General features: G+C 37.3%; 3 protein-coding genes across 4 annotated transcripts; 1 reads left to right on the forward strand and 2 right to left on the reverse strand.

The window, feature by feature from the left end:
- Positions 1 to 11979: 11979 nt before the first annotated feature.
- Positions 11980 to 31180, reverse strand: tpcn2 (two pore segment channel 2). The gene is made up of 25 exons (XM_088935084.1): positions 30660 to 31180; positions 26781 to 26836; positions 26427 to 26503; positions 25986 to 26163; positions 25379 to 25495; positions 24377 to 24483; positions 23583 to 23655; positions 22750 to 22849; positions 22084 to 22149; positions 21451 to 21515; positions 21065 to 21168; positions 20103 to 20184; positions 19870 to 19956; positions 19527 to 19646; positions 19231 to 19290; positions 18591 to 18719; positions 18076 to 18125; positions 17275 to 17374; positions 16491 to 16562; positions 16188 to 16261; positions 15367 to 15472; positions 14441 to 14523; positions 13992 to 14073; positions 13758 to 13849; positions 11980 to 13528 (listed from the first exon to the last, which is right to left on the reverse strand). The coding sequence occupies exons 1-25, from the start codon at positions 30808 to 30810 to the stop codon at positions 13453 to 13455; spliced, it is 2307 nt and encodes a 768-aa protein (XP_088791210.1). The 5' UTR covers positions 30811 to 31180; the 3' UTR covers positions 11980 to 13452.
- A 2869-nt stretch (positions 31181 to 34049) lies between these two features.
- nadsyn1 (NAD synthetase 1) lies at positions 34050 to 50255 on the reverse strand. Of its 2 annotated transcripts, XM_088934595.1 has the most exons (21): positions 50069 to 50238; positions 49682 to 49742; positions 48796 to 48912; positions 48633 to 48686; positions 48267 to 48356; positions 47809 to 47860; positions 47038 to 47126; positions 46197 to 46314; positions 44758 to 44889; positions 43523 to 43594; positions 42768 to 42892; positions 42238 to 42286; positions 41332 to 41434; positions 40045 to 40213; positions 39362 to 39497; positions 38444 to 38550; positions 37749 to 37880; positions 36995 to 37064; positions 36424 to 36552; positions 34878 to 35054; positions 34050 to 34635 (listed from the first exon to the last, which is right to left on the reverse strand). In XM_088934595.1, the coding sequence occupies exons 1-21, from the start codon at positions 50151 to 50153 to the stop codon at positions 34573 to 34575; spliced, it is 2130 nt and encodes a 709-aa protein (XP_088790721.1). In that variant the 5' UTR covers positions 50154 to 50238; the 3' UTR covers positions 34050 to 34572. The 2 variants fall into 2 exon arrangements, with proteins under 2 accessions (XP_088790721.1, XP_088790720.1); XM_088934594.1 differs by lacking the exon at positions 48633 to 48686 and having other exon boundaries at positions 50069 to 50255.
- Positions 50256 to 51193: 938 nt separating this feature from the next.
- Positions 51194 to 59450, forward strand: dhcr7 (7-dehydrocholesterol reductase). Its single transcript, XM_088934596.1, has 8 exons — positions 51194 to 51393; positions 55019 to 55131; positions 55900 to 56122; positions 56525 to 56615; positions 57289 to 57502; positions 57762 to 57966; positions 58535 to 58666; positions 58917 to 59450. Exons 2-8 carry the CDS (start codon positions 55025 to 55027, stop codon positions 59379 to 59381), a joined length of 1437 nt encoding a protein of 478 aa, XP_088790722.1. The 5' UTR covers positions 51194 to 51393; positions 55019 to 55024; the 3' UTR covers positions 59382 to 59450.
- Positions 59451 to 60948: the final 1498 nt, after the last annotated feature.

The raw sequence follows: 60948 nt of genomic DNA on the forward strand, positions 1-60948 counted from the left end.
AGCTGAAGGGTATTCCAATATGCAGTTGAAAAGATCACTTAATTACCCAATTTATCAACCAGGTTACAGATAAACTGATCAAGGTCTTAGTCTTAGTTCCAGAAGTTTTATTTGTCACATTTAAAGACATGTTAGCGCACTAGGTCTTCCCAGAAGCAGTGTTAGAAATCCCAAACTCAAACACATTTTTGTATTTACTCAAACATTCATGGTACAACTGTAAAGTGTCACCTATGACTCTTTAATAGGTCTAGGACACTGAAAATCACTCCTGGTTCTGGTCTTGAGGGCAGCTTGACACTCCACTCTAAACTCTTAATGACATGATATGAATCAATTGTTCACTAAATTGGTCTATAGTACTAATGTTGCCAAGTCTTTACTCATTGTCACCTGTAAAACTGGTGCCCTCTAAGAACACCAGTGACTATCAGTGATAGGGAAACAGAAGATAAAGTGGTTTTAGTGTTTCCTTTTTTTCAGAACCCTAATATATTTATACATATAGTCATTGTTTTGTGTTAATGCATGCAAATCTTGTTTTGTGCTAGCTATGTGTTACTGTTGTACATTATCCAATGAAAGATCAGCAAATGTGATATGCTTATCATTAATTTAGCTTAGAGTGAGGATAATTCCTGCAATGCACCCTTTAATTACCTAAATTCTTTTTGGTGGGATTAAATGTTACAAAATCAGCTAAAGAGACAAACAAACTGCCTGTTTGTGACAAAATGTTTTCTCTTATGGTCCTGCATTTAAGCATTTCAGCTGGTCTTCTTGGTTGTCCTTACAACATTTTATGCAGCAGTGATTTACCATTAAATAAAGAATGCTAATGGTATTCATGATCATTATCAACTCTCACAATTTCAATGCAGAACATGTGTCTCAATAATATCATTAACGATGTGTTACTATCAGTCAGGTCAGGATATGAATTCCCTGACTCCACTGCATCATAAAAGCCTCTGAACACAACCAATCAAATTTCTAACACATTTTAATTTGTCTCACAATGATAAAGATGATCTCCACTTCTCATGACTACAGTTTAAAATTCCCAAAGGAATCAAACACGGGTCAGGTGTTTCCTGGAGTTTACTTTTTTTAACAAAATATTACAAATCTGAAACCTGTAAATGGAATTGGAATGGCTTTCCCTGTTGCTTTTAATCTTCTTTGGAATAATACTACTAATAATAATACCCCAAATCTTGCTTTGGACAGCACTGTCTGCTGTGAAATTCAATGCAATAGTAATTGAGCTTTATGATTTATTTTTATTTTTAGATTCTGTAACGTCTGCAAATAACATTTTTACAGGTTACCTAACCATCCAAAAAGACATCATAAGCAGCAAAAATCACGAGGGATTTCCTTGCACTATACATAGATCTCACATATGTAGTGTATGGTCAATTTTCAATGCATACTATCGTATGTAACATAGTTCACTGTAATAATGAGCACTTTTCACAACTGGCAACCCACTGAAGCTAAGCAGGTGTGAGCCTGGTCAGTACCTGGATGGGAGATCTCCTGGGAAAAACTAAGGTTGCTGCTGGAAGAGGTGTTACTGGGGCCAGCAGGGGGCACTCACCCTGTGGTCCATGTGGGTCCTAATGCCCCAGTATAGTGACGGGGACACTATACTGTGAACAGGCGCCGTCCTTTGGATGAGACGTAAAACCGAGGTCCTGACTCTCTGTGGTCATTAAAAATCCCAGGGCGTTTCTCGAAAAGAGTAAGGGTGTGACCCAAATTTCCCATTGGCCCTTACCAATCATGGCCTCCTAATAATCCCCATCTATGAATTGGCTTCATTACTCTGCTCTCCTCCCGACTAATAGCTGATGAGTGGTGAGCGTTCTGGCGCACTATGGCTGCCGTCGCATCATCCAGGTGGATGCTGCACATTGGTGGTGGTGGTGGTGGAGGGGAGTCCCCATTACCTGTAAAGCGCTTCTGAGTGGAGTGTCCAGAAAAGCGCTATATAAGTGTAAGCAATTATTATTATTATTTCCTCAGTCTGATTAGCTCAACTGCTGTAGTATTTTGGTTGTTAATATAGTATTTGTGAAGTTACTTTTATACTCATAAGTTGCAGATATTTAACAGGCGGTCCTTTGAGGGCAGTTCTCTCTGGGACTAGCTTTAATCAAATTGTCTGCACTCGAGGGGCATTAACTGCTGAAGATGACAGGTTAATGATTTACCTTAAATGGTCCATAATCCTGATTATCTTGACTCTTATGATTTTGATTTCCCATTCTTATTTATGTTACACTTGGTGAATATCACTTCAAAAGTGTCTCACACCTTGAAAAGGGAAAGATGTTGTGCAATGGTTTTCAGGGATTAGCAGTACTTTTCTTACGACACAGACCTTGATTTTCCTAAAGTTCCAGTTTGGATGTTTGGTTGTAGGAACCGTCACGAGTTTTCTGGAGTGCTTTACGGAGAAAGGAAATTTCCCAAGTTCCCAGCAAACAATGATTAGCAGTGCATGTTAATAATGTCTCAAGGTTACACATAAAAGCATGTGAGCCTGTCCAATGTACATAAATTACTATTTCTTTACCCTTTCCCCACATTTGTCTGCATTATTATTATTATTAAATGGAGCTTCCATGTTCAGGGTGCCTCACTTTATAAACTGTTATTGACCACTAGTTAAAGCCTGTAAATCATGAGCTTTGAGTACAGAAATGGGAAGAGTGAACTACATTCAAGAAAACAGTACGTGAAAATGGTCTGCGCTTAATGCTTGCATACATTAAATTTGAATGATTAAACATTTCAGTTGGTATCAAAGCAGAAAAATATAGATGTACAAGACTGATATGTAATTATTGCCTCAAACAAACCAAATTACATATATAGCCTGTTATGCTTATTACCATTTTCTGCATCACAGCAGGGTCTCAAACTGTCTTTGATTGCTTAAACATTTAAGTACCCTAAGAAGACTGCAATGAATAAAGACCTTATGACACAAAATAGCATAGCCTACTTTCAAACACTAAGGTTATAAATTAACTGTGAGGCCAACATTCTGCAAAAGAGAAGATGTCAATTTGATTTAAAGGGTTGATTTTATTTCTGTGCCCATTTTCAGCTTATTCCCAACCAAATCTCTAAAATGATTTACCAAATTGTTCTCATACTCACCCCTGTTATTTTGGATTGTGCTTCTCCTTCTCCATTGACAGAGCATGCCGAGACACACTGTTGAACTTGATACCATTCTCACAGAATGGCTATTTTTAAAACTAATGCAAATAACAAATCTCTGTAGTCCAGTTTCATTGTAAAGACATTGCGGATTCAGCAATGTTTGCAGAAAGCCCTGTTTAGAAAACAAAGCTTAGCAGTCTCCCAGGCTATTCATCCTTCAACACTGCACGTTTCAATTCAATTTCTGTTCAGCTGAATAAAATCAAAATGCTTGGGAGATTACCTTGGACAGCAAGCAAGATTGCCCTAAGGTAGCCCAGTGGGTCTTCTTGTCTACCTGTGTGCTGTGCATTTTAGGTTCTCCGAGATACTTAGGAGGCAGAGCAACTAACTGCACCTGTGAAAGGTGCTCTATAAAAAAAAGTTTCAGAAAAATCTGTTTCTCTCCTGGTTTTTTTCACAGGCCCCGATTCCTAGGGTCCTTGTCCTAATACTGATTGATCCATCCTAAATTAACATCAGGTAGTCCAAGAGTGCTCACCATGGCTTGTGAAATGACTGCATAGTGTGTTAATACTTCTGACCAAGTTTCAATTAAGACATCCAAAAGTCAGTGATAATCATGTACACACTCAATGTTTGAAATGACTGTTAGCTACTGGCCTTTTCTGACAAATGTTTCAAGATCATACCTTCACAATTTGCTTAAGATCGCCGTGGGCCTACAATCTGGAGAGCTATACATACTGTATATTTGTTTTGGGCAGGATCTATTTTATTTGACCTGTTGAAATAAATAAAACCGTTCAATTAGCTCTAGCTGTGTAACTAACATTGGCATTGAAAAAGGCACTAGGGCTGGGATTATAAACAATTATGATTGAGGCCTATTGGCTGGCCATATATGCACAGACCAGAAAGAAGCAGCAGTCCCACCCCTTGCTATAAGGAAAGCTGTGCTAGCATACCTGTCTACATATCGAAACCTGGAGACCTGGGTCACGTTGGAGGATAAGAAGTTAGTTATGGGCACGACTGTGTCTGTGGAAAGGGAAGCCTTGGGGGGGTTAGTGTTTTAACACTTTCAAATGTTTTTGTGCAAACTTTTTTGGGTACAGACAATAAAAGTAGCTTGGCATAAAGATTTTCAGTTTCACCCAACTACTAAATACATACCTCAGCCTTTGCCCTGGAGAAAAACTCCATTACCTCGATTCTAATTATGTAGCTCTAAAGCATTAGACCTTGAGGCATAAGAACAGAAAACCAAAAAGTTAGACCAGTCTGGCCCCAAAGAGAAGTAGATAGAGTCAGCCAGTTTCACATACAGCACAACTCAGCAAAATGCACTTTTATTTCATCAAAGATAAAAACCACAATGTAGGAAGTGTTCAAAGTAGAACTAAAATTCCCCAGATTAAACAGAAGGGAAAGGTGCGCGTGCTATCTGTAATATTGTCCATTTTTTATTTTCACAGAACTTACAAGAATGTTAATTAAGTACCCAAAGCAGAAGGCAAGTAAGGATATCTTTTCAAAAGACCATGATTCAGGCATACAACTGGTCATTAAAACCCTCAACAAAAGGGCCTTTCGCTGACAGTGAGGACACAGCATGCAAGATGTTTAGATTTGTGAGAGTCCACGGTGCTTTTTCTAAGGGAGAAATTTTCAAGTCAACTTTAAAGCTGCCATGTGATTTTCGCGCTCATGTGAATGAACCAAAGAGAATGAATGACTCTCAGAAATATCCAGTGACATTTTCATTACATAGCCTGAGACACTTTTCAGGGAAGGAGGAAAAAAAATACTATATATTTATATCATGTGAATTTACAGCAGGACTAGCAGAAGTCATGTGATAAGTAAAATATGTTGGATTACCTCCAGAACTGAAAGGTTATAAAAAAAACAGGTAACAGTGTTACTCTGGCCAAGACTGGCTACATTGTCCTGGTGCTGTGGGAAACTCAACATACTTCCTTCAAAAGCGATTACTAGGAAATTTAAGATCCCATATCAGTGACCCCTCTCACTTTCGTTGCATGAGCAGAAATATGTAAATCTACTTTTTGCCCTAGAAGATGACATGGCTCTCCTTCATTGCCAAAGTATTTAGAGAGATGAACATCAGTTAAAAAAAGGCCAGTTGGTGAAAAATGTTTTTTTTTAAATAGAAGATAAGCAAGGTTAATAATATTATCTTAGGCACAGGCCTATTTCAAACTGTACTTTGACCATCCCCAGATCAATCGATTCAAATAAAATGTGGATTTTTAACAGGATACAAACTAAGGTGCATAAACAAGATAAGACCTGCCTTTTGAAGTAAGCGACCTGCAAAGGCGTGGGTGAGCAGGTGATGTTTTGTTGTCGGAAATGAAGCTTTGTGATTGTGAATTAACCTCTATCAGGGCGGTATAGAACGAGAAATCCAAGGCTGTGTTTTTACCTTTGGGGACGACAGGAGACGCAATGCAATAAATAAAACTTTCCAATACGAAGACGATTTAATGAATCTCCACTTCACGCAAAATCTCAGCTCCAGGGGCCGTATGTCAGTGTGCAAACAAGCAATTATTTATACGCATCGTTTTGCACATTTTGTCTTTGGGGTCGGCTCCTTCAATTATTTAAATGCGTTTACTTAATTTAATCATATCAGCAAGCCTATGTTTAAGTTTTACAAAACCTACTTTCCCTACTATGTTTGTGAATCTCATCGTTTACACCTCATCCTTTTAAACCAAAAACGAAACACATTCATTTTTAACCCTCAGTGATTGCAATTCACCTACCTACTCAGGCCTCGGAAACTCTGAAATACTCGTGGTGGGTAAAATAAAGAAAAGAACGAAAGAATCTTCCACCTGTCGCTTCAGGAACATTCTACTGCCACCTAGTGGAGTTCAATATTTTCTTCAGACACGTACCCCCAGTGCCAGGCAAGGGACTAATCTTTCTCTTTCAGCTAATTACAGAGAGCTGGAGACAGCTGCTGGAAGTTCCTGAAATACCAATATTGACCTGAACCCTTTGAAAAACTCACTTCACCTCTTCCCCCCCCCCCCTCTCTCTCTAGCGCCAGTTCTTTCTTTCTTTCATTCCACCTATATGCTAATCATGTACTTTCTGATTCATTAATCTAGGAGGATGCAGTGATAGCTTTAAACTTTATTAGGGTTTCCTACCACAAAACACTTATTGTACTTTGGCCGCAAGTTAATTTTTACTTGAAACAGGCTGGTTTAGAGGGCATTTGTTAAAGATCCTTTTTTTCACCCTCTTCCTAAGTACTTTGAACCACTGGTATTCCAAAAAACTTGTTGACAATAGACTTGAGATGATCGAGGTCTCTCTGAGCTAGCATACTAAATACTGTTTATGCATTAGTTCTCGTGTAAGTCTATGAAAATATATAATAAATGCAGAGAGGCAATCTGAATTGTTTTAAATTTAGAGGTACAAACTAAAGCCCTGTTTTAATACAGCTGTTGACAGAATAGGTTTTTCAGCTCTTTCAACAACATTTAGACTACAATGCAGATCTTAGACTGTATGTTTTCATCATACAGTGAACTTCACACAGTATCTTGGTATTAAAAGTTATTTTTTGAGGCACCATATACACATCTACACTGATCATGCTAAAACACTGACAAAATAAATCAAATTTTACATTAGAGTATGTTAAATGATGAATATTCTCATTTGTTTTGTTTTTGCCCAACACCAAGAGTACTTTTTCCCACTTAATCACTTAAAATTAATAAACTTATTCCAATTATTCTTAATTAAATAAAGAATAAATTTTAATCAATAACTAGAATTAAGTTATATATATTAAATAGATATTAAAACATTAAAAACGATTTCATAAGCATTTCAGCTCATTTGTTTTGCAAATATTTGGTCACTTCAAGCTACAGAAAAGGCTTGGTTTCCAGCACCTGTAAAAAAGAAAGCTGGTTGCCCACTAACATATCAGTATAAGACTAAAGTTCACAACAGCTGCCGTTGAACAAAGTACTGGAGATGTAAGTGGAAAAACTAGACTGTGGTCAGAAAATAAGTCTCCTGAACTTTATGATCCTGCTTATCTCTGCAACTTACAGGATAGAAAACTAAACTGGGGAAAAACAGAACAAACGGCCTTAGGAGGTTAGAAAAGCCCACCTGGCAGACAGGTGTTGAGGAAGCCACATGCCTGGGTTATGGATTAACAGCTCGTATCAGACACTCAGGGCTGCTGCACACACCTTTACAACAAGGCACAGGCAGGGCAGGAGACAGGTGCAATTTCTGTGCTGAGGCAGCCAAAGAGCTCTGATTGAATTACTCTGCAAAGAAAGAGTGGGTTTAGGTAGGAAACTTAATTATAGCAAGTATGGCAGGTAGCTCCTAGCACAAGGTGGTGGATCGAAGGCAACAAACCACCATTCTTCACAGCCTCCTGTTAGCTACTTTGATCTGAAGCTGTATTGTGTGGATTCTACACCTTTTTTCCCTGGGTACAAAAAAGATCTCCTCCCCTCACGAAAGTAAGCAATAATTGTTTTTTGGGTTCTTTTCAGTCAGGTCCTTTAATTATCTGGGCTGCAGGAAATCAAATCCTTACATTTTCAGGTGAAACCTAAGAGCCAGTCAGGTATGGTTTCAAGAAAAAAAAAGACTGGATGCTTTAAATGAAGCACCCACCTTCAGTGTGAACACAAGAATATGGAATACATGGACGGAGATCACTACTATTGAGCCAGATGATTGAGTTATTGAATTTTAAGACCATTGAAAAAAGTGAAATGACCAAGAAGGAAAGTGGAGTTCAAGGGAAATTGTTTTTGTTCAGTTTATGAACAAAAGTTCTATGAGCCCCGGAGAAAAACATGAAAAAACAATACATTATTTTGGGCGAGGAGAGATCGTCCTCTTTGTGTCATCATAAATGCGTACATTTGCAAGCCTTGATTAGTTTAATCTCTTCTCACAGATTCCCAGGTCTGGTGGCTGTAAATTCAGGTTACAAGCATGTGTTGCTTGGGTTTTTGCATAGCACTGCGACTATGCCCCTTGTTTAGGTTACTAAACCAGATCACTTTTAGAGTGATGTAGGTAGCTTTAATGAATCATTCTGGATTAAATTAAAGCCTGTGTGTATTTAACTGTTTTGCCAGAGAATGAAGGTTTACAATAAACATCTAACATTTAAATTGTTCATAACAGAATACAGTGAATTATTTGCATATGTACATTCCAATAACGTTTTGGTAAGTAAACGTGAAAAACAGTGTGTGATGAACTTTGAAAGCCATTGAAAAAATGTCCAGCCTGTCAGCTGTTCAGCAATATGCCTTTTATAATGTCACTGAATACACACACCTTAAACAGATATCCCGGCAGCTGTCCTTTAAACTGGAAAACACCTATCAGAACAATTAATGATAACACGCTATTCAACTGGACTGGTCAAAGACGCTGAACAGCTGCTATCCTGCCTTGGCAAATCACAGTTACAGCAAAGCAGGCAGGTTACAGCAAGACCCACTTCTCCTCAGAAACAGCCATGTCCTGGTATTTTGGTGGTTGATGGCCTTTGGCAGACCTGGATTTCAGTAAGAGCCTTTGCTCCTAACTGAAAGGTCAGCAAACAAGATGGCCGTCAACTAACAGACAGTAGTCAAAACAAAACAAATGTTTAAAACTTTGCAGCAGTTCAGTTATTTCAAAGTGGCAATGGACTGAGATGTTTTTTTCTCTTTAATTGTTATGTATTAAATATGAGGATGTTTATTTTTTACATCTGTTATGAAAAACCTATGAAATTACAGGTATTACAAGTATTGCAACTTCTGCCTCCAAATATGTTTTTAAATAATCAAAGGTAATAGAATAAATAGCTCAATTTTTCCTCAAGTAGAAAGAAGTAGCTAAAATTTCCAATTAATTAACAAATGTAAGATACATGAACATTTATACAGTGAGTATGTATATATACAGGTATATCTTGTGAGTTGAGTTTCCTAAACCGCCAAGGCGAATAGATTTTGAAGCTACATTGAGATTAAATACGTAGGACAAAGAAACACCTCTGTGTTCATTGTTCACAGATAAATACATTTTGTTATAAATATTTAAAAGTGCAATCCTGGAAACAAAGGGTGCCAGTGCTTATAAATGCCACTTCATTTTAAAGGATATTGTGAAGAAAACAATGTTAATTTCCATCTTTCAAATAAATTATTGCTCCACAGTGGATTTGGTCTCTATGGGATACAAAATTGGAATTTGAACACCTTGGATACTCTTTATGAAGCACCGGTGCATTATTTTTGTTGTTGCCATGAGTCTTCCGCAAAACTTTAAAAAACATAATTTTAAAAATGACATGCAGAATGCCATCCTAAAAAAGACTTACAGCCCGAGAAATTGTTACATTTTTTACAAGACAAATTACACACCTTTAACATGTACTAGGCCTTTTTCATGGCCAATAGTCACTTTTCAGGTGTTCCTTTCTATGAGTCTTTTTTCTTTTATTATCTATAAACCTCTGAACTATTTTTTTTTAGTTAATAAGCTATATTACTTGAGTATTACTTCTGTTACAGAAAATACAATACTCAATTCTGCACTCTAAAGTTTCAAAAAGGGACAAAGATGTCACTTAAGCTCTTGGAATCAAAATTAATCATGTTTCTTATAAACTTCTCAAATTTAAAAAATAACTGAAAAAATATCATACGGGGCAGAGAGGTTGTTTTAAGTGCTACGCTATGAGGGCTTTGTTATCTCACCTGTTGTTGCTATCATCATTTTGTTCTTTTCCATATCTGTGATGGAGATCATCAGTAAAATATAGTGTCTTTGTTTAATCAGTTATAATCAGTTTACCTTTGACAAGAGATACCCAACAGCATTCAGCCTCAATAGCAAGGTCTGTTTACCCAGTCTGTTGTCATCAAACAGAACAAAACCAATTTACTTTGCTGCTGGGTTAATGACTGTATATTACTCAAAGCTTTAAACATCAGCATACCCTTGTAGATGTACAAAACTAGTATATTTTACAAAATATCAGAATACCATCCAGAATAGGGTCTCAATGAACAATAATTATCATTCTCTTTGCTCAGACCATTACTGAAGTGGGAGGGGCAGAGGTGCAGAAAGGTAGATAATGATAATTAAGCTTAATAGGCTTTGAGTGTTGAGATAACTAACACCAAATTCTTTGCATACACTGGTGTTTGATGAATGCACATCACTGCCTTGCTGCGTTAAAAATGAAAAGGCAAACAAACAAACAAACTTTTCTTTCAAGTCTAACCTTTAGAGGACAGCCTGTTTGTCCAGCTAATTTTAAGTAAACAAGACCTGCAAAGGAAAAGTTTCTATTTACCAGTTGACTGAATCAATAACCTAATGACAGCTTTGCTCTTTACCAAAACTAGTTTAAGATAGGCCCCCACTTGCTCGATTCAGGAAGGGCTTCACAAACATTGGCATAGCCAAATTACCACATTACAATGATCCATGCTTGGAGATTCAAATACATAATTTAAAAGGTTAGTTGCAAGTGTCACGTTCTTTTCCATTTTTTTTTTGCTGTTGTTCTGGTAGATGATTAAGTGTCATGGTGTACATTTTTGTTAAGCAAATGGAATTTTTCGGGTTATGAAAGGTTCAAACAACATCCTTCTTCAATTATCTGCAATTCATAAGTCACATGCATGTGATTGTTGAGTGTCTTCTACAGCAACAAAAGACATGCCATTTTGCAGGCTGACATCTCCAGATCTGTCACTCAAAACACAAATGTAGAAAAATCATAATGGTGCCCACACTGCAATTTGCACTGCAATATAAATCTCTGGCAGAAATAACAGTTATAACTTCAACAATTGTTTTGGATTGATTTAAGTGATTTATTACTCTATTTTTCTAAATCAAGAACAAACTATTAGACAGCTATTATCAAACTTTTTAAATAAGGTAATAAACTTCTTCATCTGTCAGCTCTATTATGGAAATAAGGAATTAAATTACTCAAATTAAAACATTAAAAGCATTTAACAAATTCAATAACAGCTAGTAGGTTAGGACTTCTCAATCCTGATCTTGGTAATCCCAATATCCACTTTTTGTTCCAACAGAGGTACCTGTTCCTTACTAAAAAGTCTTAATTGAACTAATAATTTGCTTAATCATGTGTTTGTCATCACTTTGCTAAAGTTTCTAAAAAGATGTAGATTTTAAGCTACATTTAAAGCTTTAAGGTTTACAAGCAATATAATAGTTTGATTAAATCAAGTTGTTAGCTCATTTAAATGCTTAATAAGAGCACTCAGCAGGAAGATCAACAGATACTGGGTCAGCAGAACCAGGAAAGAGAGGACTTCAAACAGATAATCACATCAGATTTCAGTACAGCAGCACATTCCTTAAAGCAAGAGTCTCCAATCCAGTTTTTCTAAATGGATGGTATTTTAAAGATCACCTGATATTTTAAAGATCAGGAACACTTATGAAACTGGTCAATTAAGCAAAAAAGGTTTCAATGAAGGGAACACGAATCCTTAACAGCTAAAGACAAGTCTGATCTTTGGTCCACATAATCTTTTATTGATCATCGAATTAAGATTTTTACTGACCTCAGTTCAAGTTCCAGGCCAATAGAAAGGCTGTCTATAAAACCTGCTGGACTGGTGCTTACCAGAATCAGGGTTGGAGACCCCTGCTTTAAAGAATGTATTGAATTGTTTTGGGACATTTTGGTATAAAAAGGGTGCTTGACAGTAGTCATGGGAGCCAAGCTGTTTATTCAAATCAGAACTGAGGATTGTGGAATACCATCCACCATTAAAACAAAAAAGTAAAAACAACATTTTTAAGAATACATACCGCTGTATCGGACTCCTTTGTCTCATCAACACAAATATTAGTAGGTTGTTTACCACCTGAACAGACAGTGGCTTTTCCCTTTACATTTATCTGGCTATTTACCTGAGCACTCTTTCACTTCAAAGAATTTTACATTGATGTTCATCCCAACCAATTTCTAATCATCTGTCAAACCAAACCCATACCAAGGATTTCTTTAGTAAGTAAAACTAAAACAACAATTGTAGTACAATTCACATTGAAATACTATTTACATAATTATTAATAATTAATAAAATATGCATGAACTGGCATATTAACACAATGTGCCTCAATTCAGTAATTACGTACTAAATTGATAAAGGTAGTGGTCACAGTCGTAGAGGTACAAGGACAAGAATTCCGTACAAATATTTGCAAACAAGCCTGTTAAACAGCACTTTGTCCTTGTTAAGATTTCAAATAATTCAGACACAGAGGCATGCAATAATGTGATATAAAATAGAGAGCAACACCCTCCTTACTGAACACAGAGGTGTTCGGAAAGTTTAAAACACTGCATAATTTTGTACATTGGAAGAAAAAGACTTCTGAATACTAGTCTTATAATATAAATACATATACACACTCTCCCAGAATCTGGTTCAGATGTAATGGCAGCTCATTCAGATACTGGTATTCCTTTGTAACTTAAAACTAAATGCACCCTCTTTTAAAGGTCCTATGATTCTTATTGCACCCTTTACGCTTGAAGGTGAAACACACAGGACCTTCTGCAGATTCTTTAAATGCTCCAAAGCTTCAGGAATTTGCTGCGCTAACTAGTGTATCACTGCCAAACTCTCAACTTAAGAATGTAACTATGAGAAAGCAGAAGCTTCAAGGTCATGTTTTCAAAGGCTGTTGCCCCTTCATTCACAGACAGGCATGATTATTAAAGGAGTGCACGTTTCCCCCTCTTCTGGCCATTACAAGTATGTACTGCTTGCAATAGATCCCCCTGGTCCCCATTCATAAATAAGGCAAACTTTTTAAGTTTGGAGTGCAATGTAACTTTCTTCTCTAGTATGAGAGTAAGAGGAAAGTAAGCTTTAACACTGTATGTCCACTACCTTCCACCTACAGTATTTACTGATCAGTAATGAGCCTGTGGCCCTGCAGCCCAGCAGATACGGAAAACCGCCACAGGAGTTTTCTAAGAACCCCGAAAGGGCAAAAATGGTTCAGTTGATTTTGTTCTTAGCTGTGAACAGCAGCTTACTCAAGGGACATCATCTTCCTTTACATGACTCCTTCCAGAACATGAAATGTTAACGTTCGGTAAAAGGCACCAAACAAACAGGCTGAAATTTGCCCATTCCTCTCTGAAAGCCATGAATTGTCTCCAGCATTGCATCACATGAGATGGAGATGAGGATGCTGATGAAGTCTGGACACAAGTTCCTCCTCTGTAGGCTCCTGTATGTGTTCTCTAAAAAGAGATGTGAACAGGAAACACATCAGATGGGATGAACTCTCCTCACTTGTAACCAAAATAATATCTGGATTGACCATTTGTTCGCACTAATTCGTCAAACACTCTTAGAAAGGAATTTCTAGGAAACAAACTGAAGAGCAGTGGTACAGTAGCTAACGAACTTGTAAAAGTAAGCAGTTGTATTTGTATAAACAAAGTGAGTCATTCAAGAACAGTAGCTCACCTGAACATGAGCTGCACAGTTGTCTCATATCCAGTCTGCTCAACTTCAGCAATGGAACACTGGTGACTTCTGTCCCACTTGTAAATGAAATTCTGTTTTGTGTTGGAAGAAAACAGCATTTTTTTTAGGAGTAACACATTTCAGAAACAATACACCAATCTCAGATAGATATTGAGATTGGGGGGGGGGGGGGGGGATTTGCTTTCAAGTAGCGATTACAGAAAGAGGTCTTACCTCCAAAATCAACGCCACAAACAGGTTCACCCACATGACAGAGGAAGTCAACCACCAAGCTACAAAGTACAATTTGGACCACCTGGGCAAATAAAAACACCATTTCATTAAAACATTGTAACACTGTCATACAAGCTCTTTGCTACAAAACCACAGACCTGCATTGGTATGAACTATAAGACTGCTTTCACAGTAATCACTGTTGCTAAAATACAATAACAGAGCCACAGCAATCCCCTTCATAAGGAAAATGAGAAGCTAGTCACTGTGACAGATTAAACTGATACCGATTCTGAAAAGACTTCATGCGGGCATGATGAGTCATAATAATTAAGGGAGTTAACTTAAAAGATGTAGTCATGATACAAAGAACAAGCAAGAAAATGACTCTTGCAATGTCTGCAAGACAACTGCACTGTTCATGACAGGAGAGAACGGTGGGGACTTACGGGGAAGAGTATCGGGCGTAGACTTCCATGAAGACCTGCCAGTTGTTCACCACCATGATGTTATATAAAAGCACCAGAGTGGCCTGAACAAAAAAGGGCAGACAAAATAAAGACACAAATGTCACTGCTCGCTGAAGTATACTTCTGCTTACATAAACATGTTTGAATAAAAGCACAAAAAACAAGAAAAAACTGCTGTCTGTGGAAAACCCTGCTGAGTGGAAACAATGCCTTGTGATGTGCAACACTGTGAATTGTGGATGTATTTTTTTTCTTCAGAACTGCCGTGAGACATGTAAATAGTTTTGCTGCTTTGACACTTTTTTAACCCAAGGTTATGGAATATCCAGACTGGAAAACTCTTACATCTCACCTTTTTCAGCAGCTTTTTTTATATGCTGAATCTGAAAACTACTTATGAAGGGATATGGTACTGTGTGTCATTAAATGCATTTAAAATGGAACTCAACTAAAACGAATATCATATTGAATTATGAATAGTTGTGTGGGTGTGCTCTTTTTTTTCTTCTTTAGAATAAAAGCACAATTGTTCTGGGGCAAAGCTACTGAAACCCTGTTTTGTTTATTTAACAATCTTCATTTAAAAGAGCTTTCCTAATTCATTAATATAGACCTGAAAATAGGCATATTAAAAGCTAAGATTAGGCATACCATCATGTGTATGTACATACTGTAGTAAGTGGAGGCTGAAGTATACAATTGTCGCAGATATTCAAGCATTCATCAGTATATCTCACAAAAAAATGTTTGTTCTTCCTGTGGTCTAATAAAAAAAACCTTGAGCAGATTGTCTAAACCAGTCATTATTGTGCAGGTACCTTAATTTTCCTGTTCACATGACATCCAGTGTGAAAAGTGGTAATATAAAGGATTGTACTACATCATTAAGAAACATCAGTACTCACAGCAAAGTCATCAAAGTTATTTGGCCAGTACCCCAGTTGTTCATAAGTCCCGCATAGTTCTGTATAGTTAACAGAGCTGTTTAAAACCTTAGCATCAGCGATCACACTAGAAAAAAAAAAGCTGATTACTTCTCCCTTCCGAAATACTCATTTAGAGGTAAAACATTATAACATATGTCTGGAACCAGCTGTTCTCATTAGTTTTAGAATTTGCATTTTACATTTAAGGGTTGAATGTCCTGATGTCCTGAAAGCCCATGATAGTTCAGTACAGGTTTCCAAGTTTATCTGGACAGCCATCTGGAGAGATTTTACTCAATGCCTACTCTTCTCTAAAATACAATCATTTTTAAGGGCTTTTTTAATCTAGGCATGGCCCCGGCGAGCCACTGATGTAACCATAAATTTCAAGATAAGGACGTAACATCAATTTAACACAGAATGTAAAAGGGCAAACGTAGTGCAGGAATATTTTAAAAACTCAATCTCTAATGTATTTAATAATGTCCAGCTGTTCACAAGATGTAACAGTTAAACTGGTCAATGCCAGAGTCAACAACAGGTGTAATGCCTCCTTTCTTAACAAAGAAACTAAATTCCACATAATATCTTCACAATTATATTTTTGCAAATCATAGAACTGGCTCGAATAAAAGCAGAGTGGGTGTTGGTCATCTATGACTGAAAGGATGGTAGATAAATGAACATTCAAATGTCTTTTTTAAGCAAGGAATTCCACAGTGACCTTTAAATTTCTGTCTGACATAAATGAATTACAGAGATATAATGGCACTACCGCCACAATGAGACACAAGTCTTACCTCATATTCCCAGGGACTGTAATAGCACCTTGGAACATAATCAGGCCAAAGACGGCAAACACATAGTACACCACCTTCAAAAATATTCAAATAAAATCATTATTAGTCATAGTACAATTCAAAAAACATTTTTGTAATATTAAAAAGTATAATTAGTCAGTCATTTACCTTATGAATCAGATATCCCACCCTAGACTGTCATTTTTAAAAGTCTGAGAGTGCATTGTGAAATTGTCTATAAAGCTAGGATTTCTATCTCTTCATATTGCAGAGGCAATATGGCCTGAAATAACAATCACTCACCACTAAGATGCCAGCAAATGCCCTCAGATTCTTCACAAGGTCAAACAGCGTGCTTGCTACAAGGGTCATTAGCTACAGAGAAGCAGAAACAAATACGTATTACATATGCACATACATACTGTAGTCATAAGCAGAAAAAACAAAATACTTTTGCTATTTGAATATGTACCCCAGACAGCAAACTAACACTCTGCACCTGCATACATTGTTATGTGCAAAGGAACAAGTGTGTAGAAGTAAAGGTTAATTCCCCACTGAAAAGTAGAAAGAAGAATATTTTAGCTGTAGTGTCCTCTCACACCATATATATTTTTTTACTTTTCAGAATTAACCTTTACTTGTTCCTTTGCCGCCAAAGCAGGCTAACAGCTGTCAGTTCAAACCTCCAGAATACTATATGCTCCCTAACAAGTAACAAAGGCCATTGGAAATCTCATCAATGACCGGAAAACCCCAGGTAAGGTAAGCATCAACTGAAGAGCAAATACTTGCAGTGACTCGAATTTACCACAAGAGGGAGGCAGAGACAACAAATGATAAAAGCAGTCAAGCAAGCTGTTGAGTAGATGAGAAGTGTCCTCTACACAACAGAGCAGAAAAAGAAGGCTGCAGGTCTGATTCTCTCTTGCAATGCCCCATGGACATAGACACATTTCCCCCACTGTGCTGCATTCTATTAACGAGCAAGAAAACAAAGTGCCTAAATGGTGTAGTACAGGCAGAAGAGAAAGATTTGCCATATAAGCTAGAAATCAAGACACATCTACATATTGAATCTGGAGACCTTGATGTTCGGGATGACACGCAGGAACCGGAAGACAATCAGCATGTTCGCCAAACGCACCATCTCCCACAATGAGAGGAAGCCGCGCATGGCTGGATTCCTGCAGGAGAAAAGCGGAAAGGTTCAAACTTGTTGATCCCAAAGCCTCTCAGACTACAAAGTGAACTAATCTAAGCACAGCTGATTCCTCAAAGACGGGAGAAAATCATCAGTAAAGAAACTGTAAACTCCAGGTGTCTTTATCACTCCCTTATTAACTTAGTGGTATTTGAAAATCCCATCAGCCTGTACACAACAAATGTTTCTGAAGATGGCATACAATGGCATTATAATAACAGCTGTTGCCGTAAACTATACATAGGTTGTATTTTGCATTCTTTTCTGCTCATGTCATACTGATTCTCATATGGTTGAGAAAAATAACATTTGCACTCCTCAGCAACGCTACTCTTGCAGTCATTGGTGAGTACAGCTACTGTACTTTGTGCAAACAAGGAATTAGAAACCAGCAGTCTCTGAAAGAGGAAGCATGCCAGGATCTCAGTGTGTTGTCATTCTCTGCTGCAACAATAACCTGCTTTTTACAGCACTGCAACTTCGTAAGATTAAATGCTGTAATCTACATGACAAACAGCATGGCGCTCTCTTCAAATTCTTAGCCAGGTCTTATTATGCTGCTTGATGGTCCATTTTAAGATAAATTCCAACATGTGAATTGATTTTACAGAACAGAGTTGTGCTGATGTGCTTTACACAGACAAACCACAAAGCTTAAGATTTCAGTTTAAAGATAGCACTTACCACTTAGGATGTGGAAGCCTGTATGTAACAAAAATGGAAATCTGAAGAGCCTTTCACATAGACAAAGAAAACAAAAACAAATGTTTATCAGGAAAACATCCTTGTAATGAATACAAAAGCCTTCTTCTTTACCCACAGTCAGCTCTCCTGCAAAGCTACAGCAGTTTTAGAATGTAATTCTAGATTCCAATAATATGGAAAACACAGGTTTTGTTTTTTGACTGTATTCAATAACGTTTCATGATATTAATTTATTTAACTGATTTATCTGCTGAGAATTTCTCAGATACTGCTTCTATAGCTGCAATATGTAAACACAAAAATCTTAACTTCAGTGACCCACTCCCCAAATGCTGAGTTGTTAACTTAATTGAATTAATAACACAATTTTTTGTCTTTAAATTCCCATTGTGTCCAGGTTTTTATTCACTGCAGAGATTAGACTGTAGAATCAACAAAGCTTTCAACTATTAACACAATGCAAATAAGTTAAAAAACAATTTGGACATACTTACTAGGAGGGACAGAGTCAAAAGACCATCAAATATATTACTGTGGTAGGATAAGTAGCCTTTCCACCCAAAGGCAAATATCTTCAGAACCATTTCAAGCAGGTAATATACAATGAAGACACAATTCATAGCCTTTGAAAAGAAAAAAATGGAAGGTGTTTTAAAAATTTGTAGGCTGATCTTACTTTTCAAAATGGGCAGTTTTACATTCAGTTTCAGAGAAACCCATTTGTAAAGTGAAAAAATTACTTGAGCCTCCAAAGATGAAGAAGCAGACATCTAAAATGTGACTTCAAAGTGAGTGAAAATTTATTCAAGTAGTGCAGTAACTGCCAAGAACCACAGCTACACAGAAGATTCTATGCATGTTCAAGGAATTCAAACATTTACGGAAGAATTCTTAAGAAAGGTATAGGGATATTACATTTTTATATCCTTACAATCATAAAGACATGTATGAACCACAAACATGGAATGATGTTTAGTTTTCTGAATCAATGTTAAAATAAAACCAAAAACAAACCTACTGAAATTACTGTATAACTTTCTCAACCAGGGCAAAAACAGAATTGTGCCTTTACAGGTCAACAAAAAAAATCTTTGTATTAATTTAAGTTTTGCAATGGAAGAAAGTGTTCCTTACCCCCAGAAGGTAATCGTCTCGTTCTGAAAGGGCTTTATCCGAGTCGATCACCAGAATAGTCTACATGACAAAGGTGCAATACAATTACTTTCACACATCCAAATTCCAGTTAGACGCAGACTAGCATTTCATTTACATTGAAATAAATTAAACTTGAAGTCTCTCAATATTTCACATCAAACTGACGTAAGCCATTACTTTGTAATTCAGAGAATTATACATACAAAAATGGAAATCTAAAAAATGTTTTAGCATACATTTGCACTGTTTGCATCGCACCTTGCCTGCATACTTACACAAATACACACAACGTTGGCAAGGGCAACTAGGTTTCCCAACAGACTGAAGCAGTAATGGCTGAAGATGGACTGCAGCTTCTGAAGAATAGGGTAGCTGTATCCTGGTATGGGAGGGTGCTGGAAAAACAAAAGCCAAGCATGCTTACTAAGTTACTTCATTACCATCATGGTTCACTCATTCAACCTTGTCATGCTCTCACACAAAACTCTCTAGATATGTAACTCCAGAAACATGCTGCTCAAAAGTTTAGGCTGGGCAACACAGCTCCAGAAAATATCAGGAAACAGACCATGTCAGGCACTTTTAAATTAGGCATAACTGTACTCTTACACTGCATACCTCTTTGATCTGGTCCTTATCAAGCTCATCAAACAGCTTTTGAAATTCCTCGGCTGGGATAAATCCATCAGGAAACTGCTGAATTCTCTGGAAAAAAAAGACAGTCAAACTATTAAGTCATTCACCTTGAAAACAAACATCTTCACGTACAAAGAGCTACCTATAATAATCAGATTTTCGACTTGACACAAGACAGGTGACAGGACGACTAATTAATGAACATCTTTGCTCACCCAGATGATGGCCTTTCTGCAGTAGGTCTTCATCTGTACCCTTCTGACAACCTGCAGCACCAACTCAGATGGGATGGTTTCACTTGAGGAACACAACAAAACCAAACCATAAGAGAGGCCAGGTCACAAATACACTCATACACACTGCTGTGCTAATGTCTTAGCATTATGCATTGTTCTATTCCATAAGTTTAATTTCTTATACAAATTTCTGTGGTATTCATTTACTAATATTGTAGCCATTTTGCTTTAAGAAAACAGATCCTGATAGATCTTTATTTTGTTACTTTTAACGTTACGGAATGTAGAAAGAAACAAGTTATTGAGAAAGACCTGTCAATGTGTTGATTTGATGTGTGTGATTAATGTAACGCTTTAATGGCAACAATACTTCATTTCAGCCACTTGTGTATCTTTGGTCTTGAGTTAGTGTGTTCACGTTTTTGAAGATTTTCACCAAAGTTGATTAAAGATTGCTAAATGACTAGACTGATTTCTTCTCACCCAAACTAAGCTTTGAATAAACTGTTGTTGCTTATTATATGTATTGTATCATATCCCCAAGCTTTATGTAAGATGTGTCAGAAGACGTAAGACTATTCAACAGTGAATATATTACACAACATCTTCAGAAACCTGTTTCTACAAAAATGATTGTACAATTTTTGCAAATTATTCAGGACTAAAAGAAAAATTGCGCCTTCTAAGCATGATATTAACGTGTGGATCAAATTGTGATAACATATTGCAACAAACTAAGGTTTATAATACCTCTGGAAACAGAAAGAACAGCTTACAAAATTCCAAAAAAAGACACTGAAACTAGACACTGGGAGTCTCTATTGGGATTCTGAAAAATTAAGATGAGACTTTACAACTTCCAGTGCTTCACTACTGGGAAGTCCAGTGTAAGCTAAGCATGGTAGTACTGTAGGTGTTGGAGATGTGGAGACTTGTCTTACACATGTTGAGCGCTGCCAGCCTTCGACTGCCGCTGGCAGCACAAGACTTCAAACGCCGCCCTGATACCCAAGCGCCTCCTCAAGATGGATGTTTGAATGGAGATCTTCAAAGAAAAACAGACAACCATGAGACACAAGAGCACATCCCTAGCAGAGGTTGCACCCTGGGTTCACAAAATCACAGATGCTGCTGTGTCTGTCAAAGTTCCCATGAGATCTGGCAAACCTTCCTGGTGTGTTTTGCACCTTGTTAAGCCTTTTTAATCACGAAGAAAAACCCAGTCTTGTACAGTCTGTTCCAGGATATTCAAAGCCAATGAGTTCAGCATGAAACAGACTTATCTGTCTGGAAAGCAAACAATTACTTCACAAAAGCTGAAACTCACCATTAAATATCCCCTGAACTGGTTGTATATGATGGCTGTCAGCAGGTTCATCAAGAAATACGTCCCTAAAAGAAAATGGGATGGAATCAATGAAAAATAATCTCCATTATATACAGTACAGGCAATACAGAACGTCAGATACTGTAACAATCTATCAAAGTACATATGAATCAGGTACTCCGTTTCAACAGTATCAACAGTTTTAGTGGTAACAAAAATCTCTAGTTTTGAAAGCAACTGTATTGACAGCAGTGCTACTGCTTTGTACTTAATCTTGTCACAATCTAGAAGCTAAGTAAGGCTGGGACCAATGTCTCAGTATGGTGACCAGAGACACAGTCTTTCGAATAAGACAATCTGTCTTACTTAAAGGCTTCTTCATTAATTCCAATGGTTAAATAATTTTGCACTTTTCTGTGTGATCTTCTGCACACAGTGCAGTGAATGCTGCACTCCAGTAGTGAATTAAGTGGCTCCTCCCTATACGTGAACTGTTGTGGGATCCTTTCAGGATGAAAATCACAATACAAATGCAATCAATTGTTATTAATTTTGAAAAATACAGCTAGGCTATCTAATGTAAAATGCCACTGGTTTAAGTCTGCTCTGTAGATTTAGATTATCCACACTCACCAAAGCCACTGAAGAGAATGAAGAAAATAGAATATCCTCTATTCACTGAATAGGCTGGGATCATCACTGTTGACAGAAAGAAGCCATAAATAAAAATCCGTGTTACCCTACAAAGTGTGTCCAAAGTTCTACAAAGAGCTATGGACACACTTCCAAGACATCACAACTCTCAGCAACACTACAGGGCATGTCAGAAACCACCATTAGGAATGGATTAAGAGCCAAGTCAAATTTATATCTTCCTTAGATTCTTGCACATTCAATGCTGATACTATTAACAGCTTTCCGTATGTGAAGCTCTGTGTCCACTGCAGAGTTATATAATCCGTACACAGAAAAAAATCCCCCATTCAAAAAGGTAACATTTCTAAAAAATATGGCTATTTAGCCCTAGACACACAATCAGAAACATTGTTTGATTACACATTACAGATAGTAGGTTATAGCACAAACATTCATGTCAAGCCTTGATACTGTTGTGTTTTTGTCTTACTTATTGGTTGCACATTGCTGAAATATACCAGTGCTGAATGTTTATATTATCAAGGAATAGCCTGTGGCCTTTAGCTTGTGGCACTGACAATAAATGAAAATCTTAAATCAGTTAAGAGCCTGATTTTTCCACTCAGCCTGAAACGAAAACAGACCTCAAGAGAAGAAACTCACCATCAGGGTTGTTTGCAGTGGTCAGAAGTACAAGCAAAGATGTGAGGGACTGTGGCAGGTTTCTGAAATAAGACTCCCATTCACCATTATGATGTGGATCCTGGACAAAAGAAAAAATGATGCTTCAAAATCTCATTTAGTTATTTTAACTCAACAATGCTATACATTTCCCAGTTGGTGTTGCTATGACATTACTGGGACATGCATCCCTGCCATTGTGAACCCCCCGCCCCCGGACAACATGTGAACAAAACCTATAAGTCACCAATAATACTTAATTCATCCATCCACTAAAATATGTTGGGGTTTTTTCTGTTGAGGGTCGTGGCCCCACAAATTCTCATCAGAGCTTCATTTTCTTAAGACATCATATAATAATCATAATCTACATAATCACAGTCTTTTAAGGTTAATACTTGATCAGTAAGTTGCTACTTTTTAGGGAACTGTTTGAAGTTATTTAAAATTTTAAAAATGCTCTTAACAGTCTCTTAGACTGACACAGCATTGCCCATTTCTCTACCACAGGACTAAATAGACACCAGTGGTAAAACTATCTCTGACAACGAAGAATGCTAAAGAAAGCTTGTTATATGGTTTAGCGATAAAGTAATGAAACAATATGATGAGTTATAAAGGCATATGCACTTCAAGAGCAGTTAGACCTTGACTGGAAAACCAATGCAAATAGTTCTAATGCAGACTGCATATTAGAAGGACTGAATTTCCAAGGCCAACAAACTTCTTCATTAAACATTCTCTCCATGTCACCTTCATTAAAAGTAGTTAGTCCACAACAAGATTGTCATTCAAGACCAAAATCCCAAGCTCACCTTTCCCCTGGCGAAAAGCAGCATCCCAAACATGGTGAAGAGGCACAAGTGGAGGCCTAGGAGAAGAAAAACACTGGAAAAAGAGAATGAAGAGACTGTTTAAATACATTAAAAAATATTGATATAACTCCACTTTCCCTAACAGACATTGATTATAAAACAGCTTAAAGCTATTGCTAATGTCTGCCTGTTTATTATACAAACCTAACTTGTTTTTATTTACACATTTTAATAGTATTAGAAAACTTAATGGCAGGGATGGTGATGTAGTGGAATTCCATTCTGGACAGGGGTAACTTCTCCCCACTTAACACAGGTTTTCTCTGGGTGCTCAGATTTTGTCCCACCTCCCAAAGACATGCGGCCTATGTTAACTGGTGCCTCTAATTTGTCCCTGTGTGCTTATATGTCTGCACTATGATGGACTGGGTCTGGTTTTGCGTTGTGCCCTGTGTTTTCAGGATAGACTCTGGGTGGCAGAGATCCTTACCAGCAACAGTCAGCTTTCTGGTAATTGATGGATAGAAAACCAAAAATAAAATATTGAAACAGTAACAGAGTTAAGGTACATAAGTTAATAAGATTAACCTCTTATTAAAGATTAGCTTTAATTAAAAAATATTTAAAATGCTTGAGTAACAAATGCTACTGTTTTTCATACATAAAAGAATCCAACAGAAACACATATTAAAAGTTACCTAAAAAAACTAAAAAAATCTCATTCTTAAAACTGCTTCATGCCAATATAGAGCTAAGAAAGCACAACTAGAATTTTCTGAAATTAAAAAAATTACCTTGCTATTTCTGGCAGGGTTCTCCTGATGCACTTTAAGGTTTTCTTCATGAGAGATGAGTTTTGGAGAAGAAAGAACGGACGAAGGACTCTTCTCAGTCTTAACGTCTGCAATATAAACAATAACACGATCTTTAAAAAAGATGCCTATGGAAACTGGATTTATACTTTTTCATACAGGTTCATATTCTAAAGACATGGAACAATACGGAAGTAAGAAACTGTCTGTTGCAGAAAACTAATGGCAATTTCTTACACTTAAATAGCACTTTTTCATTCTAAAGTACCTCAGAGCCGTTTATTTACGGGAGAGAACTATCCTCATTCACCACTGAAGTATAACACCCACCTGGGTGATGTCTAACAGCCAACAGCCCCACTATACAGCAGATGAGGTGGAGAGTGCTTCACCAATTGAATAAAAGGTCAATTTTAGGAAGGCCAGCTTGCACAAGGCCTGACAGGAAAACAGCCAGGGCACTGGGGAACTGCAGTACTCTTATGAACAATGCAATGAGATCTTTAACGAACTAGTAGTCAGGATTGCAGTAAATGATTTATTGAAAGGACAGTATCCCCAGCAGCACAGTGTCCCCAGTCACCATTCTGGGGCATTGGTTTAGAAATTTTGGACCAAAAGAGTGCCACCTACTGGTGGCACCTACCACCTCTTGCAGCAGCAACCTGATTTGCTTGGATTTCTCTTATCCAAATACTGCCAAGATACTAATTAAAACAAGGGAAGTTAAACTGCATGTATGAATTCCCTGGTGACTTTTGTAATTGCCTCTTGTCAATTACAGCTATCACAGCAGGTACAGTATGTGTGTTGCTGAGGTTGAAAGGCACGTTCTGTTGAAACAAATTACACTCCTGAGTAGTGACTATGTTTGATTGAGAGGAATCAAATTTAGTTTTAACAGAAAGCATAATCTCAGCATAAAACGGATTCTGAATTATGTTAATATGGAATATAAAGAGGTTGGAAAAAAGCCGTTCTCACCTCATCGCAACAGAAACAGATTGATACCGTCCAATCCACAACAGACATAGAAATGACCAATATGTACGCAATCAGCCACTTGTTCTTCTGAAACTCTTCCCATCCGATCAAATAACTCTGGAAAACAGCAAAGAGCAATACAAGAATTATTTTCATAAGAAAACTATTTTAACACTCCTTTGTCCTCTAAAGTTGAACCATCACTGTTGAGAAGACGGCAAGCTTAAAATTTCTACAAAAATCTTTTACAGCAGTTCTGGTAGATTTTCAATCTGTCTTCAAGATGATACCTTAGACACAGTATCGGGAATGACCCAGCAAGTTTTATCAACAGTTTCTAAAGACCTGGAAGAAATTTTGTTTCTAACGTATTTAGAAATGTTTAGGAGAACAATACTTTACTATACAAATGACCTGCCTATGTGGTATATTGTTTCACATCTGTAGAAACTAATGGTTGTAAAGGGGAACTATAAAAGCCTACCACTCCAGGCCCGGTCACCCCTGCCTCATGTGTTTCAAAAAGCTTTAAGACCTTGTTCTATAGGAAATGGTTCCCCGTTACCTTAATTATTTATATAGGAAACAATTCCCTGTAACTGGTTACCTTCACAGTTAGGTCCACCATAAAGACGATGAAGCAGACCATCTCTATGCCCTCAGTCAACCCACAAGGAGGCTCCCAGGGCGGCTGTCTGTAGCGCAGGTCTGAAGTTACTGTCAGTGACGAAGGTTTCTCGATAAAAGCCAGAGCCAAAAGGACTGTAATAGTAGCACCTAGCCCCCTGTGTGCAGAATATATATATATATTTATTTTAAACATTTTTTTTAATTCAGGTCAACAGGAAAAACAAATTAAAATCAATCCATTTGTAAAAATCAGAAGCAAAGACAGCCCAGATGAGTGTGATAAACCCATAACCCTCAGGGGCAGAAACCCACCAGCAAATTGTATACAAGAATAAAAAAGTTGTGAAAATGATGGCATCTCAGTCAAGTGTGGGAAACCCTTCACCCCAAAAGCCAATGAACACCCGATGACTCTTACCATTGGCAGACCTTGGAGTAGTACCATCTGTAAAGCCTCAGTGATCCGGAATCCACTCTGTGATTAATCGATCGATACTGCAAAGCAAAAAGTAGACTAAAATCTATGTACAAAAGTCACCACTCTTGAAAGCTACTTCCATTACTCAGTGCAATCCGTATACAAGTAAAATGGAGCTATTAAACAATGGCCAGATATTAATTTGGACTGCACGAGGAGACAAAACAATAAACGGCACTCCGAAAAATCAAACAAACTACTGGAAATGGAAAAAATGGAAGACTGGTCATTACCGATTGAGTTATTTTAAAAAAATGCATGGTTTCTTCCACTTTAGAAAATAAAATAACTCACCTGTATAGCATCTTCAATGAACACAATTGCTTGTTGGACATACAGGTCTTCATCATCTTTGAATTTTGAAAGAAAATCTTAGTTACCAATCATGAGAACGTTTTAAAAACATGAAAGATAAAAAACAGAAGGATATGTTTTTACATACTGTACATTCGGTAATTTCTATGCTAATTCTGGACTGCAAAGATTTGAAATCAGCTAAATACCAGGGTATTCTTTCAGCTCTTATTGCATTTTAAAATCTTTGAACTACCTTTCTTTTTATGTTCTAAAAGCATCTACACAGAATTACTGTACACTTGACAGGTCAGTACTTAAGCAATAGCAGCCTTCAAGTGAAATTAGGCCTGGATTAGTTTCGAATTGTTATTGTCGGCAGCCTGGCAAAGCATATTTTCATGAACTGAACTGTTGTTCCTATAATCTCACAGTTGCTTGTGTAAACGCTGCTGATGAAATGAGAAAAAAGACTTTTAAATGGTTGCATTAAACTGTATCTAGAATCTGCAGGCTTGTTTACAATTCTTTCTTCAGTAATTTTAAGAGCACTCTTACAATGCAATTTTCAGTTGAGTATATATATAAAATCTAATAACGGAAGACCCCTAGGACACTCAGAAAGGAAGCATTTTATCTCACCAAAATATAGGTGCTAGAAATGTAAATAATTACTTTACACTCCCTGCTTTATCCAAGACTAACTCAATAACCCAAAGAAATGTGAGGTACAGTATGTAGGGTATAATGGATTCAACGTAGAACATACTGATATTTTTTTTAGCTTTATACAGAGTCTTTCATTAGAGATTACAAGTGCATTTCCATGTTAATAAAATGTTTTCAATAAGGAACCTGAAATTACATCACTTCCAAAATAGGAAATCGACACAGTCCTGCTTTATGAACTATAGCAGCTTTTTATTAAATCTTGATCTGTTGCTGATACAATTTAAGCAGTAATCTCTGTGTGTAGTGTTTATTAACGACCCATTACACCTGGCAAACACTGAGTGAAAACCAGTATTTAAAAAAATAATCCCCAGAACTCCAGAGAAGCAGAATGGAGAGATATTAGGGAAACAAGTCATGTCTTCAGTAAATTTACTATTCACTCTCATCAGATTTGCTCCCACATCACAAATATTAAGCAATAAGCTAATGACAGACATCAGACTGATTTTATATTAAAAGGGAGGTCTTGTTGAAGGCTTTTTAGAAAGTTACGAAAAGTCTTGCCGTCATTTGTCCATTGTTAAACATGTGACTGTAAAAAACCGGTTCTCCTGTTTTCACCAGATGAGTTCATTGTAGTGCTTACTTAGAAATGTACACACCACCCACTTACATTACTACAGCCAATGCAAGCGTACAGACTTTTTATTTCATGGAATAGCCTACACTGATAAGGAATGTGTATGTATAAATACAACTTATCACATGATTCTTCCACGAGAGTTACCTTATTTGATTCATCTTTTTTTTTAGCATAATAAGCTGATGATGATTGGTGTACCATGATAACTATTTAAAACTATAGGTTAGTCTTACTTAAACACTGATGACACAAAACGGGATTTGACAAGTATAAATCTGTATTTGATCAAGATTTTATTGTCAATTTCAATCAGGCATCTGAAAAAAATAGCATTTTTGACGAATACAAAGGAAGGAACAGAGTAATATTAAATCATTTTGAGAGACAAGAAACTATTTCGCCCATTTGCGTCACAGTTGAATGTAAATATTAAATATTTAGAAGAGTGCTTATGTTTGTTCTGCAAAACATGCTTTAATATAAAAATCAATGACACGGCGTCCGAACACTGATTAAAATGAACAGAACTGTCCAGATGTTAGTTATTTCCCTATTTACTGGCAAGGTCAGAACTAAGTGTATGCAGAGGAAGGAACACTCGGGCCTTTTCCCTGAATACTGTATGTTCCCTGCAACGATGACACATTCCTGTTGACACCACAAAACTCTTCCCTCCTAGTTACAAAAAAACAATGCAGCGCAGTTCTCCGTGGAGACCTGTCTCAGTATCTGAGAGAGACGTCTAATATTCACCCTCGCCACGCCAGTAGAATCTTTCTAAATTACTATAATTAGGCATTCAGCATTCTTAAACAGCCCGATTCCCCGTTTCGTGAACTGTACTCATAAGATCACTTTACTGCTCTCATGAAAATTAATTAATTCAATTAAAATACTAGATCAAATATCTGGTAGTCTTTTCTTCTACAAGATTGTTGTTATGCTTTATCCTGCGTTATGACATCCAGTATTTGAACTTTTCAATGGCTAAATGCAGAACATATTTTCTCTGTGTTGCCTCGTGCAGTAGAAAGAGTTAAGTGTCCAGGTCATTGAGATACTGTAATTTCTACGATCTAAATTAACGTTGGGATATAACTACAAGCAGCCCTGTACTACCCTCTTAATTCAAACAGATGTGTGAATTTGAGTTCATGCACTTAATGGAACTAGACTCTCTTCAGCATTTAATGAGGTCCCCTCTTTAGTTTTATGCAGTAAAGAGAATTCTAAAAACGTATCAAGGAAAGGTCAATATCCCGTTTATTGGTCGTGTTCGATTATAAATAAAAAATACTTTCTCAAGCCTTTTCGCTGTCGTTTAAGCACTACAGATGCCTCTCAATTTATCAAACGTCTAACCGCAACAGAATAATACATTCAACACTACTGTCACAGGAAGCAATAGTTTTTTGTGGTTGGTCATTATTTCCATTTGAGAGGCTGACATTGCATTTTCCCCTGCTTCGAAAATGCAACTTCAGTGACTGGCAAGTATGTCTTTGCGACCACTTGTGTACCGGTCGGACTGTTAACACATCTTCATTTTCTTACGATGCAACTCTTAATCCGGCTCATAGGAGACTTGCAAAGTGTTGTACATTATCTGCGCTGTTCTCCTCGTGATTCTGACTGAAAATGTCACATCCTTTTGAACTTTTCCACATTCCTGAACGTCCCTACAGATATTCTTGAAATGCACAAAACTTTTTTTAAAGTAATGACAAATCTAGCGAACTAATACAGAACTCAGGGGTTTCCTGATAAATGGCGTGTCAGCACCTTTTTGATCAGTGACAACGATTCTATAAACCTCTCCATCCCAACCCTACGTGGGGAAAGGTCTTTGTACTCACGTTTAATTGTGTGTTTTGCTTTCGGCTTCTCTAAGATAGAGAATCAATTTCTGAAAGAAGATATTTAATAAAGCAGTGGACTAGTCCATATCTGCTCAGTTTTCGCCTCAACGGAGCGAACACCACTTATTCCAGGTTTAGCTCAAGATAAGTAAAACGCCAATTACTTTCAGTTAGCAACTACAGATCGCGTTTATGTTAAGGAGAGAAATGACAGAACGCACAAGAAAAATGCAACAAATCATCAGTTGTTATATTATCCTGTACTGCGCACCTTATCCAAAACGAGAGGAAAATGTATCCATCTGGTCGGTAATGATTACAATTGGCGCCTATTAGTAGCCGACTGTATAATTTTTGTCACTATAAAACACACTGTACCGAGTGTCAGATCAGTTTACCGTAAGAAAAATTAAGCAACGATTTAAAACTGAACGACGTTTTCAGAAGTGATCCCATACTGTTCTTTTTGATGTGTAACTGAAATACACTGTAGCCACGATGACAGCTTATTATCCGAATTACTGCACTTGCTGTCAGGGTGCGACAGTCGTAGTTAGAGAAGAGCTATCGCAGCGGCCCTTGGGTTGAATTGTATGACACAGGTATGTCAATAAAGCACCGTAACCATCTGAACACTTGTAAATTCGCTCCGTTAACAGGTGCCTTTGGTGTTAAGACAGTTGTCAAGGTAAAGAAACTTACCTCCTTCTATGGAGCAAGAGTTTTCGAGGACGGAATAGGAAAGCTTTCTCGGTTTTGGAGTGGTCCCATAGTATCCGCTGTCACGCCGAGACCCCGAACTGCCTTCAAAACCACTGCTTACGCTTCGAGGAAGCAATGGATCGGTCTCCATTCATTCAACTCTACCAGCAATCCCAGTAAGAGAATCCAGTGAAAACCCAGCTTGTATTTCACACCGCTCCGAAGTTGTTTTTAACAGCTCTTTATGATTGAGAATGTCATAAAGAAGTGCCCAGTCCCGAGATTATTTTTATCGGATCGCGATGGAAAACACGAATCTTTCTGCTAGCTGCACTTCGGTCTAAATTACACACACACACAAAAACACATCCCCGAGTTACTTTAAATTGAATGCCGCAGCTAAACAAAGTGCAAGGACTTTGGTTTTCCTGAAGTTTACTCCTCCCATAACCTCTTTCGGAAAAGTACTTTGGCACTGAAATTCAGCCACTGGCTATTCGCATGTGAGAGAACGGTGCACTGCGGAACTTCTCGCTTTCTTCGAGTCGGATGTGTAGTTTCGAAAGGCAAAGCTCTGCTCCAGCTGCTTTAAAACAACTGCATTTCCCAGCAAGCCGGCCCGGGGGCGTGACCGGGCGCTCGGGCGAATGAAGCTCTGCACAAACTTCGCAGCAAGCGTGTATTCCTGCGCTTTCATAATTTCATGATTGATTAGGGAATATCAGCACCGACTGTATTTAGATTACATCAGTCTGTTGATTGGGCCGCCGAGATAATCAAAAAATACGATCTTAAAAAGTAAATCCCTGTCTTGCTTCAACAAACTAGCTTGCTGCGAAACAATGTGATCGTTTTCGTAAACTATCTATAATATTTAGTTTGCGTTTTCAAAACAAACAAAAGAAGAAACTAAGGATTAAACAATCTTTTGTCAATATGTGTAGAGAAGCAGCCATGGTTACTTTTTATTTGTCAAATGAACAAGAACAAGCACTACACGTTCAACGCTTAAATTAGTTTAAGGTTAAGTAAGGTCATTTCTACTGATACCGAAATCGAGATCTTGATGAGTGTGTTTCTATAGATATAACAGCCATATCTAAACCAGAACAAGGTCTCTAATGCAAAAACAGCCGTGGAACACAAGTAAAGGCTGGCGTTTGAACCTGTAAAATACAACAGATCTGACATGTTTATTCGGATAGATTTCCATTGTTATACAAGATGAGATTTAAACGTCACACGGGAATCTTGAATGCTTTATTATAATTCAATTTTACAAAACGATCGTGTATCTAAAGTGCCGCTTGCCTGCAGCTGGAAGAGTGGGGAACGTATCTGGCCGTGACCCACTCACTTGAGCTTGAGACTTTTCAATTAATGTAGCTATTTCACAAGCTGTGCAAGTAAGCGTGGTTAACCTTTCACAGAGCTAAATCCACTTCCGGAGCTATTTCACACCACCGTGAGTGTACAAACCTTTGACAGCTCATTTCACACCTACATCTGTTAATGAACTGGGTAACCTTGCAGACCCAGACGCCGGTAAAATTACAGCAGAATACTGGCTGAAGTCGCTTGATTTTGCAGCCCCTCAGGGTACAATAAATATGAAAGTATAATGAGAAGAAACCAACCCTCTACCACCCAGATATAGAACAATATTACAGAACAACGAGTATACAGCATATACAAGGATAACAGGATTTGGATATAATTAAATCAACCCGGAGTTGGCTAACATGCTAGATTTAATTAGATTTTTGATAGAATTAAGGAAACATCACACATTTCCTTATCCAGGGAAGGGGCAATTTTTCAAAAATGTTTTTTGTACATTTAAACCATTTTTTAGATAAATGGGTTCACTTTTAAGAAAAGACGAAAAGAAAATGAATTTCTTCCAAAAGATTTTTACAGCTATACATACCTGTTTTTTGTGTGTGTGTGTGCAGCACGTAAAGCTTTATTTAAAGTCCTTGTCAAGTATTTGCCATTTTTACATATCTTTTCCAAAGGATCTGCAAATGTGTAATGACTGACTAGCGAGGAATTGGAACAACTGCTTCAATGGGATTTTCCTTCTGAAAACCCAGGCATGACAATGACCTAGCGTTAATTTTCTAGTTAATTCCTACATTCTGTGCGTTTGTGGGAGTATACTGTATTTATTACAGTATACTTGATATTTAGAATTGAAATGCTCTGACTTTTAAAATGAGCTTTATTAACATTACTGTTACAATGGGAACAGTGAATAAAATCATATTTTAAGGTTTCTCCTAAATTCAAGTACTCAATGCAAGGAAAAAGCAGAGGTTCATTCTATGCTGAAAAAAGTTTAAGAATCCACAGTAAAAAGCCCCTGTGTATTTCACTCTTTCTACTCTGGAATGAACCTTTTCCTGTTCCTTTGGGACTTATCCCCGCTCTCCCCATCTTTGATAAAGGTTGCTTATAATTAATTACATATAGCATTTACCAGAAAATGTAGACACTGTCAGTATACAGCTCTGCAAAAATGTATAATCCCTGCATGCCGGCAAAAAGGTAGTTTGGAGTTCCGATTGTTCATTGTACTTATAGCATGCGCTAAAATAATGTTAGAGGTTTCACTCCGGAGGCAAGACAGGTTTGTAAAACACATGCAAGAGAGTCCTAGGCATTGCATTCAAGGTCCTTGAATGACATCATAAACAAGAATATGGGTCATTGCAGCAGTGGGTTTTGTGTAATTCAACTGCAGCACATGTTCTAATAGGCAATACATCTCTTAGAGCATCGCATCTAGTAATCCACAAATTAAATAACTTCAGAAAGTACTTGAAATTTACAGGAGTGTCTTTAACAAATACATTCAATGAACAAGGACAATGCATACGAAAGCAAGTTAAAATTCTTTGAATTGTGCACCAACCTTTTCAAGAAATAAGGTTCATTATTTTTTTCTTTGGGAGCATTAAAGAACCCATCACTGAAAAAAAGTTTTGTCTAGAATACAGTTTCTTATTATGACATGTTAAAAATAAATTCCAGTGTGCTTCTCTCTAATCAGTGCACTGTAGATTATATTTGGATTGCAACTAAAATGCCTATCAATTTGTGCTAATTGGTAAACAAAGATACCATTACTCATTTTGAACACATCCATTCCTTTCATCACAAAATGATAAATCACTCATACTGACACTGATTGATTCTGCGTGACGATACCTGATACTACAGATTTTTTAAAGTATTTCATATAGAAACCTTTCAAAGAAACCTTTTCATGTCCCTGTAATTGTGTTTACTTTAATTTATTTAGCATACTTTCCACAGCATTTAATATCGCAAACTGCAAAATTGCATAGACATTTAATATAGCAAACATTTATTCTGGAGGCACTGTTAGTAGTAAACCTTTCATTATTTGTTTATTGTTTGATCATTCAATGTGCACAATACAGTTTACCACTGCCTGATTGTATTACATTTACAGTACAACAAAAAATCTATTCGCAGAAATGTGACAAGTCTATCAGAAGAAAGTTAACATCACAAAATAACATCATAAAATGCAACAAAATGAACTGAAACAACTCTCTTTAAAATGTATCTAACAGATATCTAACATTATTTTTTGTTAGTTTTGTCTTGAAAACTATGCATGTTTTGGCCCTACTCTGCATGAGACTACAAGTAAAAATGGATTCATTGGTAAGGTAAGTGATTAATATGTGAAGTCAGTTAAGCTGGTTATTTGCATGAGAAAAGAACTGTTCCACAGCATGTAGACACACTTTTCTCGCCTTTGCCTCCATAACAGGACAAAGACGAATCTCACAAGGGCAGTATTGTACCTGAGATATAGCTTTATTGTGAAGGAAGGAAATCAAAACTCTTCTTAACCAAGAGTAAACTGCAGCTTCACTCAGGAAACTCTGCTCAAGGCATCATGAAAATGGGTGTCATCTTCAGTTTCGATTTTAGATACCTGTGGGGAAAAAATGCCACACTGTAGTTAGCATGATTAGTTCATGATACACAGAAACGGATTTCACACCATTAGGAACTCAAGTGCTTTTAGGTGATTGTTTGTAAAAGGCACTATATAAAATAAGGATTGTTATTTATTATTATAAATTAATTATTATGCTTGAGGTATTTTGCCTTACCAGAGCACTACTTGCCCAGTGTGACTCAGTTCTTCAGCAGGAGGTGTTGTGAAGTACTTACCTGGTCATCTATACACCGGAATTGCCAAGGCCAGTCTGTGTTGTACAAGAAGGGTCTCAGATCAAAACGATTATCATCGGGACTGTAGTTTTCAGCATGGTAGGCCGGAGTCACAGTGGTCATTTTGTGCCTATTTACTGAATGCATCCTAAAGAAGTGTTTCACCTTTGCAGCCACCTAAAATTAGGAAAATGTACTTGAGGCACTTAAGATTCAGTGCAATGAACAATTTAACAGAAGATTACCACTTGCATTTCATGTTTCCAGAATGTCATTCAGATGTTTGCACACAATAAACAGGTAACTAGGAAGGCTAACCTGAGCAGAGAAGTGTGCATACTACGAAGACAAGGAATGGTAACTCCTTCTGGATAGCAGTTAATATTTGAGTCTATGAAAAGAGGTACAATTGCCAATATTTCAATGCAGATGCAATGTCTTCAGGTCATTACAGTACCTGAGTCAGAGACCTTTAATTAACACAACAATAACTATTGATCAGAGACCAACCGATTCATCGAGTACATTCATTCTCAAACCAACCCACACACTTACAAGATTAACAAATACTCATGACCTAATCTGAAAATACCTGTAAATAAAAATCAGTAACTTCAAAATATTACAATTCTTAATTAAATCTGTTGGAATGTAAATAGCACAAACCATCCCAAAAAAAAAACTAACATCTTTTTATTCCCTGTTCCAAATAAATTAATCTGATCTATTTACTTATTAATTAATTAAATGCCCATATACCAAAAAAGTAAAGATTTCATGCTGGGTTTCACAAAAAATTGCATTTTCAGTTTTTGCTAAAGCAATCAGAATAGTTTACAATTGTTTCTTTAATTATAAAAATTGCAATGAAGTACGATTTATTATCTTGGCATTTTAATTGGTAGACTGTACTGAAAACCCACAGATCAAATTGTGTTCCTACATTCTCACAGTTACTACATTCTACCTTTAGTTTTTGGTTTCATAGACTGAAACAAAATTGTCAAGATCAGTGATCCAACAATTTGAAGAAATATTTTCATAGTACAGATCATGAAAATAATTGGACAGATGATACTTTTAACAAATTAGTTCAAAAATGAGTTTTAATGTATTATACATCTAATATTTTATACTGAAGTATGTTCATGTGTTGCTACATTTTAACGATATAGTGATCAAATCAGAACAATCATGACATTGGTCTGTTCCTTCTTGTTTGATTCTTCATAAGGTAATCTTTTTGCAGTCCTCCACGTTTTGAAATGTGCCAAACAAATTAAAAGATTTAGTAAAAGCTGAGTTTAATACTTATTCAAAAAGACTTTTCTCTGATCAAAAGGGGGGTGGTGGTAACCAAAATAACCCTCTTTACGTATCTTCTAATAATACACTTCTTTAAAAATAAGATTAGTGATAAACATATTAAACAGAAATGCACTGTATGTTAATGACAAACTGTGTCTTTGTTCTGAGACTTCTAAAGGAAAAACTTGGACTGAAACTGTTTTAGTTGTGAAAACACATTAGAATGGAAATGACAGACCTGTGCAGGCGAGCAGATCTCTCTCCATGTGTGAATAAGTTTACAGAACATGCTGTATGGTCCACACATTGCAATCTTTCTCAGACCTCCAAATACTGACAGCTCAGAATAGGTCATCCCCATGTCAGACTTTGGGAGGAAAAAAAGTAATTTCTCACAACCAGTAAATGTTTCCCAATCAATCTTAAGAGTATTGATTTACTTCTGATACTGTAATTATCTTAATGTTAAGTCCTATCTGTTAAGAAAGTATTTGAATATCTGTATCTTCCTATATATATTTACATACAAATACATATAGATTTAATGACACATTTCAGGAACTGTATGAAAAATGTGTTTCTTAAAATGTATTTTCCAAAACTGAATCCAACAATAAATGTTATTTTTTAACGTAAAAATGTTCACCATGATAGAATACATGCTGGACAAAAGGGAAGCATGTCAAAGCAGCATCTAAGATTGAAAATTATTTGTTAAAAATACATGAGTGATTTATTTCAATGATTAGTGTTTCGATTGTTAATTAATGCTAATTAACCTAGCCAGTAGAACCTGTTTTTGGGGTTACCTCATCAGTTTGCAAAATCTGACCATCTGACAAAGGCTCCAGTTCTGCTGTGGAAGGAGCTGATATGATACTATCAAAAACAAACAAGTACAAAGAGGAATGAAGGGGCTGAGAAACATCAGGCTTTCATATTGTACTTAAGAAAAACTCACTAGTGCCTGCTCAATACTCACTGTAACCAAGACGTTTTCCTGTAAGTTTTCATATCTTATATCTTTAAATAATACTTGAAATATCCCTTCACAAATGTAAAAAAAAAAAGTGAGCAGACTTCACAACATTTTGACTATTGTCAACATGATAGATGCCTGCTCTTACAACTGAACAAACCAAAAAAAGTTAAGAAGGCAAAATGAACAAGAAACAACCAAAGCTATTTTTTTGCTGAAACACCTTGGTTTTTCCCTTTTAATCTCTAAAAACTAACAGCATTTTTTGTCTGTTCTGTTATGAGAGTGAACATTCACAATAATGATAATCTTGAAAACAGTATGCTTGTTTCCTGTTACTGAAATATGCTACTGCTACTGTAAATAAACAGTGAAAAGGGACTGAGTGAATGGACTGGAAAAGCAAGCTGTTTGTTGTTGTTTCACAATAGTTTACAGTATTAATCAGTATAAAATCTATTTTTTTTTAATTCAATATCTGGTGTATATAATTAAAAAAAAACTGGAGTAAAATTATTCACAAATGTAAAGAAATACCTGTTTCTACTTTATTACAGCTTTAAAAAAGCTGTTGCAAAACTCACCTGCGCAGTGCAGTGAGCTTGAATTTCTCAGTACAGTACTGAATAAAGCTTTTCAGATCTGCCTTGCTGATGCCACCAATAGGGTTAATGTCGGCACTAGAGCAGTCATACTTGGTCAAATATCCTGTCAGGCTATAAACAGCAAGATAACAGAAAGGAGAGGGTAGGTTACAGTCCAGAATACAGAGATTCAATGTTTCTTAAGCATGCAATTTTTAATTAGGTAAACAAGTACATAGATCTTGTGCAGGAATATGTTAGCTCCATCTTAGTTTTTATACAATGCTTTACTCCATTACTAATTTTTTACCTAATCTTGACCTTTTCTAGTATACTTTATTTTCAATTTATCCCAGCCCTCAAATATCTTTCATTATCATACTTCAAACAAGTTCAGCATCTCCACGGGTCTAACTGCAAGCAAAAACTGTTTTGTATTTTATGAGGTTAGGTGGGGACTGAGATAACCTTAATTCTCGTTTGGCTGCGTTTATTTTCTGTTGTTCTTACAGAAGGACGTCTGACTTGATTACAGAATCTTGAAACGGTCAGATGTTATTTGCCTGTCTTGAGAACGCATGTACTTCGACCCTCCCTTTCACCCATTCCACATTGGTGTGAGCTGTTCTTGTCTTGTATTTGATGCTCTGTCTGTAAGATGTGAAAAAATGTTCACGCTGTCCTCTCACACTCACCATTCATCCACATTGGCTGACCCCAACACCAAGAGCCCACCTGGTTTGCCCTGTGACCACAGACTTAGCTGAGCAAAAAGGTATGCCAAGACCATTCTTACCCGGGCCTGAAAGAAAAGAATTCTAGTGAACCACAAGAACATAAGAAAGGTTATTAACGAGTATGTTCTGCCCATACTGTATATTGCATTTGGCAATTAGCAGCTAATGAATCCAAGGATCTCTCATCCAGCCATTTTTCTTCAAAGAAGCCAGGGTGTCAGCTTCAACTAACACTCCTACAACCCTGTGCAATTCTAGATTTTAAACACATTTCCACATAATTTTCACTTGTGTCCTCTGGTTTACATTTCCCTGGTCATTCTTAAGCAGTTCCCTGGGTTGACCTTGTCAATATTTTTTGAGGATTTTAAACACTTGTATCAATCAAGGAGAAAATACACTTTCAGCAGTGTTTATGCAAGGTATTTATTTGTAGAATTTTATAAAACTTTTATCTTCATTTTAACATTTCTTCCCAATGTAACTGTGTGGGCCCTAATTTCAGATAGTTTCTACAGAGGTAGCTGGTAGCTTATATAAAAAAAAGGAGTGACAACTTAGTAGTATCTTGATATAATCAGATATAATTGTTTTTCACATTACAGTAGGAAACCTGCCATGACCTGTTCTCTTAATCTTCTTTGTTTACATCTTCTTTACACTGCACTGGTGTCATAACACGCAGTCGATGAGTTCATAGTTTCTCTTGAGATAACAATTCTTTAACAAAGCAATTCTAAGATTTTACTGAGCAGTGCAGATGGAAAATAATTAAAATGTATTCATTTGTAATTGTTCTGGAAAAAGATATTCCTGTACAGAAATATTATCTTGCAGTAAATAAGCAGTGGTAAACACCAAACTGTGCGATTTTACCTGCACATTCTGAAGAGCCAGGTTTTCCCTTGTACTTCCTCCATTTGCACGGAACTGTGGCCACTTTCCTGTTACCATGGAAAAGATTCCCATCAAGGCCTTCACTGCTGTGTCAATGTTTAGGTTTATGTGGTAGCTGAAAAAAATAAATGATCAAAGATTTAGCCACCACACTATCCATCTTCCTCTTGCTGAAGACTGAAAGTGGTGAAAGAACTTTTAGAAGTAGGAAGTGTTTTGCCTGTTACAAATACAGACACAGACAACATGGTCACGTTAAAGTAGGGAGCTGCTTCAGCATCCGTAGGCTGCAAAGGAACAAGTAAAGGTTTATTCCATGATGAAAACAGAAATGAAGATACACAACGTTTCAGCTGTGGAGCCTTCTTCGGGTGTGAAGAAGGCTCACTCGAAAAAGGTTGTACCCCAAGAAGGCTCCACAGCCGAAACGATTCTGCTTCTTTTCTATTTTCAGCATGGAACAAACCTTTTGCACGGTCACGTTAACATAGGCCAAGCTCTGTGTATAAAAGGTGTAAAAAATAACATTCTTTCAGCCTAGATGAGGAGCTGCTGGACATCACCTGCAAAAATGGAAAGGATTTATTTCTTCCCCAAAAGTTGCAACGATAACACTATCATAGAAGAGAAACATAATTCCAGGCTTAGATCAGCAATCCTACCTGCCTATTTGTGCAGCCAGCTCCTTGGCCCTGTTGTAGGTGTCCTGAGAGGAGTTCTCACTTGCCATGTAGCAGGTAGTGAAAATCCGGCCGCACAGTTCCTTGGGGTCCTGGGGTTTATATGAGAGGTCATTCACTATCCTCTGGACATCCTCAAGCACCTGGGAATCTGGACCAAAGGGAGGCATGGGAAATTAGCATCTAAGAATGGAAATTATTTGCTTCACCTTAACATTGTGGTACTCCTTGAAGAAGAAAAAAAAAAGATAATGGCCCTTATTGTCATGGTGTGCAAGCTGCCTGCCCCAGTAGAATTTATTAAGAATTAAATCTGCAAATCTGTTTGCACTTTGCCCATAGGGAAACCCAGAACCATGATCTCTTATGTAACACAATAAAAAACAGACATAAGCCTTGGATAGAAAAGACAAAATTAACTTGGTCACTGCATGAGCAGGGTTGCTTCTGGTCAGTTTCAAATGGTTTAATTATTACATCTATATTGTTTAGTAATAAAAACACACAGTAATAAAGTAACAATACCTGACCTGCAGCATGTATCATGTTGTTTTCTTACAAGGCATTTAAAATGGTCTTGTTATTCATTAAGTGAGTCCTCTCCAGTTGCTTCTAAAACCAGACTTACTTTCTAAAAGATTTTTATTTGGGGGTATGGGTTATTTATGCCGCGCTGACAGAAAGGAAGTTAACTGCCATGACAAGCTGTTTGATAAGTTTTTAATTTTTTTGTTCCTAAAATATTAGATTGAAACATGACCACTTTATTAAGATTAAAGTAAGTTTAATCTCTAAATTTATTGACAATAAGGTCTATGTTATTTCCATTCTCCCGAGGAAGTGTTTAGCTTCCTTCTCCCTCTGCAGGACAGGCTGTGGGGTTTTAGGTTATAGTGCCATTGGTACTGCTATGTTTTATGGCTATTGCTGTTAGATATATCTTAAAATAGCCACCAATGGAAAAAACACAGGCGTAAGCATTTTAAGTGCATAACATGCTATTGTACTCTAATCTGTAGGATTTCCCCTTACAGCTCACGCAGACTTAAATGTTTAATCTCAAGCTAACAAACAGCCTGAAGAACTGTGCTATTTCTAGAGGTTTCAGGAGCTGGAAGGATTTGAAATGAAGATTCTTGTTGCAGTACAATACTGAAAATGAGACAGCACGGTCTTTCTGTCCACAGCCAGGACATGAAGCCAAGAGGTCTGCATTTCCAATGACACATTTATTCCAGTTTTCAATATAAGGTACTCCTGGATACTAACTTCCATTTTTGACAGCCAGGCAGACTTGGTGGCACATGGAATACACGATACAAGCAGTGGCTGAGCTGTCAATTCCTCCGCTGAGAGGTAAGAGGAACCCAGCCTGGAAAAGAAACATTCAGGGGGGTTTTATTAGTATAAACCAGCATACAACCGCTCATTATAAAATGCATGAAGTGGGGTTGAACTTAAAAGCTTAAAGGACACCAGGCTGTCTTTGGTTCTACAAACCAAAGTTCTCCTGGGTACTGGATCTGAAAGAATTTCATCTTTGGCCCATATCAAACCCCTACTGGCTTTGCACCAAAGGAAAACAATACTTGACTGTGCTACAGTTCATTATCTAAAATTAACTGCTTTTGTATGGCGCTTTTTATCCCATATGATCCCAAATTTTTTATGCATGTGGAGACACAGTTCATCCACCAGTGGTGTGCAGCATCCACATGTCAGAAGCGTGACATTAGGCGGAGTGGTGGCTCTGTGGCTCAGGATCTGCGCCTGTGGCTGGAAGGGTGCTGGTTCAAATCCCGCAGCCGGCAGAGGAATCCTACTCCGTTGGGCCCCTGAGCAAGGCCCTTAACCCCAACTGCTGCAGGAGCACCGTATACAGTATGCGAAAAAGATAAATTCCTAATGCAAGAAATTACATATGGCTAATAAAGTAATTTTATCTTATACATCTGAGCTACAGAGAGTAGGAATTCACCAACTGAGTTAAGGGGGAACTTTATGGAGGCCAGACTGTACAAACCCAAAGTGGAATTTAGCTAGGAAATCAGACAGGTCTAAACTCTAGATTATGAAATAATCTTTTCTGAAGGACTCGATTTGGTCCTGTAAATAATACCCACACTGGGTATTAGGTTTTCTAGCACAAGAAATCTACAACGGCATCAGTCTCACCTGGCTGCTTCGTCTCAGATAGTCCCATAACCAGCAAGCTGGTCCCAGACTTTGTAGCCATTGTAAAGACAAATAAAACATAAACAAAACAGATTGTTTATTCACATTTCAAAACCTTCAATTAATATAAGGAAGGTGTGAAACAATTGCTATGACAGCATAAACCTGCAAAGACACCTTTACTGTATATTTAGAGGAGCAGTTGATAGCTTCTGCAGCTTCTTGAAAAAAGTAATATATATAGTCATGTGTGTTATGAGTGTTGCTCTGTCATTTTAAGTTCCCCTTTTCCACTGTAACATGCACATCCGGCACAAACAGCTGCAGAAAAAGCTTCCTTAAATTAATTACTTCATAGGGTGTCACCTCAGCAAATCAGTGAGGCTCAACCATGAATAATTCTGTGAACAAGTGAGATGTGCAACACAGATACACAATTTTGTCCTACTGTATCTGTACCGATTCAGTTCTGATGAGTAGACATAAAAGCTAAATGTGGCCTTGTGTTGCTTTTTTATGGCACTACTTACCTGATCTCTTCTTCTGGAGTATGGAACTGCCACTGAATTGACTCATATGATGGGAGATACATATCATTGCTGTCAGACAACGCAAAATCCACCTTTACTCTAAAATATGGTTTGGAATCATTATCCTAAAAAAAGAAAAATGCCTTTAGTCTACATGCATGTCATATACAGTAGTTTAACTTTTGAGTATCAGATTCTAATACAAACCTTTTATATCAACTATATGTATAGCTTAATAGAACCACGTTCCATGCATTTAAAGAATTTGTTTAATGCGTTATGATGTTTTGAGAGACAATGCATGAAGCATAAAATGCTGTGCATATGAAGTGACATTCAGACATCACTATGTCCCAAGTAAAAACATTCAGAAAAAACAGTAAGCCTCTTTATGAACACAGCCTTATGCCCTACTGTATGATACATTCCTAAAATATCCCCAGAGATTGCTTATGACTTTATAATAACATTCAAAGTCCTTCATGACCATTCTTCCAAGAGCAATAAGAAGCACATAAGTATTCCAATATGTAAAATAAACACTGCTTATCAAACATTATAATCTGTCATGTTAACTAATCCTAATACTAACCCTAAAATATATAATAATATGCACCTTGACAAATGTTATGAATACGTCTGTTATGTCGTTTGGAACAACAGTCATAAATAATTACAATTATATGAAGATGTTACACAGGCTACAATAAAGCCACCATCAAATAAAGTATCATCCCAAAACAGGAAGATAATACCAAGAAGGACTGGCAAGCTTCCCCTCGATAGTTTCTGACGTCTTCCAGGTCCAGAGTGGCACTTACAACTTCCTACAGGGTAGAAAATAAAAGAACTGATCAGTTTTCATCATTTTATTTAAAAGTATTTATTAGTCAATTTTTCATTTATTGACAAAACAGGTCCATGTTAAGGTAAGTAAGTACTTGTATGGTTTAGAACTCCAAATTAGATTATTTAACCTATTAACCTTTACATGTGCTTCAGTTCTGGAAACGAACTGACAGTGACTTAAAGATATTAGGATGCCTCACAGAATTTTTTTTAGTTTTAATGTTTCTTTTTATGCCATAATTTGCCAAGTATACTGTTACACGTGATTTACAGTATAATGACTATTACAGTATAGTGTCTATTCTGAAGTACAGAATCATGCAATTTTGCAACTGAAAAATTGCAGCGGAAAATAAAAAACAACACTCCTGCTGTGCCGTGTCAGTGACTGAACATTGGGAGTGAGGTAGTGGAATAGCATCCCCTTTCTTCAGTTTTTCCTGGTCACCCAAGACCTCCAGATAACATAGTTGAATTTGGACTGCGTCCATTTTCTTAAAGATTCTGCCAGTTCAGGGTCACGAGGCTGTCGAAGCCTATCCCAGCAAGCAATGGGCACATGGCGAGATACACCCTGGACGGGACTCTAGTCCATCGCAGGGCAGACACACAGACACAAACACGCACACATTTTCTTTCACGGTATGTTTCTGGACTGTGGGAGGAAACTGGAGCACCCGGAGGAAACCTATACAAACACAGGGAGAGCATATTTCACCTCAGGTCTGGAAGTGAATCGAGGGACCCAGCACTGTGAGGAGGCAATGCTAACAAGTGTGCCAGCATTTTGGAGTTTTATTCACTAAATAATTTGATTGTCTGATATCTCTAATCATCTTTGCTGAAGAAAACTGTGGGTCTACATAGCCTGGTCCTGTCTTTTAAGCAACAAAGATTTGTTGTTAACAATCTCACTTATCTCAAACCCATCATGAAGAGCCATCCAGAATCAAGCGACATGTTCCTGTGTTTTGTACATCCGTTTGTCAAGACATTAAATTTTATTACACTGCCTTCAGTGTTAGCATCTACTGATTCATAACTGACATGGAAAAAAATCACGGAATACACTTCACTGTTGTGCTTAAACAACAAGAACCTGTAATTTCGTATATAACACATTTCAATCTTAAGTACTTACTACATCCTCCAAGGAGAACTGGGTTCCTTGGACTATAATGTTTCCATTAATAGCGATCATTGCACAACCATCATAGTACAGGCGGTCCCCATCGCAGCCTTTCTGATTGGCCAGAATATAGATCCCACCAGCCTACAGACAAGCACAGGACAGTCAGACTTCCAACATGTAAGATCTTCTGCTCAAAGCTATCATTCCAACCTGAAATTAAACTACCATTATACAAAATGGGATACGAGCAGTTTTTGATTTACATGTCCGATGTGTTCCTGAAAGATGCAATGTAACACAAAAACATGGTCATTGAAAACTAATTTCCTATTGAAATGTGTGGAAATGGAAGGAAGGTGTTCCAGCCTCAATTCCAGAGTGCTACAAGCTAAAAAAAATACACATTTATTCATGTAAGATGGTTATATAGTTGTACTATAAGTCATTTTTTAAAATGCATAGTAATGTTTCAGATTCATGTAAAATGTGAAGGGAAGCCTGTTAGTGGTTGGTGGTGATTGCTGTGGACAATGCATGAATCATGCACCCACAGACAATTTAGTTAAAACACACATGATTTTTGCTGTTATTTTCGGGTACTTTTATTCTCAAAGTGCCTTTTAAATGGCATCTTCAGAAACTCATAACATTACAAATCATTTTTACTTATATTAAGTTTTAATTTTATAAAAAAGTATAATTTGTTTCATAATTGTATTTATGGTTGTCAAAGTAAGGTTGGCAATTGTTTTAGATTGCTTCTTTAAAAAAGTACTTTTAAAGTTTTATTTACAAATGTATCGCACTGAATATTGTTTTGATTTTCCTCACATGGTAGCTTAGTTTTAGGGTTTTATTGATGTTGAAGTTTTCTCCAATATAAACTGAAGGTACAACCAAAGAAAAAGAGATTTCATGGATTTATCAAGAAAGAGATGATAGGAAATGAACACAAAGACTGAAAAAATCACCAAGCTGTCTGTGTCATCCCTGTAAGCATGTTATACAATATACACAGCTTATTTGGTCTAAAACACTGTCAATTTGTTTGTTGCTGGCTATTTCAAAGTGTGTTAGAGTGAAAACTAACTTGTCCTAAATTAAGAAGTTTTATACATTCCTGAGGCACAATAAACCAACACCACACAAATTAAGATTTACATTTCTTCGACTACGTCTGAAAACAGCTGAAGTCTTGTCCAGTCCTGGTCCAGAACTACATAGATCTATACAGAATTAACCACATTTGGAATTTGATTATTTTAAATTAAGTTCAAAGTATTTTGCTTTTTTTATTGGTTTTTGTCAAATTTTTCTTTGTCAAAGCACTCAAGAGTTTTCCACTGCATTAGAAAATGTCTAAAACTTCATGGTACTCTGAAACTCTCATTTTAAAAGGTAAAAATCAATGTGCACTCTGAGCTGCTATAGCAGTATTCATCACTTACCTTTGCTGTAGCAGATTTCACAAGATTAACTCGATGGTAAGCTTTCCTGAGCTCATGATGACTTCCTGAGGAATTGGTAAAGATCTCCACTCCATCCCGACCCATGTCGATGTGGGGACTATAAAACCATATACAATGGTTCCATAAACACATTGATATTAACAATCTGAATGAAAAGCTCAAAGATTTCTTTACAACTTCAAGAATGTAGCTAAGACTAGATTCTTTAACACCAAGACAATAACAATGGCCTCAGGCTTTCTGTATATGATTAAAATACATCCATCCATCTATCTTCTAACCGCTTTATCCAATATAATAATAATAATAACAACAACACCACCAGTTTATTAACCCTTTACAATTTCTTGCATTAGGAATTTGTCTTTTCTCATACTCCAGCTTGCTCTCCATGAGACACACAGATAGGGAGAGAGCCTGGGGTCAGAGCGCAGGGTCTGCCATTGTACAGCAACCCTGGAGCAGTTGGGGTTAAGGGCATAGCTCAGGGGCCCAACAGAGTAGGATTCCTCTGCCAGTTGCGGGATTTGAACCGGCAACCTTCCAGCCACAGGCGCAGATCCTTAGCCACAGTGCCACCACTCCAGGTCATGAAGGAGCTAAAGTCTGTCCTGGCAAGAAATAGGTACAAGGCAGGGTACACCCTGGACAAGATGCCAGTCCATCACATACACAGACGCAAAAACACACACTCACAACAGGGCCAATTCTTATAGAAATATATGTATATTATGATTTTGTTTAAACCCTTGAATAAAAAAAAAAGAGATAAAAAGACCTAAAAATAAGAAAAAAGGTTTCTCCCACAAACACTATTTACCTTCTGGAGCTCCAAAGCTCAGCGCAGATTTCACTGCCTAGACAAGTGTCTTTTGTGACCAAGATTCCATCACCAAATGGCACTGTTTCCTAACAAAAAATATATTCAAGATATAGTGAGGACTGTAACTAGAACTATTTCACATATCTTTGCAATATCTATCTACAGATATTGCAGAGATATGTGTATTCGTGCTCTGTACCAGTATTCCTGGTTTATATTTGTTGTTGTAGGTTTCACAAGATTCTACAATCCAGCAGTCCTAAGTTAGCAGGTACACTAAGTATTTTAAAGCCTTTTATCAAGTTCTTGTGGCTGTTAGACTTTGTGAGTAAGGGCTGTTTGAAACCATGTATTCATCTGGCCTTCACATTCCAGCGAAATGCAACATCCTAAAATTTAATTTTTAGCTGGTAAAACTCCCAGTGAAATTGGCTTTTTGAGCCACTATAGATTTTACAAGGCATAATTTATTGCTTATAAATAAGCACAAGGTCCTAAGATATTCCATACCTTGTCGAGAATTTTCACTACATTCATATACATTAACATACTTTGATAGATGTAAATGGAAGTTACAGTAACCTTTAAAAAAATTCTCCCCTATTGGAGCAATTGTACAGTAGTTTGCAACTTTTAATTGAGTGTCTTATTCTCACCTGTGTGTATGGATTTAATTCCTGATCTCTCATTTGTTACTTTGCACTGATGCTGTCACTCCGTAATAAGAGAAGAATCTGAGACACAGACTGTGGATAATGATCCTCTTACCTGTCCTGTCACTTCCTGTATCATTTCAGGAAGAACAAATTCCTCCACATGCCTGAAGAAAGCCAAAAAATAATAAAACCTACATGCCCAATTCCCTACCATGTGCCCATTGTCCATATACAGTAATTCGCTTTAACAGTCTGCTTGCTGTGGTCAAAGGTCTTAATGTTTAAAACATACTTCTGTAGCCTTACATGCAGTACTTTGTGCCACAAAATATCTGAAACATCAACAAAACAGGATAGAAGTTAAAGTAGTTCTGTCATGTACAAAGAGGCAAATCAGATCATCTTTCAACTACAATAATTTATTAATCTCCTGATAAAATGTTTTTCTTTCAGGTTGCTGTTATATAGACTGAACTTTTTCTTTAACTACAGAGTACCTCCAACCTGCGCAAACATTAGGGTAATATAAAACTTGAGCACAACACATGCAACAATCTTTCTCTCCCTCACCTTGTTTTTCTCCAGGGTGAAAACCAGCGGAATTCCCTGTAATTTCCACCATTTGCAAGTAACATTTTGGGACGAATCAGCAATATTTTTCTGGGAGGAAAAATGAAAGGGTTCATTTTTAATAAAAAGCTACAGATTATGCTGTTCCTAGACATTTCAAGGTGCTGATATTACATATTTGAAAATATTGTAAAAATGGTAATTATACTCACATTTATAAAGGCTCACAATACCTTCTATATTTTAATTTTATCTTGATTGCAACGAAAGTGATATTGCTCATATTAAAGACCATCAATTTAACAACAGCATCTCCAATTTAATTTCCAATAAATCTACACCATTCCCAAAAACATACTCACTTACTTGTTGAGAAATATTACCCTGCAGTTGTATCGGATGCTGCGATGCATGATAGGCCTTAGATTGAAAGGTGAAACACGTTAGTACACTGTACACCCTTGGCAGAGTTAAGTACACTTTGTTACGGTTCTTCTGTTTGATGTTGGTGAAAGTCAATCTCACTTACATGCCCACATCACAGATGATGCCCTGCGTTACTGGCGACTCTAGCAGCTTTGTCAACACTTGAAAACAGTGAAGAATTGTATCCGACTCGAAGAAATGGTCGTAGCAGCCATAACCGCTGTCGGGAAGAAAGAACTCAGTTACGTCTTTCTGTCTCACGGTGAAGAAATACAGTGCAGCTTCATTTGAGATTTTTACAATGGTCCACAAATTAATTTCTGTGACAGCTATGGAGGACGTTCAGGAAATTTAAAGGTTTGGGGGTTGATGTGGCCTAAACCTGGACTACTCAAGACTAATATATACAGTGGAGAGGAGTGATGTAAACATACATTGCAAAATCGAACTGAAATTAACTGAGGTCAAGACAAACATTGACCCATCTTTGCCACTGTGTTACAGTTACGGTATTTAGCCAATACAACAAACCCCAAAGTGTTCTTGTGTGTTGACAGGGAAAAAAATCTGATTTGGCTCTGGCTTCTTATTTCAAATATATGATACAATAATATTTTATTGTCTGAGTTCTTAGAAATGTGTTTTGCATCCAAGCATCCAATATTTACACAAATAGAGAGGCTTACAAAAACATGTGAACAGTACAAAAAAAAAACATTATATTAAAAACAAACATAATATTACTTAACCAAAATTAACCCATACATAGCAACGTCAACACAAATCCACGCAAGTTGACTTTCCCATAATCACGCTGATCCCCTATAACTGCACAATACTCCTGCATTTTTGCACATAACCACTAATTGCACTTGCCCAAGACTCTTTTATTGTGAAATCGCTTACTGAGTAGTTTGAATATGGAATAAAGATACCCCAAGATACATAATCAGACATTTTTAGATTTTCAGGTAACAGTACATACACACCATATCTCCAGTTCGGGTCCCAGTCTGTATTTCGCTCCTTTAGACTTGGCTATTTCGATACCTGTATATGGGAAAGATGAATGAGGCGGGGCGGTAGGATTGACGAATGCCATAAACTACATATTTGCATGGGCCAAATCTAGTAAAGGAAGAATATTCAGGTTATACTACTTCTACTTTCTGTATTTAATAATACAATTACGCTGTGTACGGGTGCATGACATTATTACTATTGGGAAAAGTGACATTTTTCAATATGCTGCATGAAGATCTAACATCCATACATAAGAACAATAATAAAAAATAAGTATCCCTTATTTTTTCTGCAATGTAAAATGTACAGTATGTGGGATATTCCACACGGAGAACAAATTATGTTTTACTTACTTATCAAAATCCTTTCAAAGTTCCCGTCAAAGTCTAACGCCCATTGATTCAAACTGCATGTAGCTAACGTAACTTTTCGCCCCATTGTGAACTGGCTGTAAATGCGGATTACTCGACAAATGACAAAATCTCTCTGATCCCGCTTGCAGCGTCCAAATCTGCCTTTACCACCGTGAAGCTTCTGTCTAAATCCGGGTTCCTCGACTTCACGTTCCGGTGAAGTTTTAAAGGAACAGGTCACCTTTGCACAATGCTAGAATGGAAATACGTCGATGCAGCTGTGCTTAAGAAATCATTAGTTTTTAATGATATGTTGTTTGTACTTCAGCCTGCCTTAAGAGAAGGACAAGCTTAAACAGGAAAGCGTTCCTGGGTGTGACGTTTCATTCAAACAATTAAGCCAATTTTCGTCAAAATTCTGGAAAGATGGTTACGGGGTTTTAATGAAAGGTTATAGCCAAAAGCATGCTATCGATGCTTTAAATGTTCACATTTTACTTAACTTTCTTACAGACTTTTCAAAACGCCCAGCTTTAGAGTAACAGCCCAATTCATTCACACCTTTTTAAGTAACATCTCGAACGACTTTGAAAAATCTCGTCTTTCAAATAGGTTTACAGAGTAGTAAAAAACTGTTTTTAACCTTAGGCAAACGCTTAGCTGAAAAATAACTACTACTTCTATATTGTTTTCTCAAATATAAGAAGAAAATGTAGTTAAAATATTACTGTGAGCAGTAATTTTAGTTATGCTTCCTCAGGTTACTGCTAGTATATTGAGTTAAGGGTGCATATCATTTAAATGTTTCCAGTTTATCAATGTCTTTACAATGCTAAACGTTGTTTTTTTTGCAATGTACAACTCGGCAATAGAACATAAGTCATAAATCACTCTTGCTAGGCAGATTTCTTTTTCTTCCTTCAGACTCCTTCCCGTTCAAGGCTCGATTGTTGTGAACCCAGCTGTTTATTTATTTTATGGCCAGTGAAAATAATATATTATACTATTATATTAGATTTCATACATAACTATTCACAAGCAGAAAGGTAAATAGGATACTGAAACACGTGCCGCTTGCTTGCCCTCTGATCAGACGCTGGTGGTTTGAGCTCCTCTGTCCAATCTAGAGAAGAAGAGACAGCATGCTCAGCCGGGCTTGAAAGATAATTGGTCCGATCTTCCTAGCTTCTTGCAATATGCAATGAGGTAGGAGGGACAGAGATGCTTGTTAATGTGCGTGGTCCTCTTTTGTAAGAGGTTAGCTAACATCTGGAGGTAAAATATTTGAAGACGGTATTCTTTAAGTGTAAAGGAAGAATAAAAAGGTTAGTAAAAAAAATTTCGCGTTATATTTATCGTCGCATCGATTTCTACAGACGTGTTTGTATGGAATGAAGGAGCATTGGCCGAGGTTTTTAAATCGCATTCATAATATTCGATCCACCCTCACAGATGTTATCAGTAGGTTGTTTGTCTTTCAACAAATGTTGCAACTTTGATTATTTTTTTTTTTGCTGTTGCAGAAATGTTATTTTGCAGATAACTCGATCCGTCACTGCGGTGTGTAGATGGTCAAAACGCGTGTACATTCTGAATTCAATTGGATTTGTTACACAGTAATCTAATGAAGAATAGTGGGGGTGGTGAATGGATTACGTTTTGCACTTTTTTCAAGATACTGTACTTTGTTTCCATTCGTTAGGTTTTTCAGCTTTATTCCTAGTACTGTGTTAACTGAAAACGCGAGTAAAAGTGCGAGCTATTAATGAAAACGTTAGCTTAAAATGACATTTATAGTGACTGTCCCTTTAAGCGACAGTGAAAGGCCGTGGCTTTGTGCATTTGCTACAGACACAACACCCCCGATTCTAGCGGCCATTTAAAGGTAAGAAACATCACTAACCACTATCTCACACTAGCTTGTGGCTCATGTACGACTACCTTTGCAAATATGAAAGAACTCTACCTGCATTGGGGTACTGCGTTTGTTTGTTTGTTTGTTTGTTTGTTTTTTAGAAAATGCGTTTATTTTTTTGAACGTCTTTAAAAAATTACTACTGTATAGACTCAGATTAACTATGTATATCATCATTGAAAGCATCGAGGAAGTAAGCTTGAGACTCCAAATGTTAAATGTTTTATCAACAATACTTAGTCTTTCCTCCTGGATCCACAAAGCCTCCTAGGTGTCTGCCTTATGCTTTGTATACCAAGTACTGTAAGTTTTGTACTGTGCGTCGTTATCAAAAGTATATACAGTTAGATGTCATTAGGATGAATAAAAACAGTCCAAAATACAACCCGAACTGTTGAAGCTTGGTGTTTCCGTCCCAAACCAAAACTACTTATTCTTTGTTCTTTTTTTATCTGTTTTGAAACTAAAAATGCACACAAACTGCATGTCTTTTAATCTTCAAAAATGTTCAAGATGAAGGGGTAGGTGAATGCACAAAGCCCGATTAGCAATACTCCTAGACTTCAGTGTTTGCAGTGCTTGTGACACCATTGGGAACACTTCTCTCACCGAGAACAGTTATGCAAGGGACTAGCTCAGCATATCATGGGCTAGTAACTATGCCTTTTTTTTACCCGATTCCGTTCAGGGTGGTGTGTGTAGGACCACACCCTGCACTTTTGAAATATTTAGTAGCATAGATTGTGGCAGCTCCTCCTTCCTTCAATTTATCATTGCTGTTAAAACTCACTGTAACATGTAGTCTGCAGAAATGAGAGCGTTCTGTCATAGTGCAGATGTGTTGTTGCAAAAAGTAAAGAAAACTGAAAGGTGTGGTCTACTTTAAGACTTGTTAACATGAAAACACAACCTTGATTGGTTTTATCATTAGAAACCTGCATTGTTCTAACGGTACACTTTGTTTTATCATTTCAAATTGAATTTGAAAATACCACGTCATGTAATTATTATCATCATCACCTTCCCAGGCCTGTTCACAAGTACATACTGTACAAGCGGAAATTGTCCGCTTATGTCTTGTGATGTTATAATGTCCCGAGACTTTGATAACGGAGGAAGAGTTGGTGGTTCTCTTTCAGTGTGCAGTCTTCAGCTACAGAAAGTCCACAATTTGAGAAGTGCTTAGGCCTCAGAAATAAGGTGGTAGTGGTAGTAGATAGCCAGCAGCCGAATTTCCCATTGGCCCTTACCAATCATGGCCTCCTAATAATCCCCATCTATGAATTGGCTTCATTACTCTGCTCTCCTCCCCACTGATAGCTGATGTGTGGTGAGTGAGCTTGCGCACTGTGTCTGCCGTCGCTTCATCCAGGTGGATACTGCACGTTGGTGGTGGTGGAGGGGGGTCCCCATTACCTGTAAAGCGCTTTGAGTGTGGTGTCCAGAAAAGTAAGCAAGTATTATAAGTGTAAGCTTATAATAATATTATTATTATTATCGTATCGCCATTACAGTTTAATCACACATACTCTTCCTTTGCAGTCTCTATTGACATACTTTGTTGTGATTACCAGTACATTTTTGCGGAATATCTTGCACCTTACAAATGGACTTTGGTTATTACGTGCTCTTCTGTATTATGCCTGTGTATTAGCCTTAGAACGAGGTGTGGTGAAATAGCAAAAGAAAGGAAGAAGAGGTCTTGATAAAGCTAGTGCAGCAGTTCAGGAAAATCAGCTGATGTCGGATGTTTGTGGATGGGGTCACGGTCACCTCTCTGTTTAAAAAGTATCTTGTCAAGAAAATCTGTCATTACAAATTAAAATCAGTTGAAACTGTATGTATGATTGAAAGCCGTTGTAAAATCTAGGTAACATAAACTTGCCTTTTCAAAGATCTTTCTGTAGTCGTAGCTGTTGTTTGAAAGAGATATTATTGTTTCTTTTATAGCAGTCTTGACAATATGAATGACCTTTTCCAAAATTTCCCTGAAATAAAAGAACAGTTTGTATGTAGTTCTGAAACACGTACCACATTTTGTGCAACCCAAAGTACATAATTCCCAGAGGCACCTTTAATGGTCTTTCAGCTTGTTTTTCTGTGTTCTTGAATGGCTTCCAAATGGGTTAACATGACTAAACACTTTCAAGCTCCGATCTTTCCCAAAGTGTTCTACTGTACCTTTTCTCTTCTACTCTTTGGCCTTCTTATCGCAGCTCAAGAATTTGTTTCTGAAAAAAATACTATTATGTTTTGTTCAAGAGTTTTTTAAAGATGTGTTTTTTTTTCTGGGGTGGCTGTTTAATGTATCTGTTTGATTCCATTTAAGGGTATAATTCCTTGTACAAGTCTTGCATAGTCATTGTGATCAGATAGCTGAAAAATGCTTGGTCAGTTTTATTGTACAGATTATGGATTTTGTCCTTGTACTCTGCAAAATATGAGCCTTTATCAGTCGTCTGAAATTCTCAGAGCTTGCTGTGTACTCTGGTTTACCAGCAGTCTTTCAGTTCTGTGATTCATTTTTGAACTTATAATTTCCGCAGCTGTATTTCTGAAAAAAAGTTACATACAAGAGTAAAGTATATCTAATTTCAAGCTGTACTATAAAAGAAGACAAAGTAAAATACAAACTTTCAGGGAAAGTGATTGGATTTTTTAGAGAAATGTTTGTATTTATTGACTCTTCTATATAAATACAGCATGTCAGGTCCTGACCCAATGCATATAAATTGAATGGTTTTTAAGTGTGTATGAACACACTAAAAATAAACTGTGCATCAGGTGAGGTATCGGACTGGGATTTTTTCCTTTTTGCATGTTATATTACAATATAATTACAAAAAATCTCCTGACGTGAGTGCTTGTGATGTACCTGTGCTTATTATTTGCAAGGGTAGTAATGTAATTCCGTAGAAAGAAAACATGAAGTACACAAAACGTCACAAAACATGAAGTACACATAAATTGCTATTTTACAAGAGATGTGGTATTTTCATCTGGCACTTAAAATGTCCTTCTCTGGGTTCTTCCAGGGGGTCATGGCTACCCCTCAGCTGTCAACCACCACTAAAAAACGGAATAAGAGTTCTGCAAATGGAGTGAGTTCCAGTGAAAAAGGAACACAAGGACAATGGGGCAGAGCATGGTAAGTAAACAGGTGCAACATAAACCTTTTTACAATGGACGTAATTGATCTATTTTGTCATTCACATGCCCTTTTTAAGTTTAATAGCAGGTTTTCTTAAATATTCTTCATTTCCATTTCTGCTAAGTGCAGTGCTGCGACACTACCAGTCTTCAGAGGAGCTTGCAGTTCCTGTTAAGGACTGCCATTTGCAAAGTATTGCACAGTAATGCAGTTTTTCCTAAAGTGGACTTTATTTGCAATAGCATTTCACTTGCAAATTTATTGACTGTAAGGGGGGGGAGGGGTCTTATGTCTCAAGGCATTCCCAAAAACAGTCAAAGAATAATTTAAAGTTTGTTCAGGTGTAAAGATTTCAAGCAGCAGCTTTTCCATTCATCTGAATGTGTGTACAACTACTGCTGTCTAAGAACACCACTCACCCTTACGTGCTTTTCAATGATAAACGCAGCAATGTGCATATAAGAAAATGATTTGCAATTTTGTTTTAGTAGAACAATGTTGCATAGCATTTTACATCTATAACTCTAGATTCAGAATCTCCATATGTAACCATTTTTATAACTATAGTATTAACTGCCACAAATCTTTGTTAGACTAGTAGTGCATAAAACCATGAAATCATCATGAAACCTGTCATGCCTGTTTGTAAATGAAAAGGTTCCATTATTCTGTCTGCAATGGCAATAATAGGAAAACCACAAGCCATGTCTGATACTTCGAATAATGGGATTTCTGTTTTATTTTGCTCTGTCTTGTCTTCTACAGGGAAGTGGACTGGTTTTCCTTGGTCAGCGTCATTCTGTTGCTGTGTTTGGCCCCCTTCATTGTGTTTTATTTTGTAATGGCCTGTGACCAGTACCAGTGCTCTGTGACGGCACCAGTTCTGGATTTGTACAGTGGGAAGTCCACCCTCATTGATATCTGGAACCGAGCTCCTTCCTTCAGATGGTCAGCTGCAAAGATCTACGCCATCTGGGTTTCTTTCCAGGTTAGCAAAACAGTAGCCTACACAGTAAAGTAGTTCCCTAAACTCTAATAGGAATTGATATGTTTTCTTTTAGCGGTATTTAATTTGTCGTATGGTGATTGGTCACCTGTTTTCTATATGAGGGATAATGTGCACTCTTTTAAATACAATTTTGCTTTATATGCATTTGAGTAGAAAATATACTGCGGGATTAATTATATATTTATTATATATTATAATGAGGGAAAACGCCTGCAAGTCGTTCACAATATTGTCATCGTATTACAGTACAATGTGATATCTCGCTGTATATAAGTATTGCAGTCACTGTTGATGTACACACCTGTTAGAGGTCTGTGTCTATGGTGTTACAAATGGAAGTAACTGCTCTTTGCTAACAGAACGCGCCTGTGTCTGTTTCAGATTGTGCTCTACATGTGTGTCCCCGACGTGTGTCACAAGTTCCTGCCAGGATATGTAGGCGGAGTCCAAGATGGCGCACGCACACCAGCAGGTACAGTTTCTGTTCACGTGGAAACGCACACAGAACACAGAGCCGATGTGTTCAAGCACGATTATTTAGAGAACCAAGGCAAGCTATAGCATAGCACATGTCCACCTTTTGCAGTGCATAATTTAATATTGTGAATCAACAGATTGAATAATTTAGTGAACACCGGTGCTTTGCAAAGTGTGTAATTCATTCATGTTCATCTCATGAACAGTGGGTTATTGTTGTTGTATAGTAAAAGTCTTCTAAATCTTACCTTAAAAGTATGACATAAAACATTTGTAGACTGAGTTAATTTCTTGTCTGCAGGCGAATGATAATATTCTAATAATATAAGTAGCAGGATCTGTTCAACTGTATATTTCATCAATTAAAATAATTACCTCTGGTTAGGGGCAACATATAGAAACTAGTTACATGGTTCAGTGTAGGAAGCAATTATATGTTATGCTTACATTTATTTGGGTTGTGCAGTATGTTATCCCTGACCACGTAATATGTTCTCAAAAACATACTACTTGAGTGAGAATAGTCGAAGAACAGGGATTTTATTTTGTTGCTCCATGTGTTCGTTTCGGCAACCAAAAAGTGAGAATATACAGATGTCATTGCCAGTACAAAAAAAAAAGTCTTGTATTTTTAAACAACCTGTTCTGTATTTTGTTTTTCCATGCAGGGATTGTAAATAAATATGAGATCAATGGACTGCAGTCCTGGATTATAACTCACATCCTGTGGTTTGCAAATGCTTATTACTTCAAGTGGTTTTCCCCTACTATCATTTTTGATAACTGGATTCCTTTGCTTTGGTGCACCAATATTCTGGGTTATGCGGTGTCCACATTTGCATTTGTAAAGGCATACCTCTTCCCCACCAATAAAAAAGACTGGTATGTATTCCTAAGCTCCTCTAAGTATTTGTGGTTGTCTGTGTTGCAGATTTACCCTGCATAATTGGAATTCTTGAATATAGCTGTTTGTGTAAATTTTTCCCCTCAAGGTGGATGACAAAAGCTCCCTTTTACCAAGCTATTAAAATTTGCAACTAAAACCATAGTTGTTAACGTCACTATAAAGTTCTGAATATAATGAGTATTCTTTGTGGTAATAGTGTTCATTATACTCATTAATCTCATTTTTATGTTGCAGCAAATTCACTGGCAATTTCTTCTATGACTACATGATGGGAATAGAGTTCAATCCCCGGATTGGGAAGTGGTTTGATTTCAAACTCTTCTTCAATGGGCGCCCAGGAATCGTAGCCTGGACCCTCATCAACCTCTCTTACGCTGCCAAACAGCAGGAGCTCTACGGACAGGTGACCAACTCGATGATCTTGGTCAATGTTCTCCAGGTAAGAAGGATCTGTATTTAAAACGGAGCGTCACGCTATGCTATATCAGACCAGCAGTTTTGTAAAACTCTTGCATTTCAAATACAACACCATTCTGATACTGTAGCGCTTTTTAAGTTTAATGGTTTATTTAAAAAACATTCGTTCTGTTAGTGTCTTGGTAACTATTGATTTAGTAAGATCTTGAGATGAAACAATACTCTTGGACAGGGCCTAACTCTGCTGATCTGGGCAAAGTAATGGTAGAAATTGAAAAAAATTGAAATTGGAAAAAAAGGCACTACCTTTAGGTTTTATTACACTGCTGTGTTGCGGAACTTATAGTTATCACACATATGGCTGTGGTGGTTACTTACAGTATGTTGCACTTCTGACAACTCAAAGGTGATACAATATAAGTTTCCGTGCCTCCTAAAGCTATCAGTAGTACTCTCGTGTGATGTCAGGCATGTACACTTACTACTTGCAAAGCCACGGCACAGTTTTTAAATGTGCATTACATTTATCATGTGAAAGTTTGGTGACAAATTTAAAAGAGGTCCATTCTTGAGTTTTGTTGGCATTTCAGGCGATCTATGTCTTGGATTTTTTCTGGAATGAAGCTTGGTACCTGAAGACCATCGACATTTGCCATGACCATTTTGGCTGGTACCTCGGATGGGGAGATTGTGTGTGGCTGCCGTTCCTGTATACACTCCAGGTTTGTTCCAATTCCCCATGTATTCACAGCATCCAGTTCATTATGGGGCCATACACTGTGGGGGAAGTAAGAAAGAGAGGAGGTTTGTATGTAAAACAGAATTACATCTGTTCCTGCCTGGTTATGTAAAGGGCAAATTAAAAATGCTAAAAGGAGGATGGAAATAGATGGACTGCAAGGTCCATTTTAAGCTTTTCGGGTTCACAAAAGCTTTACATGCTCATTTGACTGACCTTTGTCTCGTCCTCAGGGTCTGTACTTGGTGTATCATCCAGTCCAGCTGTCGACTGCAAACTCGGTGGGCGTGCTCCTCTTGGGCCTGGTGGGTTACTACGTCTTCAGGATGACGAACCACCAGAAAGACTTGTTCCGCCGCACGGACGGCAACTGTATAATCTGGGGCAAGAAGCCGGCCTACATCCAGTGCTCCTACAACTCCGCGGACGGCAGCAGGCACCAGAGCAAGCTGATGATTTCGGGCTTCTGGGGGGTGGCTCGGCATTTCAACTACACGGGGGACCTCATGGGCTCCCTGTCCTACTGCTTGGCCTGCGGGTTCGGCCACCTCCTGCCTTACTTCTACATCATCTACATGACGATCCTGCTGGTCCACCGCTGCATCCGGGACGAGCACCGCTGCTCTAGCAAGTACGGCAAGGACTGGAAGCGGTACACGGACTCGGTGCCCTACCGGCTTCTACCTGGAATTTTCTAGAATGTTGAAATGTTTTATACCCAGTGTGTTTTATTGCCGAAACGACACCTAAAATACATACTTGGATAAGCTTTTTTTCCCCCTGTGTTTGTGTGTGAATTCTGGGGGGTCAGAAAGCCGAATGGGGGGGTTGGGTGAGGATGAACCAAGTCATCATTTTTCTGTCTCTAGCAAATCTACCAGGCGAAAGGAAAACTACATTTCAAACCCTTCTGCCATTTAATTATTTCAGTCCTTTCCCTGTGGTTTGTACAGTGAAACGGCAAGCACCTTTTAGGCTATTTTTAGCATACCTGAAAAGATATTTCAGAAGCAGTTAAACTGTTTAAAACATTCACAGGAGAGCATCTTAATGCTTACATTTACATAACACAGGATGTGATAATAACCACATGGTTTCATCTCATTTTTCTATTTTAAAAGTAAGTGAGTTGCAGTACTTTATACATATGTACCAGTGGAACCTCAGTACATTGATTTGTTAAATTTCAGATGAGTCGACGTTTGCTCTGTTGATTTTTTTAAATAAAACATTATTTTCTGGTAATAAAAAGCTTACCATCAGCAGTTTGCTCCAAGAAAAAAACAATGGCAGCAGGTGAAACTGGAATTGTACGTTTAATAGAATATCTACGTGTGCTTTCTAACTCAGTTTAGACGGAACACCTGCTAGAAAAAATCCTGTATCACGCTAGTCTTTTCAAATTATCAGGATCCTGTAAGTAAACAGGGGAGACAGCCACTGAGGAACTGTGATTAAGGATTAGATATATTAATACTATATATAATAATATCAGATAAAATGTTGTTCTGAAGTGGTATACTATGATGCTTGCTTTGAAAGCACAGTACAAAAGTAAGGATTATAATTTTAGGAGAGGAGTCTGACAGAGCTGGTAGCAGAATGGCCTCTACCCATCTCTAACCTTCCTTATGGGAATCGTGTGTCCAAGGAACTTGACAGGAATGTTTTCCAAAATGAGGGAACTGGCAAATGAAGGAGTTGATGGGATGGCATCCTTTTTTCCTCTCCTTGACCTGCTCAAAATGGTGGTAGATAGGGGCCTGCTAAGTGTTCAACCTGTAAAGACAGTCACCTGAGCTCAGGCTGGGCTCCAGAACCCAGCCATTGCAGGTTCAAGCCAGGTCATGGTCCCCTCCCTAGCTGATGGCAACCAGGATTTCCCAAGCTGTGCTGCCAAGGACTTGGTGTGATTACTCACTCGGCGCTCTCTCATCTCTTGGTGAGAGCTGATCATTTTTACACTTGGGCTTTCAAATACAAACAAGAGACAGGCAATGCACAACGTCCTTAATCATGTCCAACGACATTGACTGTTTACTTTTTTGTAAAAAATGAAGCACCCATTTCTCATATTATTTTATCTATGAAATTAAACCCAATGAAAAGAAATATTTGCAAGTGGGCATTTGGCTCATCTTCACTTCTGCAACTACTTAAACTTTCAGTAGCAGATGAGCTCTAACGCAATGGATAGCAGCAAAAAAAAAAAAAAGATAATATGGGTTAAGTTTTCTCATACATTACCTGCAAGGCAAAAGCAGG

This window comes from Atractosteus spatula, chromosome 16 (genome assembly GCF_055471065.1).
Source record: "Atractosteus spatula isolate fAtrSpa1 chromosome 16, fAtrSpa1.hap1, whole genome shotgun sequence".
NCBI lineage: Eukaryota > Metazoa > Chordata > Actinopteri > Semionotiformes > Lepisosteidae > Atractosteus > Atractosteus spatula.

What these genes read in the sequence shown, in the direction of transcription:
- tpcn2 (XM_088935084.1), bottom strand. Translation starts at nt 30,810, where the DNA reads ATGGAGACCGATCCATTGCTTCCTCGAAGCGTAAGCAGTGGTTTTGAA. An exon ending in CATTCTCTTCAGTGGCTTTG is followed by an intron (nt 21,516 to 22,083) that starts GTGAGTGTGGAT and finishes ATTTTCTTTTAG; the next exon opens with GGACGTATTTCTTGATGAAC. An exon ending in TTTTGACTCTGTCCCTCCTA is followed by an intron (nt 18,126 to 18,590) that starts GTAAGTATGTCC and finishes TCTATGTGAAAG; the next exon opens with GCTCTTCAGATTTCCATTTT.
- nadsyn1 (XM_088934595.1), bottom strand. Translation starts at nt 50,153, where the DNA reads ATGGGGCGAAAAGTTACGTTAGCTACATGCAGTTTGAATCAATGGGCG. An exon ending in AGGGTAATATTTCTCAACAA is followed by an intron (nt 48,357 to 48,632) that starts GTAAGTGAGTAT and finishes TTTTCCTCCCAG; the next exon opens with AAAAATATTGCTGATTCGTC. An exon ending in AGTTCTCCTTGGAGGATGTA is followed by an intron (nt 43,595 to 44,757) that starts GTAAGTACTTAA and finishes TCTACCCTGTAG; the next exon opens with GAAGTTGTAAGTGCCACTCT.
- dhcr7 (XM_088934596.1), top strand. Translation starts at nt 55,025, where the DNA reads ATGGCTACCCCTCAGCTGTCAACCACCACTAAAAAACGGAATAAGAGT. An exon ending in TGGCGCACGCACACCAGCAG is followed by an intron (nt 56,616 to 57,288) that starts GTACAGTTTCTG and finishes TTTTCCATGCAG; the next exon opens with GGATTGTAAATAAATATGAG. An exon ending in CCCACCAATAAAAAAGACTG is followed by an intron (nt 57,503 to 57,761) that starts GTATGTATTCCT and finishes TTTATGTTGCAG; the next exon opens with CAAATTCACTGGCAATTTCT.